The 72089-nt window shown below is 37.8% G+C and overlaps 2 protein-coding genes and 1 non-coding gene across 3 annotated transcripts; 1 reads left to right on the top strand and 2 right to left on the bottom strand.

Annotated features, from left to right (window-relative positions):
- Positions 1–17718: 17718 nt before the first annotated feature.
- On the bottom strand, positions 17719–21538 carry LOC139716040 (adhesion G-protein coupled receptor G2-like). The gene is made up of 3 exons (XM_071627597.1): positions 21442–21538; positions 20147–20213; positions 17719–18328 (listed from the first exon to the last, which is right to left on the bottom strand). Exons 1-3 carry the CDS (start codon positions 21536–21538, stop codon positions 17719–17721), a joined length of 774 nt encoding a protein of 257 aa, XP_071483698.1.
- An 11247-nt stretch (positions 21539–32785) lies between these two features.
- On the bottom strand, positions 32786–60089 carry LOC139716029 (adhesion G-protein coupled receptor G6-like). The gene is made up of 11 exons (XM_071627588.1): positions 59728–60089; positions 45962–46234; positions 45158–45261; positions 44163–44303; positions 42784–42975; positions 42078–42470; positions 40280–40450; positions 38476–38597; positions 35972–36264; positions 35219–35285; positions 32786–33395 (listed from the first exon to the last, which is right to left on the bottom strand). The coding sequence occupies exons 1-11, from the start codon at positions 59819–59821 to the stop codon at positions 32786–32788; spliced, it is 2460 nt and encodes an 819-aa protein (XP_071483689.1). The 5' UTR covers positions 59822–60089.
- Positions 60090–66440: 6351 nt separating this feature from the next.
- Positions 66441–66514, top strand: Trnat-agu (transfer RNA threonine (anticodon AGU)). Its single transcript has one exon. It is a non-coding gene; the product is annotated as a tRNA-Thr (tRNA).
- Positions 66515–72089: the final 5575 nt, after the last annotated feature.

Below are 72089 nucleotides of genomic sequence, written 5' to 3'. Positions count from 1 at the left end.
GTCATTCTTACATTCATATTATAGCGCCCTCTCTCGTCCTTCTCTCATCTCTATAGCAGAATATCATGTATATGAATCAAAGAACGACCCAAGTCCATATGAATCAAAGAACGACCCAAGTCCATCACACAAAATGGCCTCTCCTCAATTAATGTAAATGTCAATTGTCATAATAATATATGTTCTAACTTGTATACACAATGTTGCCTTCCCATCACAATTAAATAGAATATTATTGGACAAATAAAAAAGATATGAAGTTTTTTTAAGTTTACTCGAAATGGTCTTCCATAGACTTGGGTCGTTCTTATATTCATATACTCTCTCTCTCTCTCTCTCTCTCCTCTCTCTCTCTCTCTCTCTCTCTCTCTCTCTATATATATATATATATATATATATATATATATATATATAATAACTTAGGCTATACTTGAAAACTTCTTCTCACTGGAATTAAAAAAAAGTGCTGATATGATTCAAAGAAACATTGGAATACACACTCCCCTACACGAAGCATTTATAAAAAAATGGGTGCAGTCTATGCATGTAGATATTATAGCTCCACGATCTAGGGGAAGGTGCTTTCCAAAGCCTTAGGTAGCCACATTAGTACTTGATCAGTGATTAAAAGATGATGTCAATACATGATCTTTGTTTGTTTGTTTTTTTTTGTGGGCGTAACCAAGATCTGTAGAAAAACAGCAAGTTGTACAAAGTATACGAAGTATTAAGATATTCGTTTTGCCACATAATCTAGGACCAGTCAGTGGCGTATCTGGGGGGGGGGGGCGGGGCAAGGGGGTCACGTGCCCCGGGCGCGAATCCTTAGGGGCGCCAAAAACGTAAAAACGAAAAAAAAAAAAAAAACCGAAGAAGAAGAAGAAGACGAAGAACAAGAAAAAGAAAAATATCGCCCTGACGGGGGGAAGGAGAATGGAAGAGGGAGGGGGGAGGGGGGCGCAGAAAACCAAATCAAACAAGATAAAAACAAAATATGATGATGACGCGGACAAAATGAAAATGTTTATTTTGTTCACACAAAAATTCCATGTTTTGTAAACTGAAATACAAAAATTATCCGCACTAGTAATTTAGAGCATATTTTCAAGTCCTCAGTTTGTTGGTATAAATCGTTATCTACAAGGCCGTCACTCTATCTTGATTAGAATTGTAAATAAGCAAAAAATGACAAAAACTCCATGTTTTGTGAGCTGAAATACAAAAATTTTCTGCTCGCTCGATGCGCTCGCTTGCCAAAAATTATCCCAAAAAAGAGAGAGAGAGAGAAATAAGAACAAAACGTGATGATGATGTGGAAATATACCAATTTTGCCTCACTCGCGCGTACTAATTTAGAGTATTTTTCAAGTCCTCAGCTTGTTGGTATATAAGGCCGTTACTATATCTCGATTAGAATTGTAAGATTAAAATAAGCAAAAAAATGACAAGAATTCCATGGTTTGTAAGCTGAAATACACAAATTTACAGCTCGCATGCTGTCAAAATTTATTTCAAAAAAAAAAAACAGAAAAAAAAAACAAAACGTGATAATGACGCGGATAAAATGGCAATGTCTATTGTGTTCACACATGTCATTTTATATTTAGCAGGCAAAATGTTACATGGAGCAGCGGCTGCAATTTCTTTCATTCTGAAGTGATCGCCGATTTGATCAAAAGAGGTCGCCAACGGTTTCAATTATGGGGGGGGGGGGGGCAAAAGAAATTAGAGAAGATAATAAAAAACTGTAATGATGACGCGGAAATGTACAACTTTCGGCTCACTCGCTCGTACTAATTTAGAGTATTTTTTGAAGTTCTCAGTTTGATTTAGAGAATTTTTTGAAGTTCTCAGTTTGTTGGTATAAATCGTTATCTTTATTATAGGGCCGTAAATATATCTTGATTAGAATGGTAAGATTTAAAGGGGAAGGCTAGTAACTGATCAGTGGGAATCAGTGGAAATGCTGGGAGATGATTGTTCCAATCCTTATGGGATTCATTCAAGAGTTCATTGTATATCTATTGTTGTGTGAAAATGATTTGCTTCAGAATGGTCTCATATTCAAGTAATGTGCAGTTTAATGCTTCCAGGTTAGCGTCCCTGGTCAGTGACGGAGCATTAATCTGCACATTACTTGAATATGAGACTGGAACAATCATCTCCCAGCATTTCCACTGATTCCCACTGATCAGTTACTAGCCTTCCCCTTTAATAACCCCAAAAAGACCAAAATTTCGTATTTTGTAAGCTGAAAAGCAAACATTTACGGCTCGCTCGCTGCGCTCGCTCGCCAAAATTTATCAAAATATATTACATTTAACTCACCCTCAAAAGACCCGTTTTAAGTGCTTGAAAAAGTATATTATGTGGACTTCTTTAAAGTCCCGATCGGGATGGGGTTGGGGTTGAACATTAGAATTATCAATTAGGGGCGCAATTTTCGCGCTTGCCCCGGGCGCCGTTTTCCCTAGATACGCCACTGATGACCAGGATATTATAAATCAATACAAGTCAACATGCATTTGCTTTGCATATCCTTGTTTTAAACCTTTGTGTGTCATATTAGTGATTATCGGTCCATAGGCGTGTGTGTGGAATTCGTGCACATTATATTTTGACTCATTGGCAAAGGATTAGTATGCATTTGCAAGCCACGAGGAACTTGGGCTTCCATTTGTTTTTTTCTTCGAATGTCACTGTAGACGGATAAAGGCCAATTTGAACACAATGGGACAGTGTATTTTTATTTGTAACATTGCATGTAGAGCAATAACTTAGCTACTTTCCTATCAGTTTATTCTTTCAATATTAATTGTACATATAATTTGATGCAATTCTAGGTGAAGTTATGCATAGAAAATACGGATTTTATTTTTTTGTCTTTTCATTGGTTTTTTTTACCTTTCCTCCAGCTCTTGCTTGCAGGAAATTATTTCGTTAGAGTTGTGCGGATCGCCGCAGCATATCATGTAATGGGATGCTCAATAAAAATCAACAGACTCCTTGACAAAGTATCATTCGCAATAACTTGTGACACATTTGATTCATTGTAACTATTCATCAATTATCCATAGAAAGTGGAAATGTCATGATTGTATTGAACTGGAAGGATATTAAAGTTGTCTCGGAGGCCATGGTCGAAAGAATGAAGTACTTCAATTTCGATATCAACAAAATTAATATCACTATAAGGTCTTCCGATGTCACCAGGGTTTATAAACCGACTGGAAATGCAGGTAATTAATAAAAGATGATGGTGACATGGTATGACTTTTTTTTTACTTGTTGCGCTTTCACTTTTCCCAATTGAAATAGTATATACCATAGGTACTCGCTATTGTTTGGCATCTCATTACACGATGTGTGAAAAGATGAGTAAAAGAGAGGGCCTATAGATCAGAATAGAAAGGTGAGAACGAATCGTCATGAATCAAATCTGTCCTATAGGTCAATTAACTCTATACGTGCCATGGTGTAAACCCCCTGTCTGTCACATTATTCTGAGACACCAACGTAGTCCTGCTTTGGGAAAACATTTTGTTTTTGTTTTTTTTTCAAATCCATGTAACTTCAGTTGATTTTTTGTTGACATGTAATGAGCAAACTTGTACAGAGAATTGCTAGCTTTGCTTTGTTGTAAATTGCAATGACAAATCTATGATTATTTTCTTGCAAAAGAACAGAAGCTGCATGGTTGTAGAGGCACGACGTTTGCACACAAAACATTGACAGAAACTAGAAATCCAACTTTCAAATCTAGAAAGGACCACCTGTTGATATTCAATCACTACATAACATGCAAGCTACGTGTGGCAGGAACTGACCCGCGAGAAACGTGTTCATTGTAATGAGGCATTTGGCGATTTATCGATCGGTTCCGGCTGGTTTGTGCGTTTGAGCAGAATATACGAAGTTAGCACACCGACGACTGAGTCGGGCGTGCGAACGTGGCACATAAAGAGTTAACCCCTAGGCAATTACCGCAGACCCTTCCCCTGACGCTAACCCTAATCCTAGTCCTGAACCTGATAATAACCCTAACCCAAACTCATACCCTAAACCTAACCCTAACGCTAATATTTGAAGAGTTTGTTTGCAAAAAGCGATAAGTCCATATTTGCCAAATGAAGATATTTGCGATTAAAGGTCAAGAAAAATAAAGAGAATAATAAAAAAAAATGTGCTTCTTTTGACCATAACTTTAAAAAACATACCTTTATATATAGTGACCAATATATCATTTAAAAGGTATTATTTTGTACTTTATGACAGATATCGTACTTCAAAATCTTCAAAAATGGACTTATCGGTTTTTGCAAACAAACCCTTCATTTTACAATACTGTAACCCTATCCCTAACCAGTATTAAGCTGGGGGGGGGGGATAGTCCTGGGAGTATAATTGCCCTTGTACGAATGAAGTAATCAACTGTACAAGGCCCTAACTGTATTAAACTGGAAAGAAACAATGGTTGTCGCGGAGGCGCACTGGTCAAAAGAACGAAGTACTTCATTATCAATGTCAACACATATCACTATGATGTCGAGCTATCTTAGCGTGGTAATTTATCAAAATGATGGTTTCTTGTTACGATTTATTTTTTCAGTTGTTGTGTTTTCACTTTTCCTAAATAAAACTCCATCATTGTGTACTCGATATCGTTTGGCATCTCAATACACGATGTTTGACAAGCTTTTAATACTTGTATAAGAGAGAGCCTACAATATCAGAAGAAAGAAAATAACGAATCGTTTTAACTTAAATCATTCATTAACTCTTTAAGGCCGTGTGGTCACACAAAGCGAAGACTGGTCGCCATCCATTCTAGGACCTCAGAATTCAATGGCCCGCAGTTCGTAGTCACAGGTCATAAATAAGGTTATTTGTGTGTAGGTTTGTTTTTGTTTTGTTGTTTTGTTTGTTTGATTTTTAAAGAGTTGTCTTCGGTAATTTCCGGCCTGTGGCTTGAAGTGTTTTGGACCGGAAACTTTTGCTAACCAATTTCAAACCAATTAAAGACAGACTGCCAACCATTTGCCAAGTTGTCGGGAACCTAATTATATTAATTAATGTAGTAAACGCATTCTTTTTTTTTTCTAGAGTGTTTGTGATCACACAAAATGAACAGTATAATAATTTTTAACAAAATGCCTGAGCGAAAGGTCGGGAAAAAGGTAGCGACAAGAAATATCTCAGTCGAATAGCAGTGGCAGCAGTATGATTCAGAGACTGAGGGAAAAACAGGTTTTTTTTCTTTCTTTTTTTTGGTTCCCGAGAGCTATTAAAACATCAGAAACAAATAGGCAGTAAAAACCCGTTGAGGACGAGTCCCAGGTATACTCGGGCGAGCTTCTATGGGAAATGCGTGTTATGATAAAATCAATCATGGGTTAAGACGCAGACGTCCAGTCGACCGCTCCCCTATTCATCGTCAAATTATTTTTTTGTTGTTGCTATTGTTGTTGTTGTTGTTGTGTTATCCTGTTGCGAAAGGTCGGTAACTGTTGGTTGACCGGTCTGCAGCTAGTCGTGCACAGATTGGCAGTCAATGGTCATCGGTACTTTTTGGCTGTTTGATGTCGGCAACCAGTCTTAGCCATGTTCGTGCGTGACCAGGTCATTCACACCACAGGAAATGTTTCAGCCCGGCATATTAGGGGTAGTCGTTTTTTAAGGCCGAAGAAAACTTATGACTGGTCTTGTTTCTTTTCGAACTCAGGAGAAACGCTGGTGCTAAAGACATACGTGTAATAGCGGAATAGAATTATAATGACTATTTTAGACGTAGTCATATCTAGACCTCTACAACTAATTCAGAATTCATGAAGTTCTTGCCTACTCTCTTTGACATACCCCTTTTCATTACACCAGGAAATAGCATCGAATCACTATTCAAGTCATAACATAAAAACACGAAAATGCTAAAGCAAATTAGTAGAGGAAATCCATAAAAGACAACAGCCAAATTCAGAGAAACCCGTGTACATGTACAAGTACTTTTCGTATACTGGCATATTCTGTTCATCTTTATCCCTTTCTAGTGTCAAAAATACATGTTTACCATAATTATTTAAAGTAAGATACGCAAGATGGTGTATTTTTAAAGAAAGAAAGAAAAATATATGCTGACCTAAACGGAATTCGGCACTTTCATGTAATAATAATACCTATACGATAGAGAAGTGGATGTATTTTCTGAAAAAAAAAAATGTTATCTGAACATTACGGATCTTACATCAAAAACAATTAAACAAGACGATAATGATCGCATATTCATCATACTTCAAAGACTTTCAACCTTACAGACATCTTATCACTCTCGACCAAGATGATTCATCAACGAGGCTTGGGGGGCTGCAGGAACATCTGGGCCCCATTTGAAAAAGAGAAAAGAAAAGTTGATACGATAGCAACTCTTGCAGGAATGACAATTGTCATGGTAACGACAGGAATCCAGCTTCCTGATCAGTGGCGTATCTAGGGAAAACGGCGCCCGGGGCAAGCGCGAAAATTGCACCTCTCCAACCCCATTCCGGGAGGGACTTTACAAAAGGTCCACATGATATGCTTTTTCAAGCACTTAAAAGGGGTCTTTTGAGGGTGATTCAAATATCAGAATCAAATATCGAGAATTATTGTATTTCAGCTTACAAAACATGGAATTCTTGTCATTTTTTTTTTTTGGTTAATAAATCTTACAAATCTAATCAAGATATAGTGACGGACTTATAGATAACGATTTATACCAACAAACTGAGGATTTGAAAAAAAAAATACTCTAAATCAGTACGAGCGAGTGAGACGCAATTTGTATATTATTTCCTCGTCATCATCACGTTTTGTTCTTATTTCTTATTTCATATAAATTTTAGTGAGCGAGCGCAGCGAGCGAGCCGAAAATTTTTGCATCTTAGCTAACAAAACATGGAATTCTTGTAATTTTTTGCTTATCAAATCTTACAATTCTAATCAAGATGTAGTGACGGCCTTATAGATAACGATTTATACCAAAAAAAATGAGGACTTGAAAATATTCTAAATTAGTACCAGCGAGTGAGCCGAAATTTGTATATTTCCGCGTCATCATGACGTTTTGTTCTTATCTCTTTTTTATAAATTTTGCCGAGCGAGCGCAGCAAACGAGCCGCAAATTTGTGTATTTCAGCATACAAAACATGGAATTCTTGTCATTTTTTGGTTGTTAAATCTTACGATTCTAATCAAGATATAGTGACGGCCTTATAGATAACGATTTGTACCAACAAAATGAGGACTAGCTTGCAAAAATTCTCTAAATTAGTACGACCGAGTGAGCCGCAATTTGTATATTTTCGCGTTATCATCACGTTTAGGTTTTTTTTTTAAATATAAATTTTGGCGAGCGAGGCATGCGAAGCGAACGAGCCGAAAGTTTTTGTATATCAGCTTACAAAACATGGAATTCTTGTCATTTTTGCTTATTAAATCTACGATTCCCATAGAGATAAAGTGACGGCCTTATAGATAACGATTAATACCAACACACTGAGGACTTGTAAAAATACTCTAAATTAGTACGAGCGAGTGAGCCGTCGAAATTGGTATATTCTGCGTCATTATTAGATTTTGTTCTTATCTTGTTTGACTTGGGTTTTTTTTGCGCCTCCCCCTCCCCTATGTTCGAAACCATTGGTGCCCTCTTTTTGATCCAATCGGCAATCGCTTCAGAGCGGAAGAAATTGCAGCCGCTGCATGGTCCGTGTAACATTTTGCCTGCTAAATGTAAAATACCATGTGTGAACACAATAGACACTGTCATTTTGTCCGCGTCATCATCACGTTTTGGTCTTATCTTTTTTTTATTGTTTTTTTTTTTTGATAAATTTTGGCAAGCGAACGCAGCGAGCGAGCCGAAAATGTTTGTATTTCCGCTTATGTCCGCGTCATCATCATGTTTTGTTTCTAATCTTGCTTGATTTGGTTTTGTACCCCCCCCCCCCCCCCATTCTTCCCCCCCCCCCCCCCCCCGAGTCCGGGCGATTTTTTTTTTCTTCTTCGTTTTTTTTCCTTCTTTTCTTGTTTTTGGCGCCCGCAAGGAGTGGCGCCCGGGGCACGTGCCCCTCTTGCCCCCCCCCCCCCCCCCCTCGATACGCAACTGTTCCTGATTGGCTGTTGCCATGGGAAATTGCCATTTCAACATAAGTTGCTATCGTAACATCTGTTATGAAATGGGGCCAAGTCTTGCTTTTCTGTTTCAACCTTTCTGATGGCTCCGACTTTTAACGTATCGCAAAAAAAAAAAATAAATAATGATGATATACCTTGCCCCTTGACGACTTGCATTTTAATTTGTGACTGCACGATGATGACATCACTGCACTTACTAGACTGAATCAAATCCAAATTCATATCAGTAGATTGGAGCATGTGAATACCTGACGTAAGAAAATGGTAGTAATAATGATGATAAAGACAATTGCTTACTTCTGCCATAGCTGATGGATGGACGTGCACAAAGAAACACCAGCAAAAGGAAGAGAGACCAATCTCGTGAGGATGAACACTCCATAACAGCCAATATCCCCAAAGTTGTTTTTCTCTTCCCGTCTCTGATTGTCAGTGATCAGAAAAGAAGACACGCAGTCACTCAAAAGGAAATGCACTAAACGTTAGAACGCAACATCTTCTGAAACCAACAAATACACAAAATGACGCATGGTCTGAAAGACAAGGAAATGCACTACCAGTGTGCATTTCGGAGAAGGCCAACATGTACTTGATTATTGTTGAAGCGAGCGCTGGACGTCAGTTAACACGAGGTGGCATGGCGTTAACTGCTTCCGCAGCGTTGGTATAAATTACTGTTATTATCTTCTCTTTTTTTTTTTGCTTCAGTTTCATCCACTCAATTTACAAAATAAGAGTGGAGAGAGTGACCGCGGCTTAATGTGAAACTTGGTTGTGATTTCAGTCCATCTGAAAGCGACATTATATCAGTCCCACTCCAAGCAAATCATGGGACCAGGTGACAGGGAGCAAGGGCTTTGTTCATTCTTCTCTTTTGGCGAATATCCAATAGATTTGAAGCACTGAAGCTAACAATTAAGATATTGGCACCCGGCCTCAATCAACTATTATCTGCGAGGTTTGACAATATCTATTGTAATAATTACATTCCTTTCATGTGCTTATATGTTATCTAAGTATATCATTCTGTCCTCTCTTAAAAATTATAAAGCTCGAAACTTCTTTATTGTGGACGGGAAAACAATTAGTCCAAGAGAGTTAGTTTTAACCTGATTGTTTTTTTCCCGATAGCTACGGTGACGTGTCTAGAATAACATACTAAAAGTCCTCATACATCCTTTTTTGAGCGTTCAATCCAATATGACGTCCAAAATGGCCGCCATATCCTGAAATTCCTATAACTTTTCAACCAGGTATCCCAAATACAAAATTTAAATGTCTGAATATATGTTTTGAAGCATGAACAATTCAAAGAAATTATGTTACGAGATGTTGACCGAAATCTAAGATGGCGTCCAAAATGGCCACCATTTTCTGAAATTCTTTAAAGTTTTCAACCAGTTATCTCAAATACAAAATCTAAATGTCTAAATACATGTTTTGAAGCATGAAATACTCATTAAAATAGATATTAAGAGTTGTTGACGCACGCAAGTACCGTAATCAAAGATGGCAGCCAAAATGACCGCCATTTCCTGATATTTTTTCTCATAATTTTGGAAGTAGATTTCAGCTGTACGCACTTGAAATATACGCTTTGAGTCACAAGGAACTACTTTAGAATACTTATTTAGAGCACACATAAAGCACTTCAGCAACTTCAGAAATCCTAAAATGGCTGCCATTTCCTATTTTTTCTCATAACCCTGCAACTTGGTAACCGCGATACGCACTCAAATGTCTAAATATATGTTGAGACATAAGGAACCCAGTGAAATACTTATTGAGAGAAAATGAAGCACGTAAGTACCAATAAAACCACGCGAGTTCTCTTCGCGAAAACCAAATGTTGCCCAAAATGGCCGCCAATTTGTTTTCAAAAACATTGCTGATTTTAGCCTGTTTCAAGAGAGAAAGAAATTCAACATAACGTTCGAGATTTAACTACTCAGAAGGTCCAGCGGAGTCTTTCCCTTAAATGTGCACAACATGGATATAAGTTGGGTTGGATGCGCCCCCCCCCCCCTTGTTGGGGAAGGGGGGGGGGGCGGGTGGTTGTCCTGTACAATCATTATTTTTCAAATGTTCAACCTGAAGTATATGCACTTCGGCATTAAATTGCAATCATAAAAATGCTAAACGTCCCTCGCTCGGTACACTTTGAGCGTTCAATCCAATATGACGTCCAAAATGGCCGCCATATCCTGAAATTCCTATAACTTTTCAACCAGGTATCCCAAATACAAAATTTAAATGTCTGAATATATGTTTTGAAGCATGAACAATTCAAAGAAATTATGTTACGAGATGTTGACCGAAATCTAAGATGGCGTCCAAAATGGCCACCATTTTCTGAAATTCTTTAAAGTTTTCAACCAGTTATCTCAAATACAAAATCTAAATGTCTAAATACATGTTTTGAAGCATGAAATACTCATTAAAATAGATATTAAGAGTTGTTGACGCACGCAAGTACCGTAATCAAAGATGGCAGCCAAAATGACCGCCATTTCCTGATATTTTTTCTCATAATTTTGGAAGTAGATTTCAGCTGTACGCACTTGAAATATACGCTTTGAGTCACAAGGAACTACTTTAGAATACTTATTTAGAGCACACATAAAGCACTTCAGCAACTTCAGAAATCCTAAAATGGCTGCCATTTCCTATTTTTTCTCATAACCCTGCAACTTGGTAACCGCGATACGCACTCAAATGTCTAAATATATGTTGAGACATAAGGAACCCAGTGAAATACTTATTGAGAGAAAATGAAGCACGTAAGTACCAATAAAACCACGCGAGTTCTCTTCGCGAAAACCAAATGTTGCCCAAAATGGCCGCCAATTTGTTTTCAAAAACATTGCTGATTTTAGCCTGTTTCAAGAGAGAAAGAAATTCAACATAACGTTCGAGATTTAACTACTCAGAAGGTCCAGCGGAGTCTTTCCCTTAAATGTGCACAACATGGATATAAGTTGGGTTGGATGCGCCCCCCCCCCCCTTGTTGGGGAAGGGGGGGGGGGCGGGTGGTTGTCCTGTACAATCATTATTTTTCAAATGTTCAACCTGAAGTATATGCACTTCGGCATTAAATTGCAATCATAAAAATGCTAAACGTCCCTCGCTCGGTACACTTTGAGCGTTCAATCCAATATGACGTCCAAAATGGCCGCCATATCCTGAAATTCCTATAACTTTTCAACCAGGTATCCCAAATACAAAATTTAAATGTCTGAATATATGTTTTGAAGCATGAACAATTCAAAGAAATTATGTTACGAGATGTTGACCGAAATCTAAGATGGCGTCCAAAATGGCCACCATTTTCTGAAATTCTTTAAAGTTTTCAACCAGTTATCTCAAATACAAAATCTAAATGTCTAAATACATGTTTTGAAGCATGAAATACTCATTAAAATAGATATTAAGAGTTGTTGACGCACGCAAGTACCGTAATCAAAGATGGCAGCCAAAATGACCGCCATTTCCTGATATTTTTTCTCATAATTTTGGAAGTAGATTTCAGCTGTACGCACTTGAAATATACGCTTTGAGTCACAAGGAACTACTTTAGAATACTTATTTAGAGCACACATAAAGCACTTCAGCAACTTCAGAAATCCTAAAATGGCTGCCATTTCCTATTTTTTCTCATAACCCTGCAACTTGGTAACCGCGATACGCACTCAAATGTCTAAATATATGTTGAGACATAAGGAACCCAGTGAAATACTTATTGAGAGAAAATGAAGCACGTAAGTACCAATAAAACCACGCGAGTTCTCTTCGCGAAAACCAAATGTTGCCCAAAATGGCCGCCAATTTGTTTTCAAAAACATTGCTGATTTTAGCCTGTTTCAAGAGAGAAAGAAATTCAACATAACGTTCGAGATTTAACTACTCAGAAGGTCCAGCGGAGTCTTTCCCTTAAATGTGCACAACATGGATATAAGTTGGGTTGGATGCGCCCCCCCCCCCCCTTGTTGGGGAAGGGGGGGGCGGGTGGTTGTCCTGTACAATCATTATTTTTCAAATGTTCAACCTGAAGTATATGCACTTCGGCATTAAATTGCAATCATAAAAATGCTAAACGTCCCTCGCTCGGTACACTTTTGAGATTGACAAATTTCCGAATATCTCATTAAAAGTGTGCATTAGATCTTTAACTTATAAAATGCAAAAGTTAGTTCCCTCATATTGGAGGGTGATTTCCCCTTCCTAACCCTTCACCGCTTCACTGACCCTAACCCTTCACTTCCCTGATATAAATTAGATACCCCTTTGATTAACAATTCGAAATATTCCATCAAATATGTGACAATTATAAATATTTTCATTTCAATTCAAGTGTAAAAGCTCCTTTGTGTATGAGGGGTTGGGGATACTGAGACTATGAATTACGTACTTTTTCAGGATGTACAATTTTCTCAACATAACACCAAGGGTGCACTAGGCCGTTTAATGACGATCGTAAAAATGTTAAACTCCCTCCGGTCGATCGGGGTCCCCCACACCCTCCACTAGCTCATTGCCTTGAACATACTATTCTTTATTCTACTTACGTTCTTAATAGAAACAAGAATCTAGTATTTCATCAACACTGCGCACCATAAAACCCTTAACCTGGAAAAAAATCTCCATTTTGTGGTAGGGTGCATTGCCTTATACACCTTCCCCGCATATTTCCAAAAATATATTTTCTTACTTTTTTTGACAAAAACAAATATAAAAAAAAATCGTTGAATTTCAAATTGGAAAATGGCAAAATGTCCTTGGTATGGGAAGGGGCATTTTCCTCCCACACTCCACACTCCCCGACACTTTCCTGAATACATATTTTCGAAGTTTTTTAAATAGAAAACAAACATCGGATATTTCACCAAATGGGTGCAACAGATCTGTGAATTTCAAGTTTGAAATTACGGGCAACCTTATGACCGCACACTTCCATGATTACATATCTTGTTGTTCCTTTTTTGATGGAAAAAAAATTTAATATTTCACGAAAAGGGTGCATCAGATGTCTGAATAGCAAGTCTGAAAATGCAAAACATCCCTCATATTCGGGGGGGGGGGGGGGGGGGAGGGAGAATCCCCATTCCACGCCCTCCCATTGCCCGTTTCGGTGAATAATATACTTTATATTTTTCCTACTCTTTGACGAAAAGAATTCAATGTCTTACCAAACGTTTGCACTATGTTTCACTTTCAAGTAACACACGCACACACACACACACACATACGCACACACACACACACACACACACACACACACAAATCCATCGTGTGGGAGGGGAGTATCCCTCATCCATGTTCCAGTAACTATAAGTGTCATATTCTCTGATTTCTATATTTTGTATAATTTTACCTAATCTACATGAAATGATAAGATAATTTAGGTGTTTCTAGGTGGAGCAATATACTGCACCAAAGAAATCCACTGTCATGTGATAAATTACACATTATTTTGTAGCACATGTAAACACTAATTTTGAACATGTATGTAACACAGACACCAAAAAGAATTGTTTTTACTTCCTAAGAGATAAATGACAATTTCAAATGGAACTCACCTCATGGTAGACATCAAATGCGTTAGTAATGATAATAAAAAAGGCTAGCACTAAATTTTCATCTCATGTGCTTGAGGTGACGAAAATAGGCCATGTGGTAAAAAAAAAAGAGAGAATTGCCTCCTAGTCGGCTCTCTGTTCAAATAGCAACAAATCTGATATTGAAATTTTTCTCTCGTAACAGGGACACACTCATTGATTTCAACATCCAAATGTTTTTATTTGTACACTTTGTATACAAGTAAGAACTATTTTTCTATATTAAAAAAAAAGTTTCTTATAAATTATACTGACATTTATCTACATCATTGTGAGATAAAATTGTTACTGCCCGGAAATTTTGCACGGCATTTTGCGTTTTAGGAAGAGCGGTACTTGCGCGCGTCAGCATCTCTTGATATTATGTATTTTATTGAGTTTTTCACGTTTCGAAAAAATAGACACTTAAATTTTGTATTGGGTTGCCCAGTTGAAAGGTTATAAAAATTTCAGGAAATGGCTGAAATGGCTCACCATCTCTTAATATGCCTATTATTGAGTTCTTTATCCTTAAAAACATATATTTAGACATTTGATTTCTGTATTTGGGTTGCCTAGTTGAAAGGTTGTAAAAATTTCAAGAACTGGCTGTCGTTTTCGACGTCATCTTGGATTACAGTACTTGTGTTCATCAACATCTCTTAATATGCCTATTATTCAGTTCTTCATCCTTAAAAACATATACTTAGACATTTAATTTTTGTATTTGGGTTACCTTGTTGAAGGGATATAAGAATTTCTGGAAATGGCGGCCATTTTGGACGCCATCTTGGATTGCGGAAAACGCTCAAGGGGGATTTTTGCGGACTTTTAGCATGTTATTCTAGACATATTTCTGGACCCATCCTGAAAAAAAAAAATCAGCTTGTTACCAAAAATGTCCAGGTTTAAGCCTATTTTAACGTAACGCTCTTCGACTAAATAGTATAGATTTCCAGTGAATTTATTCGGACCTCGGAGAAAGCAAAATCCAACCGTCATTCTCGGTAAAAAAAAAACAACAACAACAAACAAACAAACAAATGTTAGCGTTTTTTAGAGTGACGTGTGACTACTTTTTCATTCTGTCAAAAAAAAAATAAAATAAAATATGAGGTGCATTTTCCGTAAGATTTCCTGCACAGGCATATTATTGTTTAGCCAGGCAATATTTCGTGACATTTGTAAAAAGGGATATTTATAGGCCTTACGACCTTTTACAGTGCCTTGGCGCCATTTTGACTCTTGAATAAAGATATCTCTCGAAGGATATGCTTCAAAGTCAGTCAAAATCACGACTGGTGTCGATTTATTAAGAGCTGGTAAAAAAGAACAAAGAAAATGAACATCTCAGCACCCTATGCTTATGGTTTTTACATTGTTCTTGTTGCTGTTTACTGCAGTCAAAACTCTCTCTCCTTGAAATTCACTGAAGCATTACTAATTTGAAGCAAAGCCATTGTGATTATTGATAAAGACCTACACAGATAATGCAGATAATAACTAGAACTTGATCACATTCAATCTAGAATGATAGGGGAAAGCATCATAACATAATCACACAATGTTTTGTGGTAGCTGATCAAATTTCTTGAAATCATGATGACCTTCTCACGATAATGCTGTAGTATATAGACGTCTATGGCAAGCCAACTGTGCCAATAAGTCGAAAACTCTGTTTATGGCCCCATGAACATTAATTGAAACTTATTTCCTTTTTCAAACATAAGTTTATCGATCAAACAGCACTGATTCATCGATAAACTCTGTTTTTCACTATAATAAACTTTGTTTCTCGAGTTCATACACGTCAAGTGCGAAAGTTTTTTACATGACAAAATTAGTTTATCACCAAAAATTATATTTGCTCGATGATAAACTTATCGACCGATAAACTTTACAGTTGTTACGAAACAATTAGTTTGTCATATGGCGAACCAAATTCTGATAAAAATGAAAAAAAGGGTTCATCGACCGATTCATTTGATTTATGGCTTAAGAACGTGTTCTTTTCTGTTGATAAAGTAGGTTTTCGAGCCATAAACCTAGGTTATCGCCGATTAACTGATTGTATCACTTTTGTGAAACATTTGGCGTGCCATAACCGTTAGCATGTCGTGCTATATTTTTACGTTATTTCGGTGTAAATATGTTTTAATAAGGGTTTCCTTTTGCCTAAGCACAATGTGGGTCATATATCTCTTTTGTCATTGTGAATTGCGATCAAGTGCTTTTATATGTCTTCACCTATATATCACATAGACTCTAGACTTGTCCGAGTCTGAAACCAACACTTCACGACTGCTATAACAGAGTGGAGACTTTGAACAGCGTGTACAACGCAAAGACGCCTTCCGTGCTAATTGGCACTCAGAATACTCAAAGTACGCACAGGATTGATCAGCTGGAAGAAGCATCCATGCTCTGGCATTATACATGATTAATCATTACACAACTCCGCTTGACTAAGAGTGTGTTGGGTTATAAGGAATGCTGTGTCTTTCTTAACGGAAATGATCTATCAGTTGTTATGTCTTTCCCTAAATCACGTTTATAACTAGAGCAATGCCTCGATTTAAAGTTAAAAAACACATTGTCAATATAAAAAAGTTGGTACATCTTCATACAATCCAAAGTGATATCATTTGAACGAGCAAAATATAATTGTCTTGTTACTGTATACTGAAATACCATTACCATTTGCCATCATTGGAAAATACAATCAGGGTAAACAGTGTTGCATTGATATACTTTAAACGCTATCGTGTGCGTGTGTGTGTGTGTGTTTTTTCTTCTTCTATTTAGGTCATTAACATAGAAATCATCTTACAGGTTATATTTACAATTATGGACATGGCCTTCTGTACACCTTATGCATGTTGTCTTCATTTGTCTGCTAGCCTGGTCTTACAGATACGTTACATTAATAGTAGTAGTAATAATGATAATAATTTCAATAATGATAACAATAATAAAACTAATAATAACAATACTACTAATACTAATACTAATAACAATGATTTATGAGTAAATACAAAGGATACATATAATGACGGTATATTTGGCACAAAGTCATGATAGTTGTTGCAGCGAATGCCACTTTATTTACACAATCATGTTTTTAACACAAGTCAGCTTAAAATCGTATATGATCAATTCGCAACGATTTACAATTGACAGGAAATTATGACACCCTGTCAAACCCACATGGACAATATCATTCAAAACATTGATTTTCAATGATAGTGTAAGAATTTACAAAAAAAAAAATGTTGGACGGCGCTCAAAACAACATTATGGTAAGAATAACTATAATCAGGAAGGTCACCCCCCCCCCCCCCGCTATAGAATGTAAATAAATCCAGTAACTATGAGTTATGTAGCAATAACAACGATTTAACAGTGATAAAGATTTTCATGTTAACGATAACAACAACACTGTTAACGATAATAATGAAATGCGGAAGTGTAAAAGAAAATAATGGTGATGATAATGAAAATTGAAGTAGGCTATAAAAAGTTCCTAATAGCGTTGATAACTATGTATGTTCGTATTTTTACCAACCATAGACTCTGGCACAATAGCACAGTCATTGTTCTATAAGGCATCCTAGTCATAATTATTTCCTGAGCATAGTCAGGTTTGTATTTTTGCAGCTCAAGTGGAGTGGAATGAACTCTACGAAAGAAAGGCAATTTATTTATGAAAAAGAGAAAGAAATATATGCACTTTTGTTTCTGTAAAGATCACAATTGAATCATGATAATCTTGACTTAGATACATTCCGGCAATCACATTGACTCTTCCTTTGTTATGAATATCTTCATTGACATGCGGTATTCCAAAGAAAAGGTTGACCAAAGAAAGCTATTTATGTATTTCTTTTATTTTTTTTCAGTTATTCATATCAAATCGACCATGATATTAAAACGTAAAAGCAGTATCAACGTGACCTCACCAGAAATACGAAAACCCTTTCTTTTTAAGAGTGCCTGTCTTTCTTCGAACTTTCTTTGTAGGGATCTGATCATCTATAGTTTCGTATTGAACTATGGGAGGTTCCGAGTTATCTATAGTCGCAATTGTCGTTGGTTCGGGTTCTTTGACTTTCGACGAAATGCCCCCCGCAGCGTCATTGGATGTTGCTGTCTGCTGTGCCTTCGGAGTTCGGGTAGTAGCTGGCTGATACACGGGTACACAGGAGCCACAGCATCCGATGAGCTCCTCCCTGACAGCGGGCTGGCGGAGGCAATGGAAAACGAAGATGAAGAAGCCTTGGAAGGAGTTCAAGGCGATGAAGAGCATTTGGAAGAAGACGTTGGACTTGCTTATGAAGAGAAATCCACCGATGCTCCAGGGAAGACCGAGAAGAAGAAGTAGGCATATAGCGTTTTGGAGCCTCCTCACCAGCCCCTGTGTGTTATTTCCTTGGCGGGCTTTCTTCGCAATCTCGTTTCGTCGGAGTCGCACCAACACGGCGGCAAAGATGATACAGTTGACCAAGAGGATGACCCCACCGGGAATCACCAAGCTTGCAATCTTGGGCCATTTATCGAGGAAGCAACTGTGACATGGAGTAAAGAAAGGACAAATTTGATATGCAGAAAATCGTGCAAGCGATCAATTACTTCCACACCATTTGTAATTGTGACCCTGCACCTCAAAACAAACAAAAAGTCGCCAGACATGAATTTTTATTAAGACCATATTCTGAAAGAGCAGACTTTAAGCTTTAAAATGATATATAACTCAAATCAAATAGACTCTCCCAACCTATCTAAATATTGGAAAGAAAGCACAAAGTCAGGAAAAGTGTGAACTGAGAAAAGAGGCTCTGAAGTACAGTGTCTATTCAAGCGCTTAATCTTTACCAAACCGTGCTGGCTGTGCCATGAATGGCACAAAAAACAGGAAGTAAACCACCAGAGTAACAACAATGAAGGGATTATCAGCTTAAACTGAAATTAAAGATGCCTCATTAACACATTTTGTCCATAATTAATGCTAACTTTCAAAGCAGTAGCATTATCCTTTCAAAAGTTATTAGAGTTGAAAGTGAAGAGTGTGGACAAGGTTTTTCAGAAATGAAAAAGGGATCTAAAGACACACTTAATCACACTATTCTAACAAAAATGTTCGAGATAAACTGCTAAAAAAACACACTTTCCTGCCCGTTTTATGATACCAAATTTTAGCATAATGTAAAAGAAGACCTGCTCTATCAGAAAATATGAAAGAGTCAAGTTCGGCTAGGTTGACCCATTTCACTTATTTTCAGTCCTCACGCAAAATCAGTGTGTGCGACTTTATGTTCGTTTTGAGGTGCACGGTCACATTTATATTCATGTGATATGGTAATATCCGCAATCGGTAGTCGACTTCCGGGTTTATGACACGACACACCCACAGTACAAGTCTTTAAGAAATTATGTTTTGATTAAGGTATTTTAGAAGTAAAGTTTATTTCTCAAGCATGCATAGGGAGCGATGTCAATAATCAACATAGTCAATCCTGTATTAATTGGAGGATGCACACAAGCACACAAACATCATCAACAACAACCATTACATCGCTTAAAGGGATCGTATAGTTTTGGTTGAGACCTATAAATATCAGGTTTTTAAACTTTTTTCTTTGTTTTATGTAATATAAAGAAGCATGTAATTCCCTGAGGAATTTAACGTTTATTTGCTGAAATTGGCTTTGAAATGGCAGGGATATCCAAGACAGAGCAATTCTAATAAAGTGCGGGAGCCATTTTGTTTCATTACGTTGCTTTGCTTTACTTTGATTTTGGACGTTTCAGTCATTCCAAACCCAATTTTCATTAAACAAACTTTGACTTCCTCGTAAAATGGTATGCTCTGTACTATGGCAGAAGTGTTTGGTTTTTTTTTATCTCGAAAAAAATTAAAAGTCCAATTCTCATCTCCACCATTACTGTATCATCCCTTTCAGGTGGTTAACTGCGTTTGACAATTTAATTTGCGTTATTTTCTTGCCCGTTTGAGATATACGCATCATTTTTCAGTCAGGGGCCCTCAGAAGGATGTTTATCATGGTGCCAATGAAACTTGATTTTTTTTTCTAATTTAGTCTACAGCAATCAAGCAGAAACAGAAGAAAAAAACAGCAACAACAACAATCAAACATTGATGCTAATATGAAGGCAGCCCAAAGCAATCAAAAATTGTATGTCGTTCCTAGATGGGACATACCATCGGCGTACTACTTTGCCCTTGAACCTTTTGGGTAGATTTCCTCTTCAAAAATAGTCAATGTCACTGCCGATTTGACAGGTCAATGAAGCTGCAGGGAGCTTTAAACAAGGATGTGTGAGAAAGGGTCACACCTACCCTGATCGAACAACAAGTTACTCACACGTCTTCGTGTACGTAATCTTCCCTGTTTACAGCTCCTGTCGTCACAACGACTAAAACGGGGATACCTGGCATATACAAAATTGATAGCACAGACAGAGAAAAATAAAATGAGGTGGGAAGAGTGGAGGAAATATTGAAAAGAAGACGTAGCGGAGACAGAGAGGTGGGAAGGAAAAAGAGGGAGAGAGAATAAATCCATTGTATCAAAATATACTTGATTTTGTTAACCTTACCGTGCATTATTATGTAAATCGAAACACGGCAAGGAGAGGGGGGGGGGGGGGGGAGGGAGATTACATAGGGGTTCTTTGTAACGCATTCCCATAACTATTTCCCCATAAGTTCAAATGATAAAATGTTATCATCAAGTGAGAAAGTGGAAAGGATGAAGAAGAAATGATGTCCCCCCCCCAAAAAAAAAAAAAAAACAAAACAAACAGACATACGCATATTAATTCATCGAACTTTACCAGCCAAAAATATACGTAGGCATGATAATAACATTTTGCGCCTGAAATACATAGCTGTGAAAACTTCTGTATTGTAGAATAAATGCTTATAATGTAGTAAAAAAACATGGGCGAAAGAATGGCAGTATGTCGATATATGCCTTTACATAAATGAGTATATAAATATAAGAACGACCCAAGTCCATGGAAGATCAATTCGAGTAAACTAAAAAAAAACCTTCATATCTTTTTTATTTGTCCAATAATATTCTATTTAACTGTGATGGGAAGGCAACATTGTATATACAAATTAGAACATATATCATTATGACAATTAACATTTACATTAATTGTGGAGAGGCCATTTTGTGTGGTGGACTTGGGTCGTTCTTTGATTCATATGGACTTGGGTCGTTCTTTGATTCATATACATGATATTCTGCTATAGAGATTTGAGAAGGATGAGAGAGGGCGCTATTATATGAATGTAAGAATGACCCAAGTCCTTCATTCTTACATTAATATAAGATTTAACTCATTCATTTCAGGCACTTCCGGGGGTAATTAGAATTTATCATTTACACACAAGATGAGTCCATGCATAAGCTACAATTTCCCATGTCAAACTGAATTTGGCCAAAAATTGGACTTGGGTCGTTCTTATATTCATATACTCAAATCATTAAGCGTATTATTGCAACAATAAATTGCAATAAGATTATATTAATTTGACAACATTTAGATTACAAAATTTCATGAACTGATAGTGTGGCTGTCTGACGAAACTCCTTGACATTTCATGTTAATAGGTTTGAATGTATGCGCCTAAATGTGAACACATTACCCCACGCAACGGAAATCGCCTTCGGCATGAAACCCGGAATCTGAAAGTTGACAACTCGAACGAAGAGGAGATACAGGTGAACGCCCTCTACGCCCATCCATGTTAAGCTAGCCAGAGTGAAATAATGCATCAAGCCAGCAACCACGTAGCAACCGATACTCGGGCCTTTGGAAATCTCGGCGTCTTTCGGGCGACTGAATAACGTTGCGACAATGATAAATGTCACATAAAGGCACGTGAGAGATACAGCGAGGCAGATCAAAATTTGATTCGGCTGCTTTTGGCGCAATTTCCTGAAAAAACAAACAAACAAAAAACAGACATTGTATACAATATCTTACTCAGAGCAGATGAGTCAGGAGTTCAACGAACTGCACGTGTAAGGAAAGGGCTAATGTATACGTAGTTCCTCTGATTGGGTATGAGCCTGAAGACAACATGTTGTTGACGAGACGTAGGCCTAAATGACTTCTTATTGAACTATCATGACTTGAGTTGAAATCCAACCCTTCGGTAAGATAATGTTTTAACCATCAGACGTAACTTCTAAGGGGCTGAATTTGAAATGCAAATCTGCATCTTCATGTCTTATTTGTCTAACCCGTCGAGGACGAGTCCTGAGTATATGGGTAGGTGTCTATGCGTGTTGTAGCAAAATCAGTCTCCGCAATATCACAACTCCCCCGTCGGTTTCTATACAACTACAATTTATGTGATAATAACACTTTCCTTTCATATACTCCAAAAAACAACGACCCCTTCCACCATATATATATATATATATATATATATATATATATATATATATATTAATTATATACAATAATTAGTATGTTTTTCAATTGATTTATTCATCACAGACACCATAGACCTTGGAGAAAGTTAGTACGAACATTCTGAATCCATGAAATCCACAACTTTACATGGGCCCATAAACAAGCTTAGCTACTTTTGTCTTCGATGTAATGACTCTGTCACTAACATCTCAAAGAGCTCATTAATCAGCCGCACTGAATCATCGATAAGAGAACGCTGTCTTCTTCTAGCTCAGCGTGGCGTTAGTGGGTGTCGAACTGCAGTCACAACATGCGTAAAGCTTAGAAAAGAACACTTGGAACGGGTCGGCTATGAATCCCAACCAACTGAACATATAAGACGGATTCATTCTGCACATGGGGATCTTTGCAGAGAAAGAGAAATGAGCAGCGTCCAGAGTAGGACCTCGATTATTCGGGCACGACGGGAGCGGCCGCGTGAGCAGGCCTCCGGATAATCGATTTGGCCGGAGGTATATTCACATACAGCACTTTCTAGCATTCCATGCTAGACACATGTTATTACCGATGTTCTTTATGATATTACAATCATCTGCATGGCCTTGTCATGTTCCATACTTGATGTGAAAGGGAAATAAATTGAAATATAGGACTAACGTAAAATATCCGTCATGTATTGTATTCAATGTATTCATGTGTTGTTTGTTTGACTGATATTGACAGACAACGAAAACGAGATTGCGACTCGTCGAATTCGATACTCCCACTGCATTGTAACTTATACCACTGCTGTGCACGCAGTGCCAGTGACAAGCGCGGTACCAATCATTGACATCGTCTCACGAATTGACTTTAAAGCTACAGTCTAACTGAGGGGATCGGAATGTGTACGGTCTTGTATTCCCACGAAAATGGTTGAATGTGTGTTTGTTTGGAAAGTATCTTGATATTGAAACTACATGAAAGCATTAACAATACTGTCAGTTTAATAGTCGACGTCCGGATTACAGAAAAACCGGTTAATCGATGGCCGGACAATCGAGGTCCTGCTGTACTCACTTTGAAAAGCTGTATGTGACTATGGTGAGGAGGAGACTTGCGATGGATAATGCACAGCCACTGTAGCTCAGGATCTCAAGGACGTTTTCAGTGTGATTAGACATCTCAACTTCCTTGAAATTCTGATGGAAAGGGGGAAAAGAAATGGAAAAGAACTGAATGAATGTGACGTGCATCGCAAAACGAACAAAAAGTCACTGCCCTTGATTCTGCGTGAGGACGTCAAAAAGGTAAAACAGGTCGACAAAGCCAATCTTGAGTTTTTCACACTTTCTGAAAGAGCTAAGCTTTATCTACGTTATTCTTAAGTTGGGGTTCATAAAACGAATTGGAAAGGGTGTTTTCAGCAGTTTTTCTACCACGCCCATTTTGAAGAGTTGTGCGATTATGTACGTCTTTAGAGGTCCCTTTTCATTTCTTTAAAATCCTTTGCACACCCTTCACTTTTATCTCTAATAAATTTTGAATAGATAGTGCTATCGCCTTGAAAGTAATCATTCATTACGGACAGAACGTGTTAATTGTGACCCTGCACCTCAAAACAAACAAAAAGTCGCCAGACATGAATTTTTAGTTAAGACCATATTCTGAAAGAGCAGACTTTAAGCTTTTCAAATGATGTATAACTCAAATCAAATATTGGAAAGAAAGCACAAACGTAGGAAAAGTGTGAACTGAGAAAAGAGGCTCTGAAGTACAGTGTCTATTCAAGCGCTTAATCTTTACCAAACCGTGCTGGCCGTGCGATGAATGGGACAAAAAACAGGAAGTAAACCACCAGAGAAACAACAATGAAGGGATTATCAGATTAAATTGAAATTAGGCATGCCTCATTAACACATTCTGTCCGTAATTAATGCCAACTTTCAAAGCAGTAGCACTATCTTTTCAAAAGTTATTAGAGTTGAAAGTGAAGAGTGTGGACAATTTTTTTCATAAATGAAAAAGGGATTCTAAAGACACACCTAATCACACTATTATACCAAAAATGTTCGAGATAAACTGTAAAAAAAAACACACACACTTTCCTGCCCGTTTTATGATACCAAATTTTAGCACAATGTAAAAGAAGACCCGCTCTTTCAGAAAATATAAAAAAGTCAAGTTCGGCTAGGTTGACCCATTTCACTTATTTGCAGTCCTCACACAAAATCAGTGTGTGCGACTTTATGTTCGTTTTGAGGTGCAAGGTCACAATTGATCATGCTTGATATCAGTTTAATCTAATAATCCCTTCGTTGTTGTTGCTGCAGTGGTTTACATCCTGTATTTTTTTTATTTATTTATTTATTTTTATTTTTTATATTATTATTATTATTATTATTTATTATTATTTTTTTTTTTTTTTTTTTTTTTTGGGGGGGGGGGGGGTCCCCTTCTTCGCACAGCCGGCAAGGTTTGGAAAGATTTAGCACTTGAATAGACCCTTTACTTCAGAGCCTCTTTTTTCCAGTTCACACTTTAATGGTTCGTTAACGATCGCCCCGTCACTGTATACAGGCATGCTTACCTGGAAACATTGAACTGCATATTACTTGAATATGAGACCATTGTGAAGCAAATAATAATTTTCACACTATAGATATATAATGTACTCTTTAATGAACCCCACAAGCATTGGAACAATCATCTCCCAGCATTCCCATTGATTCCCACTGATCAGGTACTAGCCATCCCCTTCAAAGCAATGATTGTTTTGACTGTTACATCTTTCCTTGTAAGGTTCCATGAGACCTGCTCCTACGATAATTGCACCCACAGATTACTTGTACTCTTAGCCAAACACAGATCCTACCTTAAACATATAACCCTAACCTAATTTTAGTCTTCACATGGAACCGAACCTAAAATCCTTTCACAACCCTAACCCTAATCCTAAGTCCTTGGTGAAAACAAACCCGGAATAATTTTCGCACGAGCAAATATGCCGCGTCACTCCTTAATCATGTTTTGAGAAATCCATTCTATTTTACTAATCATTTTGTAGCTCTAACAGAAAACGAAAAGCTTATTACACTACTGTGCCTATGACTTTGATATTATAGCGCGCTCAATATTTACAAAAGCATGTTATTTATGTTTTGTTCTTGTTAAAACCAACAATTAAGTGGCTTGATTATTGTTGTGTTTGAACTTCCAAAGAAGTTCTAAGTTTTCGAAATTGAAACACCCTCATTGAATATGATATTCTTACTATATGAACGTCATTATATCACTATATGATATGAATATTCCTTTCATGTGCTTATATGTTATCTAAGTATATCATTCTGTCCTCTCTTAAAAATTATAAAGCTCGAAACTTCTTTATTGTGGACGGGAAAACAATTAGTCCAAGAGTGTTAGTTTTAACCTGATTGGTTTTTTTTTTCCCGATAGCTACGATGACATGTCAAGAATAACATACTAAAAGTCCTCATACATCCTTTTTTTGAGCGTTCAATCCAATATGACGTCCAAAATGGCCGCCATTTCCTGAAATTCCTATAACTTTTCAACCAGGTATCCCAAATACAAAATTTGAATGTCTGAATATATGTTTTGAAGCATGAACAATTCAAAGAAATTATATTACGAGATGTTGACCGAAATCTAAGATGGCGTCCAAAATGGCCACCATTTTCTGAAATTCTGTAAACTTTTCAACCAGTTATCTCAAATACAAAATCTAAATGTCTAAATTTATGTTTTGAAGCATGAAGTACTCAATAAAATAGATATTAAGAGTTGTTGACGCACGCAAGTACCGTAATCAAAGATGGCAGCCAAAATGACCGCCATTTCCTGATATTTTTTCTCATAATTTTGGAAGTAGATTTCAGCTGTACACACTTGAAATATACGTTTTGAGTCACAAGGAACTACTTAAGAATACTTATTTAGAGCACACATAAAGCACTTAAGCAACTTCAGAAATCCTAGAATGGCTGCCATTTCCTATTTTTTCTCATAAACCTGCAACTTGGTAACCGCGATACGCACTCAAATGTCTAAATATGTATGTTGAGACATAAGGAACCCAGTGAAATACTTATTGAGAGAAAATGAAGCACGTAAGTACCAATAAAACCACGCGAGTTCTCTTCGCGAAAACCAAATGTTGCCCAAAATGGCCGCCATTTTGTTTTCAAAAACATTGCTGATTTTAGCCTGTTTCAAGAGAGAAAGAAATTCAACATAATGTTCGAGATTTAACTACTCAGAAGGTCCAGCGGAGTCTTTCCCTTAAATGTGCACAACATGGATATAAGTTGGGTTGGATGCGCCCCCCCCCCCCCCCTTATTGGGGAAGGGGGGGGGGGTTGGCCTGTACAATCATTATTTTCCAAATGTTCAACCTGAAGTATATGCACTTTGGCATTAAATTGCAATCATAAAAATGCTTAACGTCCCTCGCTCGGTACACTTTTGAGATTGACAAATTTCCGAATATCTCATTAAAAGTGTGCATTAGATCTTTAACTTATAAAATGCAAAAGTTATTTCCCTCATATTGGAGGGTGATTTCCCCTTCCTAACCCTTCACCGCTTCACTGACCCTAACCCTTCACTTCCCTGATATAAATTGAATACCCCTTTGATTAACAATTCGAAATATTCCATCAAATATGTGACAATTATAAATATTTTCATTTCAATTCAAGTGTAAAAGCTCCTTTGTGTATGAGGGGTTGGGGATACTGAGACTATGAATTACGTACTCTTTCAGGATGTACAATTTTCTCAACATAACACCAAGGGTGCACTAGGCCGTTTAATGACGATCGTAAAAATGTAAAACTCCCTCCGGTCGATCGGGGTCCCCCACACCCTCCACTAGCTCATTGCCTTGAACATACTATTCTTTATTCTACTTACGTTCTTAATAGAAACAAGAATCTAGTATTTCATCAACACTGCGCACCATAAAACCCTTAACCTGGAAAAAAATCTCCATTTTGTGGTAGGGTGCATTGCCTTATACACCTTCCCCGCATATTTCCAAAAATATATTTTCTTACTTTTTTGACAAAAACAAATATAAAAAAAAAATCTTTGAATTTCAAATTGGAAAATGGCAAAATGTCCTTGGTATGGGAAGGAGCATTCTCCTCCCACACTCCACACTCCCCGACACTTTCCTGAATACATATTTTCGAAGTTTTTTTAAAAAGAAAACAAACATCGGATATTTCACCAAATGGGTGCAACAAATCTGTGAATTTCAAGTTTGAAATTACGGGCAACCTTATGACCGCACACTTCCATGATTACATATCTTGTTGTTCCTTTTTTGATGGAAACAAAAATTTAATATTTCATGAAAAGGGTGCATCAGATGTCTGAATAGCAAGTCTGAAAATGCAAAACATCCCTCATGTTCGGGGGGGGGGGGGAGAATCCCCATTCCACGCCCTCCCATTGCCCGTTTCGGTGAATAATATACTTTATATTTTTCCTACTCTTTGACGAAAAGAATTCAATGTCTTACCAAACGTTTGCACTATGTTTCACTTTCACACACACACACACACACACACACACACACACGCACACACACACACACACACACACAAATCCCTCGTGTGGGAGGGGAGTATCCCTCATCCATGTTCCAGTAACTATAAGTGTCATATTCTCTGATTTCTATATGTTGTATAATTTTACCTAATCTACATGAAATAATAAGATAATTTAGGTGTTTCTAGGTGGAGCAATATACTGCACCAAAGAAATCCACTGTCATGTGATAAATTACACATTATTTTGTAGCACATCTTAACACTAATTTTGAACATGTATGTAACACAGACACCAAAAAGAATTGTTTTTACTTCCTAAGAGATAAATGACAATTTCAAATGGAACTCACCTCATGGTAGACATCAAATGCGTTAGTAATGATAATAAAAAAGGCTAGCACTAAATTTTCATCTCATGTGCTTGAGGTGACGAAAATAGGCCATGTGGTAAAAAAAAAGAGAGAATTGCCTCCTAGTCGGCTCTCTGTTCAAATAGCAACAAATCTGATATTGAAATTTTTCTCTCGTAACAGGGACACACTCATTGATTTCAACATCCAAATGTTTTTATTTGTACACTTTGTATACAAGTAAGAACTATTTTTCTATATTAAAAAAAAAGTTTCTTATAAATTATACTGACATTTATCTACATCATTGTGAGATAAAATTGTTACTGCCCGGAAATTTTGCACGGCATTTTGCGTTTTAGGAAGAGCGGTACTTGTGCGCGTCAGCATCTCTTGATATTATGTATTTTATTGAGTTTTTCACGTTTCGAAAAATAGACACTTACATTTTGTATTGGGTTGCCTAGTTGAAAGGTTATAAAAATTTCAGGAAATGGCTGAAATGGCTCACCATCTCTTAATATGCCTATTATTGAGTTCTTTATCCTTAAAAACATATATTTAGACATTTGATTTCTGTATTTGGGTTGCCTAGTTGAAAGGTTGTAAAAATTTCAAGAACTGGCTGTCGTTTTGGACGTCATCTTGGATTACAGTACTTGTGTTCATCAACATCTCTTAATATGCCTATTATTCAGTTCTTCATCCTTAAAAACATATATTTAGACATTTAATTTTTGTATTTGGGTTACCTGGTTGAAGGGATATAAGAATTTCTGGAAATGGCGGCCATTTTGGACGCCATCTTGGATTGCGGAAAACGCTCAAGGGGGATTTTTGCGGACTTTTAGCATGTTATTCTAGACATATTTCTGGACCCATCCTGAAAAAAAAAAATCAGCTTGTTACCAAAAATGTCCGGGTTTAAGCCTATTTTAACGTAACGCTCTTCGACTAAATAGTATAGATTTCCAGTGAATTTATTCGGACCTCGGAGAAAACAAAATCCAACCGTCATTCTCGGTAAAAAAAAAAAAACAACAACAAACAAACAAACAAATGTTAGCGTTTTTTAGAGTGACGTGTGACTACTTTTTCATTCTGTCAAAAAAAAAATATGAGGTGCATTTTCCGTAAGATTTCCTGCACAGGCATATTATTGTTTAGCCAGGCAATATTTCGTGACATTTGTAAAAAGGGATATTTATAGGCCTTACGACCTTTTACAGTGCCTTGGCGCCATTTTGACTCTTGAATAAAGATATCTCTCGAAGGATGTGCTTCAAAGTCAGTCAAAATCACGACTGATGTCGATTTATTAAGAGCTGGTAAAAAAGAACAAAGAAAATGAACATCTCAGCACCCTATTCTTATGGTTTTTACATTGTTCTTGTTGCTGTTTACTGCAGTCAAAACTCTCTCTCCTTGAAATTCACTGAAGCATTACTAATTTGAAGCAAAGCCATTGTGATTATTGATAAAGACCTACAAAGATAATGCAGATAATAACTAGAACTTGATCACATTCAATCTAGAATGATAGGGGAAAGCATCATAACATAATCACACAATGTTTTGTGGTAGCTGATCAAAATTTCTTGAAATCATGATGACCTTCTCACGATAATGCTGTAGTATATAGACGTCTATGGCAAGCCAACTGTGCCAATAAGTCGAAAACTCTGTTTATGGCCCCATGAACATTAATTGAAACTTATTTCCTTTTTCAAACATAAGTTTATCGATCAAACAGCACTGATTCATCGATAAACTCTGTTTTTCACTATAATAAACTTTGTTTCTCGAGTTCATACACGTCAAGTGCGAAAGTTTTTTACATGACAAAATTAGTTTATCACCAAAAATTATATTTGCTCGATGATAAACTTATCGACCGATAAACTTTACAGTTGTTACGAAACAATTAGTTTGTCATATGGCGAACCAAATTCTGATAAAAATGAAAAAAAAAAGGTTCATCGACCGATTCATTCGATTTATGGCTTAAGAACGTGTTCTTTTCTGTTGATAAAGTAGGTTTTCGAGCCATAAACCTAGGTTATCGCCGATTAACTGATTGTATCACTTTTGTGAAACATTTGGCGTGCCATAACCGTTAGCATGTCGTGCTATATTTTTACGTTATTTCGGTGTAAATATGTTTTAATAAGGGTTTCCTTTTGCCTGAGCACAATGTAGGTCATATATCTCTTTTGTCATTGTGAATTGCGATCAAGTGCTTTTATATGTCTTCAACTAAATATCACATAGACTCTAGACTTGTCCGAGTCTGAAACCAACACTTCACAACTGCTATAACAGAGTGGAGACTTTGAACAGCGTGTACAACGCAAAGACGCCTTCCGTGCTAATTGGCACTCAGAATACTCAAAGTACGCACAGGATTGATCAGCTGGAAGAAGCATCCATGCTCTGGCATTATACATGATTAATCATTACACAACTCCGCTTGACTAAGAGTGTGTTGGGTTATAAGGAATGCTGTGTCTTTCTTATAGGAAATGATCTATCAGTTGTTATGTCTTTCCCTAAATCACGTTTATAACTAGAGCAATGCCTCGATTTAAAGTTAAAAAACACATTGTCAATATAAAAAGTTGGTACATCTTCATACAATCCAAAGTGATATCATTTGAACGAGCAAAATATAATTGTCTTGTTACTGTATACTGAAATACCATTACCATTTGCCATCATTGGAAAATACAATCAGGGTAAACAGTGTTGCATTGATATACTTTAAACGCTATCGTGTGCGTGTGTGTGTGTGGTTTTTTTTTTTTCTTCTTCTATTTAGGTCATTAACATAGAAATCATCTTACAGGTTATATTTACAATTATGGACATGGCCTTCTGTACACCTTATGCATGTTGTCTTCATTTGTCTGCTAGCCTGGTCTTACAGATACGTTACAATAATAGTAGTAGTAATAATGATAATAATTTCAATAATGATAACAATAATAAAACTAATAATAACAATACTACTAATACTAATACTAATAACAATGATTTATGAGTAAATACAAAGGATACATATAATGACGGTATATTTGGCACAAAGTCATGATAGTTGTTGCAGCGAATGCCACTTTATTTACACAATCATGTTTTTAACACAAGTCAGCTTAAAATCGTATATGTGACACTGCACCTCAAAACAAACAAAAAGTCGCCAGACATGAATTTTTAGATAAGACCATTTTCTGAAAGAGCAGACTTTAAGCTTTAAAATGATGTATAACTCAAATCAAATGGACTCTCCTAACCTATCTAAATATTGGAAAGAAAGCACAAACTCAGGAAAAGTGTGAACTGAGAAAAGAGGCTCTGAAGTACAGTGTCTATTCAAGCGCTTAATCTTTACCAAACCGTGCTGGCTGTGTGATGAATGGGACAAAAAACAGGAAGTAAACCACCAGAGTAACAACAATGAAGGGATGATTAGATTAAACTGAAATTTAGCATGCCTCGTTAACACATTTTGTCCATAATTAATGCCAACTTTCAAAGCAGTAGCACTATCCTTTCAAAAGTTATTAGAGTTGAAAGTGAAGAGTGTGGACAAGGTTTTTCAGAAATGAAAAAGGGATTCTAAAGACACACCTAATTGCACTATTCTACCAAAAATGTTCGAGATAAACTGCTAAAAAAACACACTTTCCTGCCCGTTTTATGACACCAAATTTTAGCATAATGTAAAAGAAGACTCGCTCTTTCAGAAAATATGAAAAAGTCAAGTTCGGCTAGGTTGACCTATTTCACTTATTTTCAGTCCTCACGCAAAATCAGTGTGTGCGACTTTATGTTCGTTTTGAGGTGCACGGTCACATATGATCAATTCGCAACGATTTACAATTGACAGGAAATTATGACACCCTGTCAAACCCACATGGACAATATTATTCAAAACATTGATTTTCAATGATAGTGTAAGAATTTACAAAAAAAAAAATGTTGGACGGCGCTCAAAACAACATTATGGTAAGAATAACTATAATCAGGAAGGTCACCCCCCCCCCCCCGCTATAATGTAAATAAATCCAGTAACTATGAGTTATGTAGCAATAACAACGATTTAACAATGATAAAGATTTTCATGTTAACGATAACAACAACACTGTTAACGATAATAATGAAATGCGGAAGTGTAAAAGAAAATAATGGTGATGATAATGAAAATTGAAGTAGCCTATAAAAAGTTCCTAATAGCGTTGATAACTATGTATGTTCGTATTTTTACCAACCATAGACTCTGGCACAATAGCACAGTCATTGTTCTATAAGGCATCCTAGTCATAATTATTTCCTGAGCATAGTCAGGTTTGTATTTTTGCAGGTCAAGTGGAGTGGAATGAACTCTACGAAAGAAAGACAATTTATTTATGAAAAAGAGAAAGAAATATATGCACTTTTGTTTCTGTAAAGATCACAATTGAATCATGATAATCTTGACTTAGATACATTCCGGCAATCACATTGACTCTTCCTTTGTTATGAATATCTTCATTGACATGCGGTAATCCAAAGAAAAGGTTGACCAAAGAAAGGTATTTATGTATTTCTTTTATTTTTTTCAGTTATTCATATCAAATCGACCATGATATTAAAACGTAAAAGCAGTATCAACGTGACCTCACCAGAAATACGAAAACCCTTTCTTTTTAAGAGTGCCTGTCTTTCTTCGAACTTTCTTTGTAGGGATCTGATCATCTATGGTTTCGTATTGAACTATGGGAGGTTCCGAGTTATCTATAGTCGCAATTGTCGTTGGTTCGGGTTCTTTGACTTTCGACGAAATGCCCCCCGCAGCGTCATTGGATGTTGCTGTCTGCTGTGCCTTCGGAGTTCGGGTAGTAGCTGGCTGATACACGGGTACACAGGAGCCACAGCATCCGATGAGCTCCTCCCTGACAGCGGGCTGGCGGAGGCAATGGAAAACGAAGATGAAGAAGCCTTGGAAGGAGTTCAAGGCGATGAAGAGCATTTGGAAGAAGACGTTGGACTTGCTTATGAAGAGAAATCCACCGATGCTCCAGGGAAGACCGAGAAGAAGAAGTAGGCATATAGCGTTTTGGAGCCTCCTCACCAGCCCCTGTGTGTTATTTCCTTGGCGGGCTTTCTTCGCAATCTCGTTTCGTCGGAGTCGCACCAACACGGCGGCAAAGATGATACAGTTGACCAAGAGGATGACCCCACCGGGAATCACCAAGCTTGCAATCTTGGGCCATTTATCGAGGAAGCAACTGTGACATGGAGTAAAGAAAGGACAAATTTGATATGTAGAAAATCGTGCAAGCGATCAATTACTTCCACACCATTTGTATTTGTGACCCTGCACCTCAAAACAAACAAAAAGTCGCCAGACATGAATTTTTAGTTAAGACCATATTCTGAAAGAGCAGACTTTAAGCTTTAAAATGATATATAACTCAAATCAAATGGACTCTCCCAATCTAAATATTGGAAAGAAAGCACAAAGTCAGGAAAAGTATGAACTGAGAAAAGAGGCTCTGAAGTACAGTGTCTATTCGAGCGCTTAATCTTTACCAAACCGTGCTGGCTGTACCATGAATGGCACAAAAAACAGGAAGTAAACCACCAGAGTAACAACAATGAAGGGATTATCAGCTTAAACTGAAATTAAAGATGCCTCATTAACCCATTCTGTCCATAATCAATGCCAACTTTCAAAGCAGTAGCACTATCCTTTCAAAAGTTATTAGAGTTGAAAGTGAAGAGTGTGGACAAGGCTTTTCAGAAATGAAAAAGGGATCTAAAGACACACTTAATCACACTATTCTATCAAAAATGTTCGAGATAAACTGCTAAAAAAAACACACTTTCCTGCCCGTTTTATGATACCAAATTTTAGCATAATGTAAAAGAAGACCTGCTCTTTCAGAAAATATGAAAGAGTCAAGTTCGGCTAGGTTGACCCATTTCACTTATTTTCAGTCCTCACGCAAAATCAGTGTGTGCGACTTTATGTTCGTTTTGAGGTGCACGGTCACATTTATATTCATGTGATATGGTAATATCCGCAATCGGTAGTCGACTTCCGGGTTTATGACACGACACACCCACAGTACAAGTCTTTAAGAAATTATGTTTTGATTAAGGTATTTTAGAAGTAAAGTTTATTTCTCAAGCATGCATAGGGAGCGATGTCAATAATCAACATAGTCAATCCTGTATTAATTGGAGGATGCACACAAGCACACAAACATCATCAACAACAACCATTACATCGCTTAAAGGGATCGTATAGTTTTGGTTGAGACCTATAAATATCAGGTTTTTAAACTTTTTTCTTTGTTTTATGTTATATAAGGAAGCATGTAATTCCCTGAGGAATTTAACGTTTATTTGCTGAAATTGGCTTTGAAATGGCAGGGATATCCAAGACAGAGCAATTCTAATAAAGTGCGGGAGCCATTTTGTTTCATTACGTTGCTTTGCTTTACTTTGATTTTGGACGTTTCAGTCATTCCAAACCCAATTTTCATCAAACAAACTTTGACTTCCTCGTAAAATCGTATGCTCTGTACTATGGCAGAAGTGTTTGGTTTTTTTTTATCTCGAAAAAAATTAAAAGTCCAATTCTCATCTCCACCATTACTGTATCATCCCTTTCAGGTGGTTAACTGCGTTTGACAATTTAATTTGCGTTATTTTCTTGCCCGTTTGAGATATACGCATCATTTTTCAGTCAGGGGCCCTCAGAAGGATGTTTATCATGGTGCCAATGAAACTTGATTTTTTTTTTCTAATTTAGTCTACAGCAATCAAGCAGAAACAGAAGAAAAAACAGCAACAACAACAATCAAACATTGATGCTAATACGAAGGCAGCCCAAAGCAATCAAAAATTGTATGTCGTTCCAAGATGGGACATACCATCGGCGTACTACTTTGCCCTTGAACCTTTTGGGTAGATTTCCTCTTCAAAAATAGTCAATGTCACTGCCGATTTGACAGGTCAATGAAGCTGCAGGGAGCTTTAAACAAGGATGTGTGAGAAAGGGTCACACCTACCCTGATCGAAGCACAAACAATAAGTTACTTACACGTCTTCGTGTACGTAATCTTCCCTGGATACAGCTCCTGTCGTCACAACGACTAAAACGGGGATACCTAGCATATACAAAATTGATAGCACAGACAGAGAGAGAAAAATAAAATGAGGTGGGAAGAGTGGAGGAAATATTGAAAAGAAGACGTAGCGGAGACAGAGAGGTGGGAAGGAAAAAGAGGGAGAGAGAATAAATCCATTGTATCAAAATATACTTGATTTTGTTAACCTTACCGTGCATTATTATGTAAATCGAAACACGGCAAGGAGAGGGGGGGGGGGGGAGATTACATAGGGGTTCTTTGTAACGCATTCCCATAACTATTTCCCCATAAGTTCAAATAATAAAAGGTTATTTTCAAGTGAGAAAGTTGAAAGGATGAAGAAGAAATGATGTCCAAAAAACCAGACATACGCACATTAATTCAATGAACTTTACCAGCCAAAATATACGTAGGCATTATAATAACATCTTGCGCCTGAAATACATAGCTGTGAAAACGTCTGTATTGTAGAATAACTGTTTATAATGTAGTCATAAAACATGGGCGAAAGAATGGCAGTATGTCGATGTATGCCTTTACATAAATCATTAAGCGTATTATTGCAACAATAAATTGCAATATATTAATTTGACAACATTTAGATTACAAAATTTTATGAATTGATAGTGTGGCTGTCTGACGAAACTCCTTGACATTTTATATTAATAGGTTTGAATGTATGCGCCTAAATGTGAACACATTACCCCACGCAACAGAAATCGCCTTCGGCATGAAACCCGGAATCTGAAAGTTGACAACTCGAACGAAGAGGAGATACAGATGAACGCCCTCTACGCCCATCCAGGTTAAGCTAGCCAGAGTGAAATAATGCATCAAGCCAGCAACCACGTAGCAACCGATACTCGGGCCTTTGGAAATCTCGGCGTCTTTCGGGCGACTAAATAGCGTTGCGACGATGATAAATGTCACATAGAGGCACGTGAGAGATACAGCGAGGCAGATCAAAATTTGATTCGGCTGCTTTTGACGCAATTTCCTGAAAAAAAAACCAAACAAACAAACAAACAAAAAACAGACATTGAACACATTATCTTACTCGGAGCAGATGAGTCAGGAATTCAACGAACTGCATGTGTAAGGAAAGGGCTAATACGTAGTTCCTGTGATTGGGTATGAGCCTGAAGACAACATGTTGTTGACGAGACGTAGGCCTAAATGACTTCTTATTGAACTATCATGACTTGAGTTGAACTCAAACCCTTCGGTAAGATAATGTTTTAACCATCAGACGTAACTTCTAAGGGGCTGAATTTGAAATACAAATGTGCATCTCCATGTCTTATTTGGCTAACCCGTCGAGGACGAGTCCTGATTATACTTGGGCAGGTGTCTATGCGTGTTGTAGCAAAATCAGTCACCGCAATATCACAACTCCCCCGTCGGTTTCTATACAACTACAATTCATGTGAGAATAATGCTTTCCTTTCATATACTCGAAAAAACAACGACCCCTTCCACCATATGTGACCCTGCACCTCAAAACAAACAAAAAAGTCGCCAGACATGAATTTTTAGTTGAGACCATATTCTGAAAGAGCAGACATTCAGCTTTAAAATGATGTATAACTCAAATCAAATGGACTCTTCTAACCTATCTAAATATTGGAAAGAAAGCACACACTCAGGAAAAGTGTGAACTGAGAAAAGAGGCTCTGAAGTACAGTGTCTATTCAAGCGCTTAATCTTTACTAAACCGTGCTGGCTGTGCGATGAATGGGACAAAAAAACAGGAAGTAAACCACCAGAGTAACAACAATGAAGGGATTATGAAATCAAACTGACATTAAGCATGCCTTATGAACACATTCTGTTTATAATTAATGCCAACTTTCAATGCAGTAACACTATCCCTTCAAAAGTTATTAGAGTTGAAAGTGAAGAGTGTGTACAAGGGTTTTCAGACATGAAAAAGGGACTCTAAAAGACACACTTAATCATACTATTCTACCAAAAATGCTCGATATAAACTGCTAAAAAAACACTTTCCCGCCCGTTTTATGATACTAAATTTTAGCACAATGTAAAAGAAGACCTGCTCTTTCAGAAAATATGAAAAAGTCAAGATCAGCTTGGCTGACCCAGTTCACTTATTTTCAGTCCTCACGCAAAATCAGTGTGTGCGACTTTATGTTCGTTTTGTGGTGGACGGTCACATATTTATATTAATTATATACAATAATTAGTATTTTTTTAATTGATTTATTCATCATAGACACCATGGACCTTCGAGAAAGTTAGTACGAACATTCTGAATCCCTGAAATCCACAACTTTACATGGGCCGATAAACAAGCTTAGCTACTTTTGTCTTCGATGTAATGACTCTGTCACTAACATCTCAAAGAGCTCATTAATCAGCCGCACTGAATCATCGATAAGAGAACGCTGTCTTCTTCTAGCTCAGCGTGGCGTTAGTGGGTGTCGAACTGCAGTCACAACATGCGTAAAGCTTAGAAAAGAACACTTGGAACGCGTCGGCTATGAATCCCAACCAACTGAATATTTAAAACGGATTCATTCTGCACATGGGGATCTTTGCAGAGAAAGAGAAATGAGCAGCGTCCAGAGTAGGACCTCGATTATTCGGGCACGTCGGGAGCGGCCGCGTGAGCAGGCCTCCGGATAATCGATTTGGCCGGAGGTATATTCACATACAGCACTTTCTAGCATTCCATGCTAGACACATGTTATTACCGATGTTCTTTATGATATTACAATCATCTGCACGGCTTTGTCATGTTCCATACTTGATGTGAAAGGGAAATAAATTGAAATATAGGACTAACGTTAAATATCCGTCATGTATTGTATTCAATGTATTCATGTGTTGTTTGTTTGATTGATATTGACAAACAACGAAAACGAGATTGCGACTCGTCGAATTCGATACTCCCACTGCATTGTAACTTATACTACTGCTGTGCACGCAGTGCCAGTGACAAGCGCGGTAGCAATCATTGACATCGTCTCACGAATTGACTTTAAAGCTACAGTCTAACTGAGGGGATCGGAATGTGTACGGTCTTGTATTCCCACGAAAATGGTTGAATGTGTGTTTGTTTGGAAAGTATCTTGATATTGAAACTACATGAAAGCATTGACAATACTGTCAGTTTAATATTCGACGTCCGGATTACAGAAAAACCGGTTAATCGATGGCCGGACAATCGAGGTCCTGCTGTACTCACTTTGAAAAGCTGTATGTGACTATGGTGAGGAGGAGACTTGCGATTGATAATGCACAGCCACTGTAGCTCAGGATTTCAAGGACGTTTTCAGTGTGATTAGACATCTCAACTTCCTTGAAATTCTGATGGAAAGGGGGAAAAGAAACGGAAAAGAACTGAATGAATGTGACGTGCATCGCAAAACGAACAAAAAGTCACTGCCCAGGGGCGGATCCAGGAATTCAGTAAAGAGGGGGCGTGTTTACAAAAATAAGGGGGGGGGGGCGCACGCACCCCTCCCCCCATTTTTTTCTTTTTATTTCTTTTGTTTCAACAAAAAATAAAGGGGGGGGGGGCGTGCGCCGGTTGCTGTCCTCCCTGGATCCGCCCCTGCAGTGCCCTTGATTCTGCGTGAGGACGTCAAAAAGGTAAAACAGGTCGACAAAGCCAATCTTGAGTTTTTCACACTTTCTGAAAGAGCTAAGCTTTATCTACGTTATTCTTAAGTTGGGGTTCATAAAACGAATTGGAAAGGGTGTTTTCAGCAGTTTTTCTACCACGCCCATTTTGAAGAGTTGTGCGATTAGTACGTCTTTAGAGGTCCCTTTTCATTTCTTTAAAATCCTTTGCACACCCTTCACTTTTATCTCTAATAACTTTTGAATAGATAGTGCTATCGCCTTGAAAGTAACCATTCATTATGGACAGAACGTGTTAATTGATCATGCTTAATATCAGTTTAATCTAATAATCCCTTCATTGTTGTTGCTGCATCGGTTTACATCCTGTGTGTGTTTTTTTTTTTTTTTTTTGGTCCCCTTCTGCGCACAGCCGGGAAGGTTTGGAAAGATTAAGCGCTTGAATAGACCCTTTACTTCAGAGCCTCTTTTTTCCAGTTCACACTTTAACGGTCTGTTAACAATCGCCCCGTCACTGTACAGGCATGCTAACCTGGAAACATTGAGCTGCAGGTTACTTGAATATGAGACCATTCTGAAGCAAATAGTAATTTTCATACAATAGATATATAATGTACTCTTAAATGTACCCACAAGCATTGGAACAATCATCTCCCAGCATTCCCACTGATTCCCACTGATCAGGTACTAGCCATCCCCTTCAAAACAATGTTTGTTTTGACTGTTACATCTTTCCTTGTGTTAAAGGTTCCATGAGACCTGCTCCTGCGACAATTGCTCCAACAGATTACTTGTACTCTTAGCCAAACACAGATCCTACATGTACCTCAAAAATATAACCCTAACCTAATTTTAGTCCTCACATGGAACCGAACCTAAAATCCTTTCACAACCCTAACCCTAATCCTAAGTCCTTGGTGAAAACAAACCCGGAACAATTTTCGCAAGGAGCAAACATGCCGCGTCACTCCTTAAACATGTTTTGAGAAATCCATTCTATTTTACTAATCATTTTGTAGCTTTATCAGAAAACGAAAAGCTAATTACACTACTGTACCTATGACTTTGATATTATATCGCGCCTAATATTTACAAAAGCATGTTATTTATGTTTTGTTCTTGTAAAAACCAACAATTAAGTGGATTGATTATTGTTGTGTTTAACCTTCCAAAGAAGTTCTAAGTTTTCGAAAATGAAACACCCTCAGTGAATGTGATGTTCTTACTATATGAACGTCATTATATCACTATATATGATATGAATATCGTTACATGTCGTATTCCAATCTACTCGCAATCCTACGCTTGTAATGGGAGTCATCATAAATTATCATCAGCAATCAATGTCTACCATCATCGGTAGTACCACATGGCGTCTAGAACGATCAGTTCTATGCAAAACCTACCATAAGAATGGCAAAATTTGTGGTGTGGTTGCATCTGCATCTCACGAGGTTATCCGTTGTGAACGATACCAACCAGCAGCCGTCTTCGGACCAGGCTCCCAGCCCATTTTCGGCGTTGAAGTCCCAGAAGACACAGATAGGTTCACTGATGGTCGTCTGCTCATCCGATACCTTGTGCGTAAAGACGTATTAAAAGATATGATACGAGAATGCCTACGCGTACATTCACGTACATACGTACATACAATCACGTACACATACACGCTTGACTACGCTGACTCGGTGTCGTTCCGTCCACCAGTCTGTCTTTCTATCTGTCTGCCTGTCTGTTTGTTTGTTTGTTTTTCTGTCTATCTTGCTGTCTGTCTGTCTGTCTCTCTCTCTCTCTCTCTCTCTCTCTTTTCCTCCTTGTCACTGTCAAATCCTCTTTTTTTTTTTCGAACGACAAACTGTGGTTTTGTGGTTGTTCAACGTCAAAGCACACATACACAGGCACACACATATACACCCAAACAAGAGCCTTAAAAACTTTGAGTGCAGATCAATGGGAGACTTGCGAGGACTTGACGTCATTATCCATCTAATTTGCATAAATTTATGCTTTCCACTGATATCATTGTTTTGTGAATATACGCGAAACCTACAACGTCCTAAGTTGGTCATTGATTCTTACAAATACACAAACCATACACACACATACACACACACGCACACACACACACACACACACACACACACACACACACAAACTTAATCGTTCATTTCACCTGAACACTCTTTTCATGAAACTATACTATGACGACAAACACTTTATTGTATGGATGGGTGTGTTCTGCCATGAATAAAAAGTGTCATCTCGGGATGGGGGTTATTTATAGCATATATCTCTTTAATAGAGTAAAGGGCCATTAGGGAAAGGGATGGATTCGATGGCCGTAGTTTCGGTGAGGAGAACACATTTTTGTGACAAATTACGTACTTACAACATCCAGCAACAAATGGGGACAGTAGCAAGGAATGACTCATCGGCAACCTAATATTTTAGTTTAGTTTTCCACGTAAAGAAAAACAAATCGTCCATGGCAATGAAGATATTTTCGATACTCTCTCCCTCTCTCTCATTCTTAGTCTGTACCGTATTTGTTTCACTTGTTTACGCGACATGAGCCTGAAGTTGTTGTTGTTGTTTTTTTCTGACCTTATGTGAGTAGGCATCCGGTTAACACCGATCAGTCAAGACAATTCCAAATATAAACATGTCATTTTCCGTGCTCTTCCATTGCGATCGGTAATAGCATTTTCATCCGCCAGTAAACCCCAGTTATGAAATTTTGTTTTCCAAATAAAGAAAACAATAATCTAATGAAAATCAAATATGAATCATATATATATATATATATATATATATAAATATATATATATATATATATAATACAATGCATTATAACATACTATATCATGATATGATATATTATAATATTACATATATAACAAATGTATAGCACTTTTGAAGACTTTCATTGAAAACACAGATGCAACAATTTTTATCATTCTGAGATATGACATAATCTTAACATTTCTTCAAAAGATGATATTCCTTCTTGTGTATACAAAGTCGATTTAAATTTTTCGCATAGTAATGATGACTTCACTCAAAAAAAAAGTAGAAATGAAACTGGCGTTTATCTCTTTTTGAATTCAAACTCTTCACGTGTATTTATTATATTACAGTAATGGTGAACAAACAATCAAACAAATATCCAAGAAACAACATCAGGATTAAAAAGGATTGACTGACCTGAAGTGGTTTGAAGACACTCATCACCTCGAGTGGAAGATGACTCGACTGATTCAGACCGAATAGTGTGACAGAAAGGACTTGAGAGTTTGGCCGAAAATCCCCGTCGCCACTGCTGTCAATCGAGTCTTTGTCATCGTCGTCATCGTCATCGTCTCCGGCAGGACTTAACAGGGCCGGATTGTTGATGACGGCGAAGGATATGCGGAGCTCGGTTGCGGACCCAGGGTCGACGTCGGGACGACCGCTCGTCGAGCGGACGCTGACAGAAGATTTGGCTTGCGACTTTACAACTTTAGCTGTTTGATACACGTTGACGTCATTAACGACCCCTTCTCCACTCGACACGAACGTCAATCCATTTTTAAGCGAGTCTGTGGGAATACTTTGAACCTGAACAGACAGATAGCCTACCAGTTTAACTAAGCCTCAATTCTTACGTGTTTTTTTTTTTCAGGATATTTTGCTGGTTTATATAATATATACATATATATATGGCAAACAATGAATTGTATCATACACTCAAAGTGAATGTCCAGCTGTACAGTAAATAAGACAAGCCTTTAAGACAAGAAGTGCGTATTTGTCCGATTGTTTTGACAGTTTTTTCTGTTTTTTTCTCTATGTCAGTCCGTTGTTTTGTCCTTGCGTGTGTATTGCAATTGTAATGCCAACTGTGAGTCGAATATCGAATACCTTCTCTTACCTGGACTGCCACATTCGGTTTGATAACTGTGAAAGGTTCTTCTGTCAGTTCGATGCGCTCGAGCTGTGCTTCTAAAGACTTCATAACCTTACTCCCTGCACCTGTCTCAACCTGGCTCGTAGTTAGCTCTTCCGGTTCAGAGTTCAAGAGGTTGCTGATTACTTCAACTACAGTCTTTGTTATCTCAGGAGTCTGTTTGGGAGGGGGGTCGAAGAAAGTTGACATGAAAATCAATAAGCTATACAAGGAAAGATTAAATTGTATTGTGCTATATCACCTTTCAACATCGCAAGAGAATCGTTTGGTAATGAACGACAGAAAAAAAAAACCGTCATGCAAAAGTATATCTATGAATGCATACACGAATAAGTATGTTAATGAAATGAAAAAGAAAAATATCAGCTTACAGACACTATTTGTTCCTTGATTTCATTAAATGTAAAAGCATTCTGTGATTGAAATGAAGGTGTTTATCAGTGCTTCATGAAACCGAAATGAAGTCTATTTCTCCCCCGCCGGTTTTTTTTTTTTCATATTCTTTTATGAATAATGTTAGATAGCTGGTTGCAGAAAATGTATATAAAACCCTCGGTTGTGATCCAGTTGAAAAAATGTGTTAGAATGAAATTATTCGTAGAAGAAAATTTTAATAATATGAGTTGTTAAACAGTAACCTTGGGGATGAGCAATCGACTCTCATTCAAAAAGCCAAGTTTGGATTATATTCAAGACCTAGAGTCCGGAAGTTAGGCTAATGATAACATTTACAGCAAACCAAACAATTATTCGAAAATTGCGTCACTTCTTTAATCTATGACAGTCTATGCTTTAATGAGCTGTACATGTATCATGAATTTTTAGCCACTTTGTGTGGACATAATCTTAGTAAATTGATAGACTTTTACTTCAGAAAAAAAACCTCTGAAAGTCATACATCAATTTGACAGACATTCGAATCGTATTTAGTTCCCAAGCATGTTTGAGGTATACATTGTATAAGATACTAAGCAAACCCTCGAATGCTATTCAATCAATTAAAAAAAAAAATGTTGATGAGAGGTATTTCTAAGGGTATATCATTTTCTACAAGACATACAGGAAGTCATTGTTAACTATGGTTTGCTTTGACTTTCCCACAGTACGATGGTTACATGTCGGAATTATTTCATTGGAAGACTTGGGGTGGGGTTAATTAATGTAACAACAGTATGGGGAGGATTAGAGGAATGGTGAAATCTACATAAAAAGAAGAAACAAGTGTTTACATATACTGTTAAAGTTTAAGTGACTACTGCGTATACTTGAAGGAAAAGAAGATTGGCAATGAAAGGTAATTATTAGATGGAATACAATCAATTAATAATGATAGATATACACACCTCCAATTCGTCATACTGTTGCTCGGTTACCTTCTTCAGGATGTTTGAAGCTGACGTCAGAGCCTGAGAATCGACGCCATTTCCGGTGAGCGCTTTGACAGTTGACAAAACTCTGTCGACATTAGATGTTGTAACCGGAATCTGCACAACAGAAACACAAAGATAATACTATTTCGTTTACCCTCTATATGGATATAATATTGCATCCTGGTACATGCGCTTATGTTAAACTGTACGGTTTCGAGTGAGGTGAAAATCTACTGGGGTGAATGAAAATGCTCACGAGCTGCAAAGCATTTAGTTTATAATCATAGTAATTTTTCGCCCGGCAAGTCTCCCAAAAGTCTTGACATTTGTGTGTGTCCGTGCGTGTGTGTGTGTGTGTGTGTGTATGTGTGTGTGTGTATGTGTGTGTGTGTGTGTCGTGAATACTTTCAGCACACACAAACACACACACACACACACACACACCCATACACACACATCCTCTGAATCAAATTAAGTGTCACAGCTTATGGTGATGACATGATTTTCTATGGGCACGGTTCGTGAACATAGACATCTACAGTGCGTACTGATAATCTAATTATATCATCATTGCTTGTTATAGTTACAAAACGAATATCTTGAAGTACCGATTTATTATTGCTCGGACAGTAAGGAATGATTTAGTAGTTCGAGGGGCGTATCGCTTTGAAAAACTATATGACTCCGCCACCAGTTCATCTGGCTCTATTTCTCCACAGAGATGGCTCCAAACGTCTCTGATTTATGGCAGTATCACTGTGGTAATTAATACTTTTTATTAATTCACTTCGTATTTCCAAGCACGCAGGATAGATGTGCAAAGACACGTGAAAGAGAGGAACATTAAAGTGCTGGCAACTGCAATATAACTCTTCAGTAATTTTCCCTACAACCATAAAATGAGCCTATTGAAAAAAAAAAATCACACACATACAAACAAAAAACCAAATGGGACAGTTCCTCGTCACCTGTTCGATATTGGAGAGTTGTTCGCTCGTGTATTGATGTGTTTGTCCTGGCATTTTGGCAGACGTCTCACACGAACAGCTCATTATATCACAATCCGGTAGGACTGCGAGAAAGAATTGAAATTGAAATTGAAATAAGAGACGTTTTGATAGAGACCAAAATTAATTACTAAAAATAAAAAATAACGTGTTTTCTACGTCACAAAAAAAAAATGGTGCGAGATGTCAGACACATAAGTTAGTAATGTACATGGATTATGTTTGTGTATGTCATACAAAGATGGATAGTATTGATGGGATAACTGAGTATTTTCATAACAAGCATGATGTAGTAGATCGGACCCTGTTTGATATCGAATAATTTGTTGTACCTACCTCACATCAGGATCCAGTCATCTCAACGTTTAGATAAGCTCTGAAAGCTCTATTAGTCAATGTGTAGGTTAGATAAATAGAAATAGAAACCGCGCAGATCATACAAGTGCACACTTAGGATGCAGTTTATTTTGCAAATACATATGTCATCTACGTCTCTTCTAGCGGTGTATTGCCATTCAGACATGAATGATAAGAAACATTCATGGTGGTTTTCTTTTGGTCATAAACAGCAACAGTTGGATAATCATAATAACATAATGATAATGCCGGTTTCAGTGAAGGGCAAGCCATCATCTTTATTCAAGAACAACCATCATGATTGTGCTTTATTAGAGTATTCTGAGACTAAAACCTAAATACCGCGCCATAAAATGTTCCTTCACGTTACAAGCAACATAATCATAAGCTTTATTGAAGCGTACTCACCGTAATAAATTTGCACTGTTTGTAGCCCGCCACAGAACATGCTGACACTTCCGGCACACGGCACGCCACACTGGTCGTCTGGCAAAACTTCGTCGTCGGTGGGGCACAGCTTGCGGCAGGCACAGAAGCAATACTTACCGCCATGGAGGGCAAAATGAGTGTGTCCACTCTGGGCGCAAGCGGCGTAGCACGAGCCGCCCGTCATATTTTCCGAGGATATTTGATACGCGTTGTCGAAACACCGGACGGGGGAACAACCGACATAGACAGCATCTGTTCAGTTAAAAGACAATCAAGCACTGGTTTTGATAGCGTTCCCCAATATCTATTTCCATCCCCCCCCCCCCAAATACAGCAAAAAAAAAAAAAACATTAATATGACAAAGTATTGTATGCAATCTTCCTGTATCATTATGTGTATGTCCTATCGTTTTTGCAAACTGAATATTTCATAATTTCACTTTAAATCCAGGTAGAAAAGAATGGAGGAATAAACAACAACAAAACAAAAACGAACCAGTGTCCTTGAACTAAAGGAGGAGAAAGAATTTCTTTTGTGTTCGTAAGGGTTCATATTCGTTTCCATATTAATTACATATTTTCTAATAAAAACACTAGGCCTATGTTTTATATCACGCTTCACATCTCCTCTTCACAGTCGGCAATCGACAACATTTCTATACCTTTTTATTTATTTAATTTGTGTGTTATTTCGTTTGTTCAACTTTTCAACTTTCAACTTTATTTTCACCTCCATCAAAATGAACAAAGAAATTATGTACATTTGCATATACACGGGATATTTGTGATACAGAACAAAATTTGAAAAGGTACATAAGAAAATTATGAAAATGAAAAGTAGATGCGATTACATCTTTGTTAAATACATAAAGAGTATAATGCAAGTCAACTAAGGACGAGGATGGAAGTGGAGGGTCCCACTAATAAGCAAAGCTTGTACGATATGGGACCCTCAGAAAATACACAAAACATCAATATAAAACACAATAAACGAACTGATGTCAACTGACATCAAACTGATTGGGAAGAGGAGAAAGAGAGAAAAGGAAAGAAAAAAAAGAGGAAAAAAGAGAGGAAAAAAGGGAGAAAAAAGAGGGAACTACAGCATGTGCCATCGTGGACGCAAGCAATCTAGATTTCATAATGTAAAATAAGTGATAAAATACAAGCTGGATTGAATGTAATGCAAAACATTTTTTATACGTAGTTATGTTGGTAAAAATGCAGGAGAAAAAGAAAAACACATCGTTATATTTAGAACACAGACAGGGACATACTTAGGACTTATGTAAAAAAGAATGATGATATTTCTACACAAAGTAACATACATTACAAGAGGACAAGAGGACATAATCATTAGCAATGAAAAAAAAACACAATGACAGTTAAGTTTAAGCTTAAAGAAAGGACGTATTTACAGCAATAAATCTCTTTCTAATCTACATTATTAGGTAATCAATGAGTACGTACATAGTTTTCCTACTATACATCGCATAAATGGAGTGCCAGATCAATTTTTATTGCAGTTTATTTAATCTTACGTTTGGGTCCTGTAACACACTGCTTCATGCTATTTGTAATCAATTTAAGAAAACCTTATTATTTTATTTTGCGATATTTTTTTTTTTCCTGACGATAATCACGATTCAAATGGTCTATCAAAAGACATATCTATAATATGAAGAGTTTGTTCGCAAAAACCGATAAGTCCATTTTTGAAGATTTTAAAGTACGGTCTCTGTCATAAAGTACAAAATAATACCTTTTAAAGGATATATTGGTCACTACATGTAAAGGTACCGGTACATTTTTGAAGTTATGGTCAAAAGAAGCAAAATTTTCTTATTATTCTCTTTATTTTTCTTGACCTTCAATCGCAAATATCTCCACTTGGCAAATATGGACTTATCGGTTTTTGCGAACAAACTCTTTATATATTTTTTTTTTCGGGGGGGGGGGGGGTATACTCAGACGGTCTGCAAACCATTTCAAAACGAATTGAAGATGTGGGCATTTCCGTCGTGGAGTCTATACAACGGCACACACCAGGGACGGTCTTTCAGCTTCTCTGAATTAGTTTCAGTGCACAACAATTCTACATCACCGATAAAAATATGTGATAGCATATCCGTACTGTCCATTTCTGTCTCTCCTTGGTATCTTCAAGACATGTATTTCTATGGATTGAATCACCTTTATACCATGGTTTCAAAGTGTGTACAAGAAGGCGAATGTTTGATATTTGTATTATGATTCATAATTATTTCGTCTATGATCATTATGACAGGAGAACAAAATTCATATATCAAAGTAAGTTTGCAGATAGTTTGCTAGGTCATTGTGTTCATTTTTTTTTTTTTTGGGGGGGTCAAGTAAACATATTTCACAAGGCCAGGGGAGAAAAAAAAAATCGAATCCAGAATTGAGCACTTCAGATGAATTCCTCTCTTTCACTTTGAACATGCAATTGCAATATAATAAGATTTAACTTATCTTACTTCATAAGATACACACAATATTTCAAGTTTCTTGAAATTTATTCACTGTGCAGTGCAAATTTCTTCATGCTTGTTTTCATTGAGATTCGTGATCCTTCCATTGTGTCCAAGTCTTCAGACTGGTCAAACAGTTGTTTTCTATACGCTTAGAGCATGGTGGAGGATTCGTTGATATGTAATGCATGACTTTCCGTTTAGCTTCCCCGTGGGATTGAACACTCTTTGTCCTGCTTTGTAAGTTGCGAGGCGGGCGATGACAGCGTTCTGTTTTCCCAGACCCTCATCCCTCGTGTCGTGTTCACGTCGAATGCGTCAGGCGAGATGGTGGCGGCGGTCGATGTCAGTTGGTTTGCAGGCAACGTCAACCTGATTCTTGATAAACCGTATGTTGCGACACGGATTGTCGCCCCTACACGGATTGTCGCCTCCTGCTCGGGGCGACAATCCGTGACGGGCGTTGGCGGCACGGATTGTCGCCCCCGTCACGGATTGTCGCCTGGCGACAATCCGTGACGAGGGCTGGCGGCACGGATTGTCGCCCGCCCCCGAAGCACATTTTGCTGGGTAATATCGTTCTGGACATAATCATTGAAATACTAACACATAACTTACATGGCTACATCCATGCAATGATGCCATGTAAAAAGTCATGGTAAGGTTTCAAGAAAGTGTGTATGTGCGCGTGCACATGATAATTTAGTGTCCGTTTGTTCGTGTGTGTGTGTGTGTGTGTGTGTGTGTGTGTGTGTGTGTGTGTGTGTGTGTGTGTGATGGAAGAATGTGTTTATTATGTCAGTTTTTTGCGTATGTGTTTTTTAGCTGCGCGTGGGTAGGGATACCTAGTAAGCTGTTGCTGGCATAAACGTTGATATTGATTTTATCAGCAGCTTTGAATTTGATGAGTTTGTTTGGCAGATTTGTATATGAATTCGGAGTGGAGCTTGCGTGCGGGCAGATGCTGCTTTTCTGCATACGGTCCATTATGTCTTATTCATCAATCAACATTGGGAAATCGTATCATCAGGAAGGAATCTGGTATCGGTTCGGGTGTGCGTCGGTATGTGGGAAGGGGTTACATTTCGTTATTGCAAAAGTTTGTTATTCTGAAGGCTCATTCGTCCGAAGGCTCATTATTCCAAAGGTTCGTTATTCCCAATTTCATTTTGGATCAACGAACCTCTAGGTATAGGGAATTGTGTGTTTCGGATAAATGAAGCCTCGGAAAAAAACGAAACTTCGGAATACCGAACCTTCGTGTGTGTGTGTGTGTGTGTGTGTGTATGTATGTATGTATTTGGGTTGGTGAATGTGGGTGTGGGATGATTTAGGTTTTGTTTAATCAGGGGTTGGTGGGTTGGGGATTGGATTTGAAGAAGGATAGTTATAAAATGGTATGACATATGTTGGTAGGATTTAATATTTAGGATAGATGTAGGCCCTAGATTTGTTTCGGTTGGGGAGGGGAGGGGGTGGTCGGGATTTTTTTTTATGACTGATTTCATTCTAGATTTGTGTAATGTATTTGTGTTTTTTTTTTATGTATATGCCCTTGTAAGTAAGAAGGTGTTACATGATCCAAACCAATATATTCAAGGAATATAGGTTTGGTAGGGCCCTACATGTCAAAACTTTCTCGTGAAGAAATTATTAGTAGGGTTGGTCTATTTATCGAGTTATCTATGTTGAAGTGAGATTGTTTGTGGTATAAATTGACAAATGGATTTGTTTGTGTTTCGAATTGCCATTTGTAACTTTTTTTGTTCATGTTACGCCCAGAATGGGTCGATTTATGAATGATTTGAATGAAATCAATGAATATCAAGGAAAAAAAAAGTTGAGATGGTTTATTTCCATTATGAGGATTTGTTTGAGTGTTTGTTGGTGTTTGTTTGTATTACGTATGTATTAGCGGTGTGCAATGGCAGTTCGTTTGTGCTAAAATCAACTAACGATTGACAAATTTTTTACGGCGTGTGGAAATTATTCGCTCATGCATAAAGCATGCCAAACCTATTCTGGGACAAAGAATAGTGGTATGGACGTTCTAGTTTATGAGACTGATGGAAGAAAATGTCTGCAGTGAAAAATGAACAAAGACAAATAACATTTGGGGAGGGTACCTCCCTCGTATGTATTTTCTCTCGGTCTCTCTCTCGCCTAGCCCGCCTCACCGCTGATATTGGTTGACACACCCATACTATTTTTAGATCAACGCTGGTGTGAATTCTTTAAACACGTGCTCATACACTCTGAATGCGTTTATATTGCCACAGTAGCGCCACTATATTCAACATACACACGTAAGCATACAGGCACACGTATACACACAGACAAACAAACCACTAACACTATACAACCACCACACATGCACAGTTTCTACATATTGTATTATTATACTCCAAACACAAACACACACATACACACACACAAACACACAACAAATCATACACATCACAATTCATGCAGCTCACAATACACACACACACACACACACACGCGCACACACACACATACACACAAACACACACACACACACACATATACGCATAACTTACCAGTCATACCCATCCCACCAAAGCTTAACACCGGAGGAACCACCCCGAGCCTGGGGCGACAATCCGTGACGGGGCGACAATCCGTGTCGCAACAAATTATTTTGCCAACACGGATTGTCGCCTTCGAGGTCTAAAACTGGGAACTGCACAAGCGTCACGGATTGTCGCCAGGCGACAATCCGTGACGGGGGCGACAATCCGTGCCGCCAGCGCCCGTCACGGATTGTCGCCCCGAGCAGGAGGCGACAATCCGTGTAGGGGCGACAATCCGTGTCGCAACAACCGTATGCTTACGACCACGTCGTTGGTGTTCTCATGTTGGCCTATCTGGTAACCCGTCAATTTTAAAACAGTGTCGTCGACTATATGACTGCTCTTGGTCGTCGGGTTCATCATAAAACTCATGAAGCTTTGGTTGTATCACATTTTCTTCATTCGGGATGTGAGAGCATCGAGTTCTCTTTCCTTGCTTTCAATAATCGAGTCGTAGGGATTTGTACACTCTTTCAGTAAAGTCTTCAATGACAGCCTTTTTTTTACAGCTTTAACCATTGCCGTCATGACAGCCTGTGTAATGAGAGGTCGACAAATCTTCTCAAGCAATGCAATCCGCCTCGTTGTCGTCTTTGTCCGTCGCCTGAATGTCCGCCACGATGGTTGATTGCTAGGGTGGATTTTGGGCATGGTCCGAGGGCCGATGTCCCTTCGGGGGTGTTGCCCGGTCATGTGTTGTGCAGATCTCGCTTCCACTGGAGCTTATGATAACAAGTATACATTATGTAATAAACCAAAGAAATTCATATAGAATTCTCTCTTGATGATCTAACTCTCTATAAATGATAATTGATTGATACTTGATATGAAAGTTGAATATTCAATTTCAATGAAAGATGGTATGAATATGCATACATGTATATCTAAGCTGTTGGTTTATCAAAGTATAATGACTATTATGATTCAGTGTATAATGCTTGTCGATGTGCGCATTTCAGCATGTATTCTATATCAGTACGTTAGTATGTCGGTATCAATGATATTATGTGCATGTGCATGTATATATCAATGTATATGGCATTATGACATGTGGCTTGTATGTGTGTATATTGAATTCATAATACACGTTGATGTGCATGAATCAATATAAATTATAAGTGTCTGTAATTATTATGCATGTCAATGTACATACTGACGGTATGTATGCATATCAATGTATACCCTCATAGAATAGTTACTCTCATCAGATGCAAGCACTCTCCCTCCCTCCCTCCATCACTTGTTTTCTCACCCTTCTTTCTTTTTTACTTTCTCTTTCTATCATTTCCTCACCCTCATCCGTTAACAATTATATGGCATTACTTTGTCATTGCTTTTGCCGATTTGGAACGTTGTGCTTTTGCATTCATCGCAGCTGAATACCAAAATTCAGAGCGTTATGTAACTTACCCGGTGTGAAACTCATTGTTTTGTACAAGTCTATTCTTAAGTTCACGCCTGTGGCCTTGCATTCGGCTCAGTTTGTGCTACCGATTTGACTCGGTCTTGATAAATGCTATAATGGATTCCAACAGCTTTTCTATGACCGTATTATTATTTCCAGAATGTTGAGCGGTCACGGATGTGTATTATGTATTCATTATTCATTCAAAACATAGCTGTGGGATCGCCACTCTGTTTTCCCTCACGGTATTCGTATTATTGATGTGACAGCTTTGCTGTGGAGCCATCTGGCCTATTCTAATTAAGTGTCTGTTGTACCCTCGCAAGTTCAACATCATATGGTAATTTCTGTGTAATTCTACATATATTTATAACACAGTACGAGGGATCTCGTGAGTTAATTCTGAGTTCCAGCATGTACCCTGTTCAGTCCGACATTGTTTGCATTGTTTGGATTGTCTACACATGCTATTTTTATCATTTCGGAAGCCCACTAAGACACTCCATGTATCCTTGTCTACTTGTTGTGTGTGTTCCATGTTTGTCAACCTCAATGTTACTGAGTCTTCTCGTCTACTTTCTCTTTTCCATTTTCTGTTCTGATTCTGACGCTGTTCATGGCCGTCAATTCCTCTCGTATTCTGCCTCATTTCGTTGGCTGGCTATCTGCTCTTATCATGAATCGATTCATGTCACTCTAGTTTTATATGTAAAGCTGATTCTCATACATACATTTACGCCCCGTATCTCTAATGGCTGATTACAGTAATGCGCCATTTCATTCCGTTTCAAATGATGACCTTTTTGAACTATTTAGGCATACAATGTCAGAATCTGATTCATTCAGTGGGGCAGATGGTACACGAATCACCCCTTATGATAATCTTGTCGCTGATAATTTGAATTCATCTGTTAATGAACTTCCCCATGATTTTAGTTCTGACTTAACTCAGAATGTTTTGTGCAATTATATCACTGTGAACCAATGTAAAGATATGTATAATAATTTTTCTGAAGATACGTTTTCTTTGCTGCATTTGAATATAAGGAGTATAAATAAACATTTCGATGAGTTTAAATTTTTACTGGAATCTGATATAAGTCAGCCATTTTCAGTCATTGGATTAAGTGAAACCTGGCTAACTTCTAATTCTGGAAATTCTTTTGCAATCGATGGGTATAATATGTTTGTCAATAATAGACCAAATAGGAGTGGTGGAGGGGTCGCGTTGTATGTATCACGTACTTTTGAATGTACTATTCTTGATAATATTTCCAGAATGGATGATTTTGTCGAATCACTTTTTCTCGAAATTTGTATTCCAGGAAATAAAAATATTGTGGTAGGCATATTGTACAGACCAACCAACTCAAGCATCAACGATTTTTTTTTTTTCATCTTTCAGATCTGGCGCAATCCCCGGTTCTTCGAAATAAGGACTGTTTTTTACTCGGTGATTTTAATATTGATTTATTGAAATTAGATAATGATAATATCTCAAATGAGTTTCTCCAAACATTTTTGCCTTCTTCGTTTCTTCCGCTCATTTCAAAACCTACACGTGTTACAGATCACTCTGCTACCCTTATTGATAACTTTTTTTGCAATGTTCTACCCCTCCCCGATTCTTTTATAATTCTTTCAGATATGACTGATCATTTTCCAATTATGACTTATTTTACTCTTAAAGTCTCACCTAATATTGGTAAATCATCCGTATTTCCTTCATTTAGCCGCAGAGTGTCGAATGAAAAGCTAGCTAGTTTGGACGCGGCCCTTGATAATACTGACTGGTCGAGAGTGTCAGACAGTGATGATATTAATTTGTCGTTTGATAATTTTATGGAAATTTTTAGTTATCATTTGGACGAAATAATCCCTAAACAAAAGAATAAATCGGATTACAAAAAGATACCTAGGTTACCGTGGATTTCAAAATCTATTCTCCGTTCTATTAATAGAAAAAATCGATTATATTATAAATACAAAATGGTCAGAAATGAGTTATCTAAGAATAAATATACATCTTATAAAAATACTTTAACAATGATTTTACGATTTGAAAAGAAAAAATATTACACTAAGTTATTATTGAGATATAAGTTTGATATGAAAAATACTTGGAAGGTTTTAAAACAGGCTATGAATGTTTCTAGTAAAAATTCAGATATTGATAGCATAAAGATGAATGATGAAATAAGTCATGATTCTGCTTATATTGCAAATGTTTTTAACTCTTATTTCTCAAAAATAGGTGAAACGTATGCCCAAAATATCCTTGTTACACAGCAGCATTTTACTGAATAATCCCAACTCTATTTTTTTTACTCCTACTAATAGATATGAGATAATTGATATGGTATCTTCATTAAAGAACAACCGAAGTTCTGGTTATGATGAGATTGATAATGTTATTTTGAAAAGTGTTGTATCCTCGGTTGCTGATCCGCTTGCTCATATATTTAATTTGTCAATGTCTCACGGTGTGTTTCCCGATAAGATGAAATTGGCAAAAGTTATCCCAATATTCAAAAAGGGCGATAAACTTGAAATCAATAATTATCGTCAAATTTCGTTATTATCTTCTCTGTCTAAGGTCCTGGAAAAACTAATTCATAAGAGAATGATTAATTTCTTGAAACAGCATAAAATTTTTACTAATTCTCAGTTTGATTTTCGTGAGAAGCACAGTACTACTCATGCTCTCTTAAGTTTCGTTGAAAAAGTAGCTCATGCAATTGATGACCATTCCCATTTCATTAGTATTTTCTTGGACTTCTCCAAGGCCTTCGATACAATTAATCATGATATCTTACTTTACAAGTTATCACATTATGGAATACGTGGGAAGGCCTTGGAGTGGTTCAAGAGTTATCTATTTAATAGAAGACAGTTTGTTACAATTAAAAGTGATAAGTCATTGACTAGAGAAGTCAAATGTGGGGTTCCTCAGGGAAGTCTGTTAGGGCCATTGCTATTCATTATTTATATCAATGATTTTTGTCAAGTATCTGACACTCTTTCTTTTATTCATTTCGCTGATGATACTAATGTATTTTATTCTCACAGTGATATTGCTGTTCTTGTTCGAAAAGTTAACAGTGAATTGAAAAAAGTAACAAATTGGGTTAGAGCTAATAAGCTCTCGTTGAATGTTCATAAAACGAAATATATGTTTTTTAGTAATACCATTAGCACTTTAAATACAGACATAGTTTTGGACGATACACATTTAGAGAGAGTTTCACATTTCAAATTTCTTGGTATTATTGTAGATGACAAACTTTCTTGGAAATTGCATATTGATTATATTTGTAATATAATCTCTCGTAATATAGGCGTCATTAATAGACTAAAATTGTGTTTCCCTCAAAAATCATTACTTATGTTATACTCGTCATTGATATTGCCCTACCTTAATTACGGAGTGTTAGTTTGGGGCAACACCCACCAAAATTTGTTGGATAGAGTGTTCCTTTTACAAAAGAAAGCTCTCCGCATCATTTGTTATTCTCCCATACGTTCTCATACAGATGTATTGTTTGCTTCTAATAAGCTATTAAAAATCAGAGATTTGTTTTTATTTAATTTAGGACAATTTATGTATACGTATAATGATAACTCTCTTCCTGATATTTTTCATTCCATGTTCCTAAAAAATCAGTCATTTCATGAATATCCGACTCGACGTTCTAATGAATATCATTTACCTCTTCTTCGTACCATTTTAGCCAAGAACACATTTGTTTATACCGGCCCAAGTTATTGGAATTCATTGCATTCTGATATTAGAAATGCCCCCTCTATATATTCATTTAAAAGGAAACTGAAATTTGTTCTACTGCAATCGTACAATTCTACTGATTTAAATTAACCAGTTGTTGTAACCCTAGGAAAAGAACCACCTATTGATTGCTACGTGTATTCTCTCATTATTAAACAGCGTCCTATTGTAATAAAGCTAGGATATTTCTTCGATAATATCTCTAGTAGGCCTACATTGTTCTTTCTCGCGTCACTCTCTCCCCCCCCCCTCTCTCTCTCTCTCTCCCTCGACATACTTCCGACGAGATCGCTGTTTATGCTAAACGTTTTTGTTTGTTTTGTTTGTTCCGTTCTGTTCTCGTACTGTTATGTTAGTTTTGTCTCATCTCCTAGTCAACTGTCTGTTGTACTGTTACTCCTTTTCAGTCCCGTTTCATGTTTTTTTTTTTTTTTTTTTTTTTAACGTGTGTACATGTGTCTGTTTTGTTGATCTGTCTCTATAGTGGGCTTCCAGACCTTCTCTTTACTTCTAATTGATGTTTTTCGTCTGAGGGGCCCACAACCTACAAGACTTGTCTTTTTAGTGGGTCCCTCCATTTTTCGAATTATCCACAATGTTTACTTCCTTCAAATCACTTATGTTTTATGATAATGTGTAATTATTGCAAGGTGCTACAAATATCATTGTATATTCTTTTCATCCTACATAGTTTTACGCACCTGATTTTCTGTTACCAAAAAAAGAAATGATGTTTATATATATGTTCTTGTCGAAAAATGAAATAAAACATTGAATTGAAATTGAATTGAATTATTCGTCATCCGCATTGTAGGCCCTCAAAATGTCTCATAAAGGAGAATTGCACTCCAGAGGTTGATCCAGGCGATTATATACATTAAGCTGTTTATGGTGTATTACATTCAATAAGTGGAATGCAAGACCAGAAACCAATTCAAAGAGGAGTACAATCGTCCCCAAGCCCATTGAATAAGGTGCCTAAGGTGCCATACCCCTCAAATAATTCTGGGTTTCGGCACTTTTTTTTCAAGATCTTATACTGATCTGTATCTTATTTTAAACCATTTTTGTAAACGTACGGGGAAGAAGGTGTTTAACTATCTTTCCATTCGGGGGAGGGGGGGGGGGGAGATCTCTGTAGCAGGCATTGTTGAAACATGGACCTACTAACAAAAAGACTTTCAACTAATCCAATCATTTTGAGTACGAGATCCGCCGCCACCTGACTATCCGCATCTCATTAGGCATTTTCACATCAGCCCGATGTTTCGAAATAGCGCGCTATTTTCTGACTTGGGAAATTAACCCGATCACGAAATAACGCGCTATTTGATAATGTGAATACAAATTAGCGCGCTAATTGTACCGCTCTGATCGAGAAAATTGTTCGAGTCCAACTCGGGAAATCTCCGAAATAGCGGGATAATTAGCGATTGCGAAAAATATCTCGACCTTGGATCTTTATCGGGCTGATGTGAAAACGTCTGAGTACATTATAGGTTGCTCGAAAATGATAATATTTATACATTGTCAATGACAAATGAACTGTTTCCCTAATCCCGGTCTTATTTGATTGATGCGACTTTTCGGGCGGTATTTTGCTTGGAAATTACAGACTAACTCGGTATCGCTCACACATCGTTACGACCTTGCCTAATAGTGAGACATACATGTCTGCTTTCCTTGCTGTTTCTGTTTACTTTGAAAAATGTGTGGAAAAGATGGAAAATTAGATTACAAATCTTAATAAAAATATATCTGAGCCTTGACGCATACATACTGATACATACCAGAACTGCACATGCATTTTCCTTGATTTAAGACAGTTGTTTGTTTGTTTTTTTCTCCACATTTGTTTTATAATTTTCGAAACTGCGTTGCGTTTTGAAGCTCTGGTAGATATCATTAGTTCAAAGCAGGGAGGAATGTTTGAAACGTTTTTGCGACACTTTTGACACAGACAGAGGCATGCATAGATTAGCGAAATGATGAATGTCCGTGTGTATTTGGCCATGGTTGAAATGAAAATGGACAGATCATTATAAAGTGGAGAGCTTGTACTCTCGACAACGCAAAAAGGCATAATGTTGAAATAACTATATTAGGCCTCGGCTTTATAAATCTTCCGTCAAAAAGAGTTATGTGAATACATAATTTTGTTATCATTATTGGCATGTAATATGACTATTGGGTTGACTGGTTCAAAATCCACCTAGGCAGAACTTGACATTTTCACATAACGGTTTAAGGTAGCTTTTGTCTTCTTTTCATTAAAGTCTTTTGGAGATCTCATTGTTCACTACTTTCTCAGAAGGATAGATTATGCTAAATATCTAGGCCTATGATAACATAGGGAGATGATAGGCCTAATCAAATTCTACAAATGCACCCATCATGCTGCCATAATGGTAGGTAGAGATCCCAGTGACAGTATTGATATTCAAGAGTCTGCAGTCTTTTCAAAAGTCGTGCCTTTGAAGTAAAATCATAGCATGATTTTATGAAGAAGAACTGCACTATGTTTCATTAAGTTTACTTTTAAGGTTTATCTTATGATTGATATGAATAGAATTAGAACGCTCGATCTGCTACTAAAACTCTGCTTTGGATCAAGCGCAAGCATCTTTAGGAAACATACTTATGATCAGGGTTGATCTTTTGCTCGATTTGCTGAGTTACGTTCAAGAAATCCAGCGAAACACCAATCGTAACTCTTCATGAAACAAACACCTGAGGTGATTTCCTTTAGTTTATCCACTTGTAAATGTGATACATGCTTTACCATTGTCAAGTTCTATTCACATGGTGAATCATCTGTCCATGTTCTATTAGATAACGCGACTCAAGCGCGAGCGTCACAGCTGAGATTTTTTTTCTAATATTCATCCATTCATTCATCTATTTTTTCATCTCCAAGAAAACGTCAAAATACAATTTTACATAAGATATAAATGATATACTGTATATTGCAAAATATGATAAGTGAAATTTATGGATATATTATTGATTATGTAGATAAAAAAACACACCGCAAAAGCATTCTGAAATTGGGAAATGCTGGAGATGGGGAGGAATGCTAAAAAAAGCAATGTTTGTAGGATGCATCCCTCACCCCCCTCCCCCACAAAAAACAAACAAACATACAAACAATTCTGAAAGAGCAGACTCTAAGCTTTAAAATGATGTATAACTTAATTCAAATGGACTCCCCTAACCTACCGAAATACTGGAAAGAAGGCACACACTGAGGAAAAGTGTAAACTGAGAAAAGATATATATATATATATATATATATATATATATATATATATATACATACATATATATATATATATATATATATATATATATATGAAAATTGAAATATTACATAACAGAATTAAAACGGAAGAAGAATATAACCTAACTAGCCCTAGACAAATATCCAGACAAATCCCACCATTAGAAAAGAAAACATGATGCTCATTTACCTTTCACGCAGCGATTAGTCAAACATTGCAATGATGAGCTGAGATCCATTTCCAAAATTGCGAAGAGGAAACAGGTATAGAATATTGCCCTCATATTGGCAGCGTTCCGCTAGTATCCAAACATCTCACACATGACCAGAAAGAAGAGAAAATTCACTAATGATCACGATGATCAGGCGGAAGAATCTTACTGACTAGTCGCAAAAAGGTGTGCTGCCTTTTAACTGCATTTCTTCGACGAAACTCTCCCCATACCAGTTCCCCATTGATGAGAAGACTGGGCCAAGATGAAGACAGAGGTTCACTCTCGATCTCACTCTGATATCTTTTGCTTTCGTTCGATAAAACCCTAATGGCAAACATGAGTGGTTGTAAATCACTCGCACTGTCACGTTTGTTGTCACTCAAAATGTCAAACATGTTCTTGTAGATTGAATTATATATAGGTACCCCTAGCTCACTTCAAGTGCATCGTAACTTCACTGCCTTAGAGATGTCGAATTCTTGAGTCGATCATAAGGGCCAGTTCGTCGCTTGCCCGGAAGAAGGGAACGAGCGCGCGAATACGCGTAAAAATAGATTTCGAGAAAAGACCTGCATGAGGTAAGATCATAAGCAATATCATAAGATTTGTAGATTATTCATTATAGCCACTTTAGCTAGTACCAAATTGGAATATTATCTGTTCACTTGTGAATTTTCAGCAGTATTGATATTCAAATATCAAAGATATAGTCAATTGAAACTTTAAATTGCGATTTTCTCGAAATCTATTTTTTACGCGTATTCGCGCGCTCGTTCCCTTCTTCCGGGCAAGCGACGAGTTATGCAGTTCCCACTGTTTTGCTAGGTCCCTTTACTAATTATCTTTGTGTTAAGTATTTGCAAGTAAGTATTGTTATAGAACTATTTGGGTGGTTCACAATATACAAGCATGTTTTCAGTTGACCTCTCATTTCTTTTTCATTTCTCCCAACAGGACTTTATATTTCACCAGTATGTATGTCTTGTCTTTATTTGTTATCTATCAATTATTTTCCCATTGTCAGATGTATACTTATGATATAAGCGTTTACTTCAATAACTCAGGCCTGTCCTCGTTTAATATCCAATTTCTCAAAATATCCCATTGAGTATCACATGGAATATCGTCCACCAATTTCTAGTGAGTGAAGTAAAATGAAATACAGGACTGAAAATGTAACGAAAATTGTTGTGTGTAAAGTAGTGGGTATGCAATAACAGGGAAAACATTAGCAATCAATTCCAGCAGACTATATGTGACCCTGCACCTCAAAACAAACAAAAAGTCGCCAGACATGAATTTTTAGTTAAGACCATATTCTGAAAGAACAGACTTTAAGCTTTAAAATGATGTATAACTCAAATCAAATGGACTCTCCTACCCTATCTAAATATTGGAAAGAAAGCACAAACTCAGGAAAAGTGGGAACTGAGAAAAGAGGCTCTGAAGTACAGTGTCTATTCAAGCGCTTAATCTTTACCAAACCGTGCTGGCTGTGAGATGAATGGGACAAAAAACAGGAAGTAAACCACCAGAGTAACAACAATGAAGGGATTATTAGATTAAACTGAAATTAAGCATGCCTCATTAACACATTCTGTCTATAATCAAAGCCAACTTTCAAAGCAGTAGCACTATCCTTTCAAAAGTCATTAGAGTTGAAAGTGAAGAGTGTGGACAAGGTCTTTCAGAAATGAAAAAGGGATTCTAAAGACACACCTAATCACACTATTCTACCAAAAATGTTCGAGATAAACTGCTAAAAAAACACACTTTCCTGCACGTTTTATGATACCAAATTTTAGCATAATGTAAAAGAAGACCTGCTCTTTCAGAAAATATGAAAAAGTCAAGTTCGGCTAGGTTGACCCATTTCACTTATTTTCAGTCCTCACGCAAAATCAGTGTGTGCGACTTTATGTTCGTTTTGAGGTGCACGGTCACATATTACCACATGAACACTATAGCAGTCATTTTGCAGATAAACCCGTGGATTTACAACGGATAGGAGTGGATTAATCAAAGTAATTAAAGCTTCAACATTGTACACCTAATGAAATTTAAAAGTACTAAAGACAAAATTTCGTAACGTTATCAGTCCTAAGCAGTCACTTATATTATGTAAAACATTTTCTAAATGTCACCCTGCATCACAAAACCAACGAAAAGATGGAAAAGATGGATTTTTGGTTATTACAAGGGTAGATCCCGAAACAGCAGACTCTATAGTAAGCTTTATATGTATAACCCAATTCAAATGGACTCTCTTAACCTATCTAAATATTGGGAAAGAAAACACTCTGGAAAAGTGTGAACTGAGAAAAAGAGGCTCTGAAGTATAGTTGTACAGGATCTACTCAAGTGTTTGATCTTAACCAAGCTGTGCAACCTGTGGAATGAATGTGACAAAAACAGGATGTGAACTGCCATAGCAAAAACAATGAAAGGATTATCAGCTGAAACTGAGCATGCTCTCTTTCTCTATATACAATCTGTCCATGATTAACGTCAGCTTTCAAAGCAGTTGCATTATCCTTTCAAAAGCTATTAGAGTTCAAAGTAAAGAGTGTGTAAAGGATTTCTATGAAATGAAGAGGGGTATCTAAAGGCATACCTATACTCACACCATTCTACAAAAAAGGGGGGTGTAGAAAACTGCTGAAAACACACTTTCCCATTCGTTTTATGATCCCAAACTTGAGAATAATGTAGAAGAAGAATAGCTATTTCAGAAAATATGAAAAACTTATGACTGACTTGGTTGACCGGTTTCATCTTTTCTTAAGTCACCATTATGTGAAATCAAGTGGTGTGACTTTTTGTTGGTTTTGTGATGCACGGTCAAAAATAACACGATTAACATTTTTGTCTACGATTTTGTGCAATGATAATATTATGCAGGGATGAGTCCCCACCATAGTATACCATGTTATTAATGCTTTGTCTTACAGCCCTTGCTGTAATAATACTTTAATACCAGAATGTTATCAACTGCATGGACCTTTATTGATTTAATCCTGTCATGACTAAAATAAATATCTTGTCTTCTATCGCAGCAGAATTTCATTAATATCATTATGGTTAACGATACAAGCCATTTCAAACTTCGATGAACATTCCAACAGTTTGATAACTCAAGCTTATTGACTCAATAAACGAACAGTTGCCTAACTGTGTTGTGCAGCAGCCTAAAACTGCGTCGTTGATTTTAACCGACTTCTCTAACCGATAAATGCACAGTGAAACGAGGATGAGGGATTTCAACTTAAGGAGAGATGGATGATTTCATAGAGAATCTTTTCAATCTCGTCTTTCTTTTTTTTAGTCTTTCACGTTGTTTTAATTGTGTATTTCGGACAGAATTCAGAGGATGCCTTGCTAGTGTTATCTGTTCGTACTTTGTACTCTGACAGTGTTTAGGTTCTGATGCATGAAAGCATGGCGATTTTCTAGTTCGTATGTCGAATAATTGACCTCGTGTACATGCTGAATTTTAAATCGTTTGCATTAAATTTCCGTGTGTGTTTTGCCTATTTATTGATGTACTTCCTTAAGCTGGTTGGAGACGCCCACGGGCCATAGTGATTTTGATTTATTTTTTTCAACCCGTCAACTTATCGTTCACTTGTATAGTCTTGCAAAATGCCGAATGAATAATGATAATAATAATGAGAATATTATCAATATTAATAAGAATGATAATAACAATAATGATAATAATAATAATAACAATAATAACAATAATAACAAAATAATAGTAATGAATGACAAAGTTATGACCCTGCCTATTTAATCTAACCTCAGTTGACATTAGTTTTAGAAGTGTTATCTTTAATTCGATCTCATTATTCTTCGCCTTGTGTATCATTGTTAATGTGTTCATTATCTCTCATGCTTGGATTTGTTTTGGATTATTAAAGTTCACTCTTCACCGGCACTGGGATGTCATCTTTGATTGCAAATCCGAACCTCTAGTTGCCCCCATTTTGGTTTGCTCTTTTCCTCAGTATGGCTCCATAATCCATGTCCGGCAACTTTTTGTTGATTTTATGGTGCAGGGCCACAGTCTATGTCTGACAAACTTGAAAATATAACGCTTGACCTAACAAGCTCACATTTACCATTACCCACCCCCTCCCCCTCCCCCCTCCACAAACACACACACACACGCCACACACTAGTTCTACTGGCCCTGCCATTCGTGGTGTATGTTTGAACTTTAATTTGTGCTATCATTGTTGACATCGTGCACCAAGGATTGACCTGAGCCTTGTGTGAAGGTAAGAAGTTAATATTAACTTAGTAAACTGACCCTTTCCTTATTGACAGTCACTGTATCAAACCCTCGACAAATCCAAGGTCTGATCTGAGGTATTCCTTGTTCGTTCCTACCGGCTACTGTCACAATAATCCTGTACCGATCATGGCAGATACTGGTCATTTCCGAAGCGGTTCTACGGACACACGTTGGCCTCAGGCTCATGCACAGGACGATGAGTATGGCGAACATGACAGTGACAATGAACATTCGAATGGTTCAAGCAATGTGTCTCTTGACAGGGTCAAGCTCCAGCAAACTTTGAGTCTTTTAGACGCTGTCATGATCATCGTGGGCATCATAATAGGATCAGGAATTTTCATTTCTCCGAAGGGAGTCATTGCCGGTGTAGGTAGTGTCGGAGCGACCGTTCTTGTGTGGGTGTCGTGTGGCTTCTTCAGTCTGCTAGGCGCCTTGTCGTTTGCTGAGCTTGGAACTATGATCCAAGAGAATGGCGGTATGTACATTTACATCTATCGGACGTACGGTAGCTTCGTGGGATTTCTCGTGTTCTGGACCCTGGCGACCGTTGTCGACCCAGCAGGCAACGCTGTCATGGCTTTGTTATTTTCTCATTACACTCTATACCCTCTGTACCCAGACCCGGACTGCCCACCACCCAAGGTAGCTGTCAAACTTGTAGCGATGTCAGGAATCTGGCTCACGATGTTCATCAACTGTAGGAGCATAAGAATGTCAGCTCTTTTGCAAAAAGTAACATCAACGTGTAAGCTTCTCGCTCTAACCATTATAATCATTTTTGGAGCGATTCGCATCGGAAGAGGAAATATCAATGTGTTCAAACAACCATTTCATGGAACTGATCTGAGCGGTGTTGGCACCGCTTTTTATTCGGGCCTTTACTCGTTGGCTGGATGGCAGTGTATCACAATGGTCACTGAAGAATTGAAACACCCGGAAAGGAATCTTCCCAAAGCAATTACTTTATCAGTGATAACGGTGACCGTGTTATATGTCATGGTAAATCTCTCATACCTTGCCGTTCTGTCCACAGTCCAGCTTCTCGAATCCGATGCAGTGGCCTACAGCTTCGGCGCGAAAGTCTTGGGTAATTTTACATGGGTGATACCCGTTTCTGTCGTGCTATCGTGCCTTGGATCTTTAAATGGCGCCCTCCTTACAATGTCCAGATTATTCTTTGCCGCCGCCAGGGTTGGACAGTCTCCGCATCTCTTGGCGACGATTGATGTCCGCCGTAAGCTCCCAATTGTATCAGTTATGGCAACATCTTTGACCACAACGATATACTGCCTAGTGGATGACATATTCATTTTGTTGAATATTTTCAGCTTTGTGTTGTGGATCATCCATTGTATTTCAGTGTCGTGTTTACTTTATTTAAGGGTCAAGGAGCCGCATCGAGAAAGACCTTTCAAAGTTCATTTCATCATACCCGTTATCTTCGGTGTTTTATGCTTATGTCTGACCGTGCTATGCCTCTTGGAAGCACCCGAGGACGCCGCCATAGCATCGGCTGTTGCTTGTACAGGCATTCCGATATATTACATCTCGGTTCGAGTGGGCAACAAATCAAGATGGCTGAGAAAAATAGATATGACAATATTCTTTCAAAAACTTTTCTTTCTTACTGTAGAGGATCCATAATACACAGTTCACATATTGACAGTAAGCTTAAGTCGATTAAAAAAAAAAAAATATATATATATATAGTGAGAACTTTGAGCAAAGAAAATGGGTTTTCATCGGGATTCGAACCCGAGACCTCCGGATTACTAGTAAACCGGAGGTCTCGGGTTCGAATCCCGATGAAAACCCATTTTCTTTGCTCAAAATTCTCACTATTTATTATTTTTTGTTTCTGGTCAGTTTTCCCTTTCTTGTTTCAAAATATATTGCAAAAAGCTGCATCGCTTCGGCGATCCCTCGCATTTATTCCAAAGTTGATGTAAATCCTTTGGGTTATGTCAGGTTAATGTGGTGTGTGTGTGGCACACATACACACACAATAGCTTGTGACCACACGAGCAAAGAGAATTAAGGGTTTGGGACGAACACCGATCTAGGGCTTGCAATAGCTCAGTCGGTAGAACACCGGTCTAGTAATCCGGAGGTCTCGGGTTCGAATCCCGATGAAAACCCATTTTATTTGCTCAAAGTTCTCACTGTTTATTATTATTTGTTTCTGGTCAGTTTTCCCTTTCTTGTTTCAAAATATATTGCAAAAAGCTGCATCGCTTCGGCGATCCCTCGCATTTATTCCAAAGTTGATTTACATCCTTTGGGTTATGTCAGGTTAATGTAGTGTGTGTGTGGCACACATACACACACTATAGCTTCTGACCAAACAAGCAAAGAGAATTAAGGGTTTGGGACGAACACCGATCTCGGGCTTTCAATAGCTCAGTCGGTAGAGCACCGGTCTAGTAATCCGGAGGTCTCGGGTTCGAATCCCGATGAAAACCCATTTTCTTTGCTCAAAGTTCTCACTATTTATTATTATTTGTTTCTGGTCAGTTTTCCCTTTCTTGTTTCAATATAAACACTAAACAAAAAGTAAGTTCCCCCTAAAACAAACATCTATATTTTATGAATCAGGAACCTTTGAGGAAATCTAAATACAGGATCATGTAGCTGTATTTCTCGGCTACCTTTCATGTGAAATTCAGTGGATATCACTTGGTCACGCTTGAGTGAGCATGACTTAAAGTCAAAATGGTCACTTTTTGAAGTTCACAAGCCCAATTTTGCAACTTTGATTTGGTGATATTGGAACAAATTTCAATTTTCCAGGATTAAAAGGCATGCAACGTATAATTTATGTGCTTTTTATCGTACCATGTGACTTGTGCACAAAATTTCACGGTTGAGTGAACACGGGGTGAAAATTTCCAAAATGGCCGATTTGACATGTTTCTCGTGGTAATTTCTATCAATTGAGATTGAATTCGTGTGTTGAAGAGTTTTTACACACAATTTACGTAATTTCACGGTTGAATGAGCACATTAAAAACAAAGAAAAATAACAATTTAAATTCAAATTAAAATTAAATCTAGTATCTAAACGACTGTAGTGTTGTCACTGACACTGACACTGCCCCACCACTGGTATTGTGACTCTAGCTAGACAAGAATAAATCTTCGTGTAAAGTTTACACCTAAGCTCAAATTTACATAAATAGATAGTACTTTTTTTTTTCATGTACAAAGCTGTTTGCCCCAACACACAACGTACAGAGTGTAGTATGTCCCCAGGGCCTAAATTAGGCCAGTTGATCTTTTTTATTTTGCATATTTTGGTAGTTGGTGGTAAACAGATATGTCGACGGCAAACACAAAATCCAGTGTCTGGGATTACCTTTGCTACTGCGCTCACAAGAAAGCCAACATACGACCGATCCGCCTAATTGTAACGTTACTTGGGGAATTAATTTACTTGTAATTCTCATCATGGCTTGGTGTCAAACTTACCTGTTTCCAAATCCTTCTGTTAAGTGATTTGTGCAGTTTACAGCCGCACAATACGGCATTTTAATGCCTCGCTCAGGGTCTCGGAACGTCAGAAAAACACGGTACAACATGCAGTCACTGTATGTGGATAGCGTCTGCTGGGATTTGCACGCAAAAAAAAAAAAAGTTCCGCTAAGCAAAATGGCGGACGTCACGTGACAATGAGTCGAGCGACGGCGACAAAACGGGTGGCGAGTGATTCTTTTATGTGTAAGAGTTCTGTGGCTGCGGACTGACTGATAGCGCCGTGCGGACTGGCGGTACCATAAAGGAGAGTGTCCCGGCCGGATGTTCAACCCGTCGTAGACATGGTCTGTTGGCATGGCACCACCTGGTATGTTAAGGCCGTGTCACACATTTAGATAAATTAAGCATTCATTACGAACGCTGCCTTGCTTCATATCCAGACACTATGTACTCTGTTTCAGTTGCGGTGCAAGTCACAAGCCAGCGGGCCGAATGCGTAAAAGAAAACAATATTCATCAAGCAAGCCCATGTAAGCAGGTCGAGCATGACCTCAATAGTGGTACTCGGCCTAGCAATAAGTTACAGTGGCTGGCTTGGTCCCAGCTAAATTCACAAATTTCTTTAATTTGTCGTAGTGGCGCTCTATTTGTAAACAAACAATTATTTGGGAGCGCGCCTATGTGTCACGGTGCATAGGCGCTCTGGCGGGGGCTATTTGCAATCTACAAAATGCTACGGTTTTTATACAAGGCAAACTTTCGAATATCACGCTCACAGCTGCTGTTTTACTCACTTGTCTTGTTATCTGTTTTCTACAAAGAAGAACACACAGAAATGTGGACAAGGACAAACGAAACGATGTAGTTCAGTTACGGTGATTTGGTGATATCTTAAAAGTAAAAAGATTTTGGAAATACCACCTCTCCGAGATGCTAATGATGGAAATTCTGTCGCGTACTTCGAAGAGATTTTGCTAAACTCGGGATTGTGACGTCATTTCCTATGATATCACGACCAATGCGTTTTGGGGGTCACAATTTGGTACCGCATTGGCCCCGTTTGAGTTTACATTAAGAAAAGGCTGCGCCAAGCCCGGGCTGAGCTCGGGCCGAGACTACCTCCAGAGCTTGGCCAAATGCGCGGCCATTTTTGGTACCGCATTTGGCCTTTAGAGCGTTCACAGTGAAAGGATGGTTGGGCTCCACCGAGCCCGGCCTTTTTACTCACTGTAAACGGGGTCATGAACACTGCAATTTCTGCGAATGAGCATCAAACGAAACTGCATTTCCCCCTTGACCTCCTGTTTATACTTGCAATGTACCGGGTTGCCTTGAAGTTTAATTTATCCATGGTATCTGTGTCTCCACTGTGTCCAGCCGGGCTGTCATCACCAACAAAAGTATTATCATGGTCATCATAATATACCCGAAAATGGGTACGTAGGACTACACAATGACAACGAAAAAGAAAACTTCTGTGCTATGTCTCTCACACTTTGTCTTGTTTCTAACCCTATTCATGGACTTTTAGTTCTCCTCTCTAACCGACGCTCTTCTTTACCAAAGAAAACGGCTGCAAACGATTTTTGTTGAATAATTATGATTTACACCATGTAAGTGTAGCAGTAAACGCTGTAACTGTCGCCCAAGTAACGAAGGTCAAGAGCAAGGTCACTGTGCACATACTTCGCTTTGATTGGCTGGGACAGGGCTTTGCATGTGACGGTTGAAGAAAGTACCTTTTGGAATTAAACAAAAATTGATTTAACGCCTTTTGGAATAAAGCATATTCGGCGTCTATATGAATGTATTTATAATAGGTGTTAACAGCAAGCTCCAGAGAGAATTGCAGAACTTTGAACCCTATAGAACTAAACAGATCCCAGTCGCACTCTAAAAAAACAAATAACACACGCACACACACACACACACACACACACTACGCACTAAAATTCAATAATGTTTCCCGGGCCCTGCCATTTGTCTGAATTTTAAATTTGTACTGCTATTGTTGACATTGTAGGCCTACATACATAGAGGTTTGCTAAGAGCGTTGTGTGACCGTTTTTATTGACAGTCAATTTCGCAAGCCCTTGACAAATCCACAGTCTGATCCATGTTGCCCAATAGATAAGGAGGTATCACACAAGGAGGTATACCTCATTTGTATACCGGCTACTTTCACAATAATCCTTTGGCGATTATGGCAGATACTGGTTTTTTCGGGAGCGGTTCTACGAACACACGTTGGCCACAGGCTCAGGTACCCGACGAGGAGTTTGGCAAACGTGACAGTGGCAATGAACATTCGAACAGTTCAAGCAACAAGTCTCTTGACCGGGTCGAGGTGTCAGAGGTGTCATGATCATCATGGGAATAGTAATAGAATCCGGAATTTTCATTTCTCCGAAGGGAGTCGTTGCTGGTGTGGGCAGCAGCGGAGCGACCATTCTTGTGTGGGTGTCGTGTGGCTTCTTCAGTCTGCTAGGCGCCTTGTCGTTTGCAGAGCTTGGAAATATGATCAAAGACAAGGGCGGCATGTACATTTACATTTATCGAACGTACGGCAATTTTGTGGGATTTCTCGTATTCTGGACCCTGGGGACTATGTACTTACTCCCATGAGAACCTTGAAACACTGTTTAATACTCTGAACACGGAAATAGACAAAGTCTCCCGATGGTTTATATGTAATAAATTATCCCTTAATGTCTCTAAAACAAATTTTATACGTTTCAAACCTACTGCTTCACAGAACATTAACAGCAGTTATAATATCAATATTGATGGATTATCTTTAACTGAAGTAAGATTTACTAAATTCTTAGGAATCACAATTGACTCGAGTTTAACTTGGAACGATCACATTCATAATATCCACACGTCTGTCTCAAGAACTGTAGGAATTTTATATCGACTGAAAAACTTCATTTCTCAAAATTCCCTGACTATTCTATACAATGCATTGATCTTACCACATATCACATACTGCAATATCGCTTGGGGAAACTGTGGCTCAACTAAAATTAATCCAATTTTTACTCTCCAAAAAAGTGCTGTACGTTTGATTACCAATTCCCGTTACTTATCCCCATCCAATCCCCTATTTCGTCAACTAAAAACATTGAAAATTGAGGATCTTCACACCTTTCAAACTGCTGTTTTTATGTATAAATATACATTTAATTGTCTTCCAAAAATTTTTGATGGCTTCTTCACTCCAAATTTCACCGTTCATTCATATCCAACACGTCAGTCGTCCGATTACCATCTCGAAAACCCCAGAATCATTTTAGCTCAAAAGTCATTAAAGCACAATGGACCAGATATTTGGAATTCTTTACCCCCTAATTTAAAACAACGTACGTCGTTGAACATTTTCAAACGAGAACTAAAAAACACCCTCATAATCCAGTATACTTCTGACACATAAATATTCATACCACCTGGTCAACAAACACCCTAAACAATGAGTTCACGGCCATAACTGAAGTAACATTCACCTCATCACACTGATACACAAAATAACACTCAACGTACAAACCAAGATTCATCCCAACACAATGCACACCGCACTGCACCGCACGCCCTTCGCACAATTACCCCCCACTCAGTGAGTGGCAAGATTTTCTTTATGTATCTCTTTACCTGGGGCCATCATCCTCGTCAAGCTTAGCTTATGATGATGGTCCCCTGCATTTCATTTTTATCATTTCCTATTGCTTCCTTTCATATATGATATTCGTTCTTGAAAAAAAAAAGAAAATGTATGTAAGATCCAAACGTTACGAATATTAGCTGTGTAAATGACTATGTAAGTATTTTGTTGATTTGTTGATTTGTATTGATTTTGAAATGCAGAAATGAAAAACTGAACTGAACTGAACTGAACTGAACTGAACTGACAGTCGTCGACCCAGCTGGCAACGCCGTCATGGCCTTGTTATTTTCTCACTACACTCTGTACCCTCTGTACCCAGACCCAGACTGCCCACCACCCAAGGTAGCTGTCAAACTTGTCGCGATGTCAGGAATCTGGCTTCTGATGTTCATCAACTGTAGGAGCATCAAAGTGTCAGTTTTTTTTTTGCTAAAAGTAACATCAAAGTGTAAGCTCATCGCTCTAACCATTATAATCATTCTCGGAGCGTTTCAGATCGGAAGAGGAACTACCAATGTGTTCAAGCAACCCTTGGATGGAACTGATCTTAGCGGAGTTGGCACCGCTTTTTATGCAGGCCTGTACTCGCTGGCTGGATGGCAGTATATCACAACGGTCACTGAAGTATTGAAACATCCGGAAAGGAATGTTCCCGTTGCAATTACCTCATCAGTGATATCTGTGACCGCGGTGTATGTCCTGGTAAATCTGTCATTTCTTGCCGTTCTGTCCACAGTCCAGCTTCTCGAATCCGAGGCAGTGGCCTACAGCTTCGGTGCGCAGGTCTTGGCCAATTGTACGTGGCTAATACCCGTAACTGTCGTGCTATCGTGCCTTGGATCTTTAAATGGCGCCTTCCTTACCAGGTCCAGATTATTCTTTGCCGGCGCTAGGGTTGGACA

The sequence above is a fragment of the Diadema antillarum genome, unplaced genomic scaffold (genome assembly GCF_040938485.1).
Source record: "Diadema antillarum isolate AM-2024a unplaced genomic scaffold, OU_Dant_1.0 scf00000006, whole genome shotgun sequence".
Lineage (NCBI taxonomy): Eukaryota > Metazoa > Echinodermata > Echinoidea > Diadematoida > Diadematidae > Diadema > Diadema antillarum.
Note: the sequence above shows the minus strand (reverse complement) of the source record. Positions and strands in the feature narration are given on the sequence as shown.

Excerpts from the sequence above, each read along its gene's own strand:
- LOC139716040 (XM_071627597.1), bottom strand. The coding sequence starts at position 21,538 with ATGGGCGTAGAGGGCGTTCACCTGTATCTCCTCTTCGTTCGAGTTGTC. Across the intron at positions 20,214-21,441 it reads GGCGATTTCCGTTGCGTGGG|GTATCCCCGTTTTAGTCGTT; the intron begins GTAATGTGTTCA and ends TGTATATGCCAG. Across the intron at positions 18,329-20,146 it reads GATTACGTACACGAAGACGT|TTGCTTCCTCGATAAATGGC; the intron begins GTGAGTAACTTG and ends TCCATGTCACAG.
- LOC139716029 (XM_071627588.1), bottom strand. The coding sequence starts at position 59,821 with ATGAGGGCAATATTCTATACCTGTTTCCTCTTCGCAATTTTGGAAATG. Across the intron at positions 46,235-59,727 it reads GACTAATCGCTGCGTGAAAG|ATGCTGTCTATGTCGGTTGT; the intron begins GTAAATGAGCAT and ends TTAACTGAACAG. Across the intron at positions 42,976-44,162 it reads AACAGTATGACGAATTGGAG|ACTCCTGAGATAACAAAGAC; the intron begins GTGTGTATATCT and ends CCTCCCAAACAG.